Here is a 62,623-nt window from a genome sequence, read left to right on the forward strand (position 1 = left end):
CTCCAAACACAGGTCACATTTCATGCAGTAGTTTCACTTTTAATATAAAACAGGTGACTACTGTTGTTTTCAAGCATATATGACTCAAACAGCAGGAAATACAGCGTCTGTTGGGGACAAATTTTAGCAATGGATTGATACACTTTTGGTACCGAGTACTTACAGCAGCAGGGCGGTGTTGGTGATCTCAATGAGGGAATGACTCAAAAATAAATTACAGTGCCCATTTTTTGGGAAATGAGGGAACATGTCAAACAGTGTGGCTCACTGTTAGTGGCTCACTGTTTTTAATAGTCTTGTGGAGAACAATGGAGCTCTATGGCACAATTAAGAGATATCTGACCCTAAATACACTGACAGTAGATTTGAATTGAATTTATTCATTGTTGATTTTGTTCTTTTCATTCGTTGAAATTTGAAAAGTGCAGACTATCACCAAACTTAACTCCTTTGACAAAGAGTGTAGTAAATGTCAGAAATACACAATTTGAGGAGTAAATGAGCGAGCTTGTTGAATGTGGTTATGATGGACACCGTATATACCATAATGCAACATGCAACATAAATGGAGGAGCTGCACAAAGCTAATAACATGTACACAAGCTGTGGAGGATGGTGTTATGGCTCCAGAGACATTTTGCAAAACAAAGAAACAGATTGAAAAACTGTCTTACTCGCAAACGTCTGAAATGTGGCATTGACTGTAGAGTGGTGCATATCTTATATTGGTTGCTATTAGTACAAAATGATAAAGTCATTTGTGATGGAAGTGATGGAATCCTGACACCCGTGTAAATGATAGCAAGGTGAGAGACCGCCTTAGTGCACTCGTGATGTCAAACATGGCGCACTGGGGACTTGAAGAAAAGGAAAACCTTCTACTGGCTATGGGAAAGGAATTAATCGTTAACAATTTTTGGTGTAAAAGAGGTATAACATTGGAGACCCTAGCCTTGTTTCCTCAAACTGTTCCACAACCTTAACTGCATGTATACTATTGTAACCATGAGGACAAAGCGTATCTAACTGTAGGGAAGTACTTATTATCACCTAAACCATAATCTTTTCCAAAACCTGAACCAAAGCATCACGTCTAGTCAGCTTTGATATTATAATAAAATCATGATGAAGAAGGTCAAGTACACTCTGAATCTTTAATATTTTAACAATGAAGAAGTAGGTTGGATACCTAGGAGCGATAGTTCAAGAGATGCTGCAACTGGTTGTACAGGAGAATAGGGTCAAATCCCCTATATGATGTTTCCGGTTTGTTAGGTTGGACACTAGCGGGCAGTGGGAACTCAGTAGTTGTCTGCCTTTTCTGTGAGCTATGAAAAATGTGTTTGAAATTAAAAATGGTCCTATCTATTAAAAAAAAAAAAAAAAGTAATCTCTAAGATTACTGAAGATGAATTTAGGAGTTCATTAATAGAAGAATCAAATCACTTTGTTTGCATATAGCGAACAATTTAATGTACATTATTGTTTCCTGAGTTGTAGTCGCTAGAGGTGGCTAGCATAGTTGTTGCAGTCAGCAGAGACAGTATGGGGAGTTCTTTATTGTTTAAAGAGCTATTCTGGAAATTTAGTATTGCACTTTCATTATAATGGGGGAGTTGAGAGAACAGACTTAAATTGGATGGTAACTTTTGAAGCACTGGCTCCAGCCCCCCCGGAATCCTCAGAGAATAAGCGATGTAGATAATGGATGGATGGATAGATGGAACTTGTGAAGTAGCTTGAGCCAAAGTATTTTATTCTTCTCAGTGGAGTCAAAAACACTGGATAGCATCTTGTAGACCCTTCCTGCTAAATGCCAACCTCCTGTTAACACCACACCTCCAGTTTTGTAACACAGGCTTTTTGTTTATAATTTAGAGTGACCAAGCCCAGCCGATATGTAAAAGTGATGTCGTCATGGTTATTTTGCCAGATTTTTGGAAGCTCGCTCTGGAGCCACTGAAGAAAATACTCAACTGTTCACAAGTACTCCTCATGACAATCTTTTAGTATAACATTGATTGAGTGCCCATTTAACTAATTTAACTATTTCCTAATCAAAAGAATGTCAGCAGCTGTTTTGATGTTGGAGAAACAAAAGGCTGCAGTTTCCATTTGTTTGAAATCCCCGCCCATGACGTCACCCTAGGCCTAGACAGAGGTGATACTGTCCTATATGGATCATGAATGAGTGACTGTACACCACATATGGAACATGTTGGAAAACAACAGTTCCTGTGCTGCAGTTTCATTGTGTGCTCTTTTAAAAAAAAAAAGGAACTACCTCAGCTTACTCTGAGGAATAATGTGTTTTAAAGCATGAGGTCACATATTGGGACAGATATTTTAATGATCTGATAATGGAAAACATACTCCCTGTGTTTCTGTGACATCATAACACCCTCATCTGTTCGTGCTCTACAAAGTAACTCAGTACACGCACTTGGCCGGAGGCCAGCTGCACAACGCAAAGGGTTTGAAGTTTTGTTTCTAAGTTTATGTTCAAATCGCGGACTCCCACGGCTCACTCCCTCTCAGCTGCATAAATATGAGGATGTGTGTAAGTAGGTGTTGGTGGGTGTGTGTATGAGCTGAATGCACATTGTGAGTGGGTGAATGTATAGCATGCTGCATTTACAGAGGCTCAAGTCGTTCAGCCAATACACGCATCAGATGGGTTCACTCTAAATAATGAAGATAAAAAAGTCAGCCCCCATGAATTAGGAGGAAAGCATGCAAACAACTTTTTAAGAGAACAGTGATGTAATCGTATCTGGCCTGAACTCTCCCAACTACCAGGAACCAAATCAGAGAGAAATAGTGAGTGGGGAGGAGGAAAGAGGAAACTTGGCGTGTGTTGGAGCAGCTTGAGTACAGCTGGGAGAGGGGTCATGTCCATAGAGAGGGATTGAAAGAGGCTATTTCTAGGCCTGCCCCCCTGTCCCCTCGCTCACATACAATCATGCATCATACACACACTTTACTATCTCTGCTCATCCATCTCAGTCCGCCACATCAGGGCCCAAGTGCACAGTTCAAATCAAGACCTTCGAATTCACGGTTTCATGTCTTACACTGACGGATGGAAGACGTGAGGTGGGTGGGAGTCTCAGACTGAGCCATCAAAGAGAGGATTGCAGAAGAAAATGGCTGCATCGGTTGTTGTCCCTTGATTTCTCTAGTGTGTGATTGTGCTGTGGTTGGAGTGTGCTCAGGTTGCCGCAGGATGAGAGAGATGGGGGTATGAACTGTGTGTAACTGTATTAGCATGCTACGTTAGCCCAAATCTAACCTGCTTCACCACTGAAGGAGGGTAAAACATTTGTGACCGATAAACATGTCATATTAATATTAATTGCTTGTCTCTAAAATCCGAGACCATTTTATTTATTTTTCGTTGTAGCTGCTGTTACAAGCTTCACAGAGTTGATCATTCTCAGAACAGCAGTTTTATAAAGGGCTTGCCTCTTCTGATTTCTCAGGAAGTAGCACTCATCTACTGGGAAGTTTACAGTAGCAGTCGTTTCATTTTACTTGTGTGGGCCAGAACAACTATCCAATCAAATCCTTGCCAGCACCCTCTCCCTGAACTCCTCTTCTCACTCATCACCATAATGAGTAGGGGGATGGGCAAAGCAGGTGGTGGCCTATGAACGCATCTGCAATCCAAAGAGAGAAGTAAAGATACCCGTCGCTGCTTTCATTTGTTCTGATGCCAGTGAAGTAGCCATATTCACTCCCTCAAACGTAGCGGGCCTAGCATGTGGAGAATTCCGAACAAAGCCCTCTGAACAGGCGTCATTTCATCGCCACTATAGGAAACGTTGTGGGGGGAAAAAGTATTGGGGAAAAAATTGTAAATCCTTCTCTTCCTCTCCCCCAGCGTTCAGTAACTCCGTAATACCACAGTTCAGTCTGTCTAATATATCACCTGTAACTCCCAACTAGACAGGTCAATATCAAACATGACGTGATGTTTGTCTGTCTGTAGTGCGACATGTTGCCTTCTACATCAGAGTAAACCCAGGACTCTTTTCAGCTATAACCACAGAGGCGGTGTCAAATAATCACTGTAGCCATTATGATGGAAAATGAAGTCATGGCAATCAGGCAGACAGTAAAAAGTATACTACTACTACTACAGAGGGATTACTTTCTGGCATGTGCTATCACAAAAAACATCTGGACCTAATAAGCAGCGAAACGCTCAGCACCTGTTTTTTTTTTTAACCGGGCTGAAGAATCCACTGAAGCATGAAGGACAAACACCCAGACTCCTCTACAACTCAGGCATTTGTGTTTGGAGGATAAGATGGCTCAGCTCTGACCTCCATGTGATAGGGGTCACCAAGCTGCTCGAGCATCCTTCTACTGTTGATATTTTTGAGTGAGACTCTCCCGGATGATTAATGCTACTGATGTACGCTACATGTCTTCTGCATGTCTCCTGATTTTGATGGGGATAAAATGGCAGTACTGCACAATTCTTCCGACCTTCCTCGAGAAAAGCGAGCCATTTCTTGTTTTGCAACTACATGGTACCATTAACACTGCAAAAAGAGCAACCCTGCACTGAAGAGTGCAACCTGCTAGAGAGGCCATTTAATTGAAATTAAAATTGCCTGCAGACTTGAATGCAGCATCTAACAGCAGTATAATCGGCATGCATGTTTAGTCCTTCAAGGACACAAGGATAATCACGTTCAAAGTGTTCATGATTGGTGTGTTGTTAAAATGTAATGCAGCTATTTGTGGAAAGCCAAATGAAGAGCTCTCTTACACCAAACCATCACTCCTTCAGCTGGGTGATGAGACAAACTCTTCCACTCATATATTTATAGATTGGTTTTAACTAATGACTGTTCATTCTTACCTGGGTAGAAGTCTTTGGATTTGGACAGCTTAATGGTGGCACCCGTCTCTTTCTGCAGTTGTACGATGGTCTGGCCGCCCTTGCCAATTATAGAGCCGGCTGCATAGCTGGGGATCAGCACCTTCAGGAAGTACTCGCCCTCCTCTGGGGGGGAGACACACAAAGTGGCAAAGGGTCAGATAATGTAAAGTACCTCAGTACAGCATTACATACACCATACTGGTACCCAACCCCCAAAACCCTGAACAAGCAAAAACCCACAATGGGAGCACACAGCTTTGACATATATATGATATAGGGGGAAATGTAATAACATTATGATGTGTCTGAATTATTCTGGAAGGCATCTGGAAGATTTTACCCTTTGAATTCTTTATAGTTTTCAGCACGTTCACATTTTATTGGAGATTGGTGGCATGTTCTGTGTCCTGTCCCAGATTTCTTATGGAGTAAATGATGACCTCCTTTCCAGTTTGCAGAGGTCTAATTTTAACTGTTTTCAAGGAGTTTTAGCAACCTCTGGCTAAATACATAGCTAAGTCCAGTGTTACTTATCACTGTTCACACATGAATAAAGGGAATGTACAATGAACACTTTAGTCCGAATGTAAAATCGATCCTGTTTTCCTGGAAGATAAAGTTACAAATTACTATATGCAAACACATGAAGTCATTATCCATGCAGTTTTAAAGCCAATCCAAAATGATCCATCTTAATTAACAGACGTAAGAAGAACATATGGGAACCAATCCCACAGATTTGTTCAGAGGGTATACTGCCAAGATGGTCTAAATCTCCTCCATTTTGGAAGGGGGCTTCTCTAGCTAACAGTGGCTTGTAGAATTCAAACTGATGTGATTGACAGCACATCAGTTTGAAGAATTCGCAGCTTTCATGCTTCACCCTTTCAATAGGGAATGTTCCTTTTTCCAACAGTTTCTAATTAAGAATTAATCAGCAGCAAAGTGGGAGAAGTGTCTGTCCAGGAAAACCCTGAACACACTAGGTGCACTAATCTAGTAAAACGCATGCAACCACCTATTGAGCTTAGACCCAAATAGAATCAAAGAACCTGCCAACAAGACATAAAAAATATTATATTTATGGATGTTCAGCATCCATGACTCCCCTGTGCATTCATATATATTATCGATGACGTCATGGTAAATACTTGGTACAGGTGCTTACTACCTACACTAACGCACTGATACAAATAATCTCCTCTGCATTCTGATTTCGATGCAATGACGTCATGTTCAATTCTTTTCAGCTGCCTCAAGGGTGACGCCACTGAAGCGGGCAGAGATGCAAAAAGGAACTGTCCACCTTTGGATGACGAGATTTCTCGTGCATTTCCAAGTGATAATTCCCTCCGATTTCTGATCGTGGGCCACAAGGTCTTTCACCATGTCGCTGCCTCCTGTGGGTTGTGGAGGGTGTCGAATGTTAGGGCTTGACCGGCATGGTGGGCAGGAAAGATGGATGGATGGAGGTGTACCACCCTGCATTCAAAGAGACCTGTTGCCTCTATAATGCACTCATTAGATTCAGATGTGAATTAACATGGCACTGTGACATAAGGAATTTCACAGCCTACAAGTTAGCTCCTCTCCTTATTGCATTAATATGCTCCTCATGTACCATTCAGACACAGGCTTGTTTTCGTGCACATCCCCCATAACCAATGGATCTGACAATTATTCAGACAATGACATAATTGTTAATAGAATCCCCTTTTCATTTTGATTAATTAGCCATGGTTGTGGAGAAAATCCCAAATCCCAGACCTTATTATATCCACATTTACGTGACAGCACAAAATTTACTTCCCCATTGAAAGCTTGTATATACTGTACGTCAGGTGCTGGTCGATTTTTCTGTGATCGTCCTAACAATAGAAATGCGTGATAAACCTTAACATGGACATCACACAAGCAGCTCTAATCATCACCGGCCATTGTTCGATCTTTACATTTTTATACTATATTGCAGCCGGCTCTCCGTTTTTCTCCAAACGAATAACAATAAAATGACCTTGGTGAAAAAATAAAGATCATGCATGACTGACATGGTCGCCATAAAGCTTTTGAGCCCTCCCTACTATCGCAAGATATCTGATGCCGTAGCCACACAAAGAATTTAATTTGAATGATACTGATTGCAAACATCCAAAGACCTGTTGTTGACAGACAAGCCCAAACCCACTGCGTAACTTTCTGCTCATCTTCAACGAGAGTAAAGCCACCAGGGGAGGAAGCCACTAAGAATCCCTCCATTACCCTCACAGCCACGTTAGCTGTCATTACTCAATAATTAATTCCGTCCTAGTGTCTGAGATCACAGTAACAGGTTTTAATGGCGTCATGTGGTAGAGTAAACATGGCAATCTGTTGCTGCAGTCCGCCAGGGAACGGGAGCAGTGGGGCACGTTGGGAAGCTGAGCCAGTGGGGTGTTAGTTCAAACCCCTGCTTCCAATACTGGAAGGATGGCTCGGAGGAGAGACACAGACGCTGAGCCAAATGTGTTTAGTTAAGTCACTCAAGGGGGGTGGGTCAGGAGGAAATGCCTTGTGACCATCCTCCCTCCTCCTTACTACCCTTCCAAGTATCCATTCTGCATGTCAATTGACTAACCTGCTGCTGACAGACAGCAAGGACGGCGGTGCAAGAATGAGCAAAAATGGACAAATGAGCTTGAGGTGTATGAAACTGCATGTAGTCTAGCATGATGAATAAATTCAACAAGTCAGACAAAAGAGAGTTCGAGGCTTACCCATTCTGAGATCTGCTGCTTCTCAAGTCCTCTGTCAGATCGCCATCAATGCCGGGACACAATCTCTAAAGGGGATCTTAACATTAGCGTAGGCATAGGTGCAATGGTCGTGTTGAGGAATGCGGCCAGTCGACCTTTTTCACCGAGGTTTAATTCATCAGTGGGTGCAGAAAAAGAGATTTCACCGCAGCATCCGAGCCATGCCTGCAGCTGGCCAGAGCCTCAATTGTCTGAGAAAATGCTAATGCCGGCTCTCAGTGTTTTCAGTGAAAGACGGCACGCATTGTTCGAGCCTGCATCGGTTTGAAGGGGGGGGTCTTCCCTGCCGCATCACCCTTTTCACTGCTCTCATCCATATTCATCGAGTGGCCTGTCCGTCTGCAGCAGCACGCAGGACTGACACCTCGCTCGGCCAATGGGTGGCCTCCTCCCTCCAGCACGTCATGTCCCCACCTCCCGATGCCGGTCCCAAAAAAATTGAATTTTCTCTTCTACTCCGCCTCTTTTGACGCAGCACTATAAAGTATGGCAGTTCAGTCACTCGCTTTTTTTGGTGAAAAGGGACAAAGGTGAAGTGGCTGAGTGAGCGGACTTCAGCGGTGAATGGGGAAGCATGTAGAGTGACCTTCAACAGTGGCTGAAGAGGTGTATGGATAACATAAGCAGATGATGAAGGAGGTGGAGGAGGAGTGATCCGAGGCAGCGTGCCTTACGCCACCCACCCTCCTTTCCTCTTTTCCCCCACCCCCAATCCCTTAGACGGCCATGTTTGAGAGGGCGGAGGGGCTCATCAACCATTGCAAATGGCAGTGCCGCAGAATGGTGGAGGGGGGGTGATGAAGCCAATCACTACGCCTATAAATCTTACGCGGAGAGGTATCTTAAGTGTGTAAAAACTGCAATGTGCATGTGTGTTACTGTCTGTGCATGGACACGGGGGTGGGGGTTCAACTTCATTTAACAGTGCCTTCCAGGGAACCTGTAAAAAAGGAACTCCTTTTTTTCCTGGTTGCTTACTGCTTTCATCCACAAATCAAACCCTAACACTGTGGCCCGTTTTGTTTGGTAGCGAATGCCTTCCAGAAAATTCTACTGGTCTCATTCACTGAGAGATGCTCCGGAATATAGACACAGCCTCCCTGTAGACTCCACTCCCTCTCACGGTCTATCCATCTCTCCTTTTCTCTCCATTCTTCTCATTCTCTCTTTCACTGCCACCTGGCAAATTCACAGTCCGCTCACGTCACATCACTCTGCAAGGGCACCTGTGTCCTTCCCACCAAAAAAAAAAGAAAAAAAGAAATACAGCTCACATTCCTGTGCCAACCTTTCCATTAGCTACATTACGAGATCATACCTAATCCCTCAGCTACACAACCTTTTGGAAGGTGCATGCTTGCCAGCAACATGGGCTCAGAGTATGGGTTATTAGACAGAGAAATGAATGAAAGATGCTCACTCTGAAGCGAGAGGGGCAATGCTGATAAAAGAAGAGTAATTTCCCTCATTCAGTGTCCACAGCTCTTAATGCATAATGAGGGGCTCGGCTCTGAAAGAGCATGCACTTTCCTCTCTTTGTTGTAACTGCCAGTCATGTTAATGATCAGCTCGGTAGGAATAACGTGATCAATATCAGTCGTAGTCAAGGGGTTGGTGATTACAGGGACAGCTAAGGATTATCAGGCTCTCTACCACTGCTAGCAGACAGGCTGTGGGTCTGCACCGTTACATATAATACATGAAGATCACATAAAATGGGAGGTGATGCTAACACACGTAACATAAAGCCTTGGATGACGAGATATATATAAAACATCTGTTTTGTGGAGGCATCATTACAAATGATCTAAATGTGCATTTCATGTAAACATAAGCAGGGCGTCTCTGTTCCTGAGCTCGGTCTGTGGAACAAAGAGTCACCCTTTTAGATACTCATCATGTCAGCAGTGGATTGGCTGCCATTTCACCTCTATAGATAACATTTTGGTGAGCTACTGCATATGATAACCCTTTTTCGAGGGGTCCAAGCTAATTTGTACAATTGAAATGTCAATAATGCCTTAAATATGTTTGCAGAGCAATGTAGAGCTCCAAGACTATCATCACGTGATACATGTAATCATGCGTTTAACCACTCAGGTCAAGCATTTTAATGTACAGCCCACCTTTTTTACGCAATACTAAAGGTTAATAACCTGTGCTTCTCAAACCAGTTACCATGGACTTGGAAGTGTGTGTGTCACTATAAGATTTTAAAGGGAAATAAGGCAGCAGTTTTATTCATTTTTGGCACCATCAGGTCAGCTTTACAAATAAAAACAAATTCATAAACTGAGGCCGTACAAAACTAAATATGCTTTAATATATCCAGTTCAATCAATTCCTGACATGTCCTGACACATATTCAAAATGATTGTGGTGACAAAATCATATGAATATTATATCTTACATACTGCACCTCATTATTATTTGCAATATGAATGTGCCTGAAAATGAAAAAAATAAGCCTCTTTGAAGTTATTTATTAGTTGAAATATTTCTTTTCATTGGCACAATGAATCTCCTGATTATAAAAGTCTGGCAGTCAGTGATGCAGAGATGTCTTCAAAGAAGATGGAGTCAGGCTGGTAAAATGATGTGTGATAACATTATAGAAATGACAGCACTAAAAAGTGTGTGTGAATTATGACTTTTTTGTATTTTCTGTTACGATTTTCCAACTGCAATTTCACACTATCTGGCCATTCATATCACCCTGATATTGGATGGGAAGAACACCATGCGGCTTTCCTGTTCGAAAGTGGTTTTCGGAGCACTAACGGTGGACATATGGAGGCTGGATCCGCTCTAAAATACTGTCTGCTGGCACAAGGGTCTTTATGTGTCCTGCTGAAATAACAATTCTGAGGTGCAGTGAGGTGTGGCAAAGATGCACTTGTGCTTTTCGAAACAGGATATAATGGTGCTGTCACAGAATGGCAGCGTGTGTGTGTGTGTGTGTGGGGGGGGGGGGGTTCTGCAACATATGGCGAAGAAACTGGTTTGTCTCTGTGGACGTCTAATTAACATTAAGTTGGTGGATAAGTGGTCCCTGTGAGCTGTGCATGCCATAACAGTCAAAAGCTGAAATAAGACTTAACAGTACTGGCATATTGAATCAGCCGTCATCCTCACCGACATCTTACCGATGACTAATAAAGCAAGTGTGCACACACTTCATTGTTTCACTATTTGCCACCATAATTTCTCCTGCACAAAATGAAACCGGAGGCAATTTGCTAAAATGGTGCTGCAGTGTTTCTGTAGTTTCCTCCTTCCGCACCCACCAAGTAGTTCTCACTACTCCGTGATATTCCATTTAATTTTCCAATCTGTTAATATCAATTAATTTAAATTATTGTTTTCATTTGTCATGCCCCCCCCCCAAAGAAAACTCCTAATTTGACACCAGCTACACCGCCCAGCTCTGCATGCGGAGCTCCAACATGTTATTAATAAGCATTCTATCATTTCAGAATCATAATTTTTGCCTGTGTAGGGTGCTACAGTGGAGGCTTTCTAGTAAGTCAAACATCAGGACGGGGGTAACAAGAATACAAAACAGATGCAGGGATTTGGCTCATCTCACAACCTATAAATAACCTGTGTTTGATAGGGATCTTGGCTTCAAGTGCTGTAGCTTGTGTACCCTGGTAGTTGTTCATGGTTGTGTGAGTTTCACCTGTTGGTTTTCTTCCTCAAACTGTACTTCAAATGCACATTTAGCTCCTGACATTGTTCATATGCCAGCTCTAAATCAGCATATTTTCAACCCCAAAGCAGAAGGAATGTCCCTAAAGTCTCCCAGATAACTCACAGTGAATCTATTAAAATCCTGCATACATCTCATCTCAAAAGATCACATGAGACCCTGCTGTTACTTGAAAGAGTTTACAAATCAACACTGAGACCAGTTCCCTTTTAGATTGAAGAGCCACTGTCCTCTGGGCTATTAATGTATCATAAAGCCAAGGTTTACTATTTCAGTGGGAGATCCATTTTTACGGGGAGTGGATCCCACTCCCAAGGATCCGGGAGTCACAGAGGAGCAGGGCAAGATGTTTGGCTTGACTACCATTATGGCCTCTGCACAATACAGTATCGGGGATCCCTAATATGTAGGACAGCCACAGAACTGATGGACTGAGGGTGAGTGTAAACACCTCTCTTTTGTAATATGAAAGTCTCTGCATACTAATCACACTGAATCAAAGTCTTCCCAGCAGAGCTCCAGATGTGGAGCAGGCAGGTGATTGGGTTCATTTGGAAAGCTGACCTGAGCTGAGGAGTTCACAGGCTCAGTCGGACTGTCTGCTCTCCCTGCAGGGGGATGGAGCTGAGTATGAAGTCTCAAACACAAGTCAGGCTTTCAAAGTGCACAGGTGCTGCAGGATACTGCGGCCCAGATCTGGTCCTATAAACTGTGAGTGGCTCCTTTGCATGCAGCTACGTGTAAAGGCTTCTACAGCAACCCACTGGCTGCTGTGTACGTCTCTTACCTCCGGTGTTGGTCCGCTTGGTGCAGCCGGCCTCCTCCGCCGGAGTTTCCAGCGGTCGTTTGCGGGAGTCCGGGTTATCGGGCTCCATGAGGGGCTGCTGGAGGCTGTGGAGGTCGGCGTAAATCCCGTTATGGTCCACGGCTGCTCCGCCGCCACCGGCCATCATCATCATCTTTCTCCCCTTTTGGAGCTGGAGAGAAATTTGCGCTGTTCCCCCCTTTTTTCTAACACACACACACGCGCACACGCACACACCCTGATAACGCACAGCGCGGTGTGAACGCCAAGTTTTGGGGTCTGGAGACGCAGAGAAAAAGGCTCAAAAACGTTGGCCACCAGTGGGATCGGGGGTCTCCTCTCCCCGCTGCTCCTCCAGCGCGTCCCTTACCGAGCTAAATATACAAATCCAATTGAGTGAAATTCGCTCATTTCAAACGCGTCGCTCCAGCAGCGTGCTCCTTATTGTTGACGCGCAGAAATGACACCAGCCAACAACCCCGCGCCTCAACATAAAGCTGCACAGCAGACCGACACCAGCCGAGCCTGGAGCAAGTGCAACAGCTTCCCGGGGCTGGAGGGAGTGAGAGAGTGAGAGAGGAGCGGGAGAAACACCGCTCTCTTTCTTTTTGAATGTTTCTGTGTCAAGTCCTCAGTGTGATAAGTGCAGCTGTTGTTATTGTTGCCTTTGTAATGCAAACCGGACCCGATGAGAAAGAGAGGACCACAGTGCCACTGGCCGGCCAAAACACGCGCCCCCCACTCCAACATCCCCATCGTGGATTCCATTCACTGCCAAAGTACAAATACCTGAAACCCTCTATAGTTGACCTCGATGGTTGTGACGCTACTTTTTGTTTGTTTTCACATCAGAGCAACTCAGGTTAAATTGCTTCAATTCAGTTCAAGTCCATTTTATTTATTAAGTCTGGTACAGACCTAACAATATAATTTAACACTTTGGTGACTGTGGAGAGTAAAACAAAAAACATCTGCCTTGACCAGTAGGGGTGAGAGGAAAAAGGGGAGAAAGGTTAGATAGATATATATTTTTTAACTTTAAGTACTTTAATAGTGATACTTAGAAGGGTTGGGGGTGGGGGGCTGTGGGCGTAGGGCCCTTTATGATTATGTAATAGGGTCTATGAATAGGGTCTGTAAATATCACGTTTGGTCTCAAGTCTTAAAATCTACATCATCAAAACTCACTGACTCATGTTATTAGACAAGATAGTCAATTTAATAGTTTAATATCATTGTGAATTGACTACTGTTGGTCAGACAAAAAATAATATCCGAACACGTTAACCTGGCTTTCAGAACACAGAATTTCTGTTGACATTGACAGAGCAAATGGAGAACACAGTAGATAAGTCATTGCCAAATTCAGTGGTCCAAAAGTAATGGGACACTTGGCAAATGAATGTTTCTATGGAACCCGAGTGTCCTCAGACTATTTCATGCATTTCATGCAAGAGCTTGCAAGTGTTTCTGAGCTTACTGAGACATCAGAGCTGTCATTTATATTGAGCAGTAGATGTTTGAGAAGTGAAGAAGAAAACAATTCTGTGCTCACATATGAGACAAATGCATCCAATGTCATTCAATCTGACAACATTTTATCACTCAGCAGGACATTGATCAAAAGCAACCAGATCTTTGCAGGATGAAGAGGTGGAAAATCCTCAACTGGCAGAGTTGTCAGTCACCTGATCCGATCCGATTGAGCTGCGGTCCACCTGCTGAAGAGAAGACTGAAGACAGAGAGACCCCACAACATGCAAGAGCACATAGTCACTGTCTGCAAAGGATTTTACATTAAATATTAAAAACGTTAGAACTCCTAAACTTGGGCACAATGTGTTAAAAGGGCCACAACAGTTCTTTCAAATAGTAACTGCAGCTGTCATCTAAAACTTAACAAGGAGTGAAAACGGCTGTGGCTTGCTTTGTGCCATCACCTCTGAGTGGTCAGTGTCAAATTTAAAGACTGTTTGAGGAACGTTAAGAAGTCTGTGTGGAGGCATTGGTGGAGGAGGCTCAGTGAGAACCTCCAGGTGAACCAGGGAGAGGGGATTGACACAGTTTAGAGTAGTTGGCCAATCAACTCTCCCTGGATTCAGAAGGCAGGGAGCTGACACAGAGGGAGAGAGAGACACAGGAGTAGGAACACAGAAAGATGCACAGAGTGAAGCTCATGAAACAGAGACTGACCTGAACTGAGCTGAGCTGAAAAGCTGGATGTCAGCTGAAGTAGCTGGCAAGTTTATTGTGAGTTTATGTTTGTTCTCGTGAGCTAATATAGTATGTTGAAAAGCAACACGTTGTCTCTGGCTGTGAGTGGGAGATATCCGTGGCATCGGCCATTGTCACAGTCTGTTTTCATTTATTAATGTTTGAGGGACCTCTACAACCTGCAGAGAGAGGTAAAGGTCACCTACAGCTTTTCAACCACTTGGAGGACTGAGGAGAAGACCAAGCCAAAACAGATCGAGGCTGCTGAGAAAGACGAGCAACTCAAGAACCAGGAGCTGATCAGCTCAGTCAGAATCATCCTCTGAAGCCTGACACCTGCAACATTGGAATGTGCACTGGCTTGATGTATTGACATAGATGCAAGAACTTCCTGTAGACCCAGAAGAGCATGTGAGAGAAGTGGTTGATGATGGTTGATGTGGTCTTTGAGACAAACCTCTGCAGGTCTCTATGCCAACATCTGCTGCTGCCTCTCATCAACACGTAATGAGCCTTCGACGGGAGGCTACTTTTATCTTTTTCTTATGACTTAACTAAGCAATGGTGGCATGTTCTGACCTCGATTTGCTCAACTTATGAGTTTCAAAAGGAACTAAAATTAGCACACACTGATCCCCGTTGAGAGGAATCAGTGATCAGAACTGTGATTTACTGATAAACTGAAGAGGCAGCTGGAAGAGGCCAAACCTCAATGTTGCTTAGTCAGCACTATAAGGCTCATTGGGGAACACTTCAAATCACATATAATGAATAAATATTATGTACAGCTGCCTCCAGAGACTCCTAAACATCCAGGATGCACTCTCTGAGTGTATGGTTTGCTCCTCCAAATCATATACCAGCATCTGAAGAGGGCCACAGCCAAGGAAGTCCTGAATTCATACTTTGAAGAAAAGGATGCTCTTTCATCACACTGGATTTCTCTCCTGCTGAGAAAAGCAGTGGACTTGAGGAAGGGCGCATCCTCAGGTCCAACCAACTGCAGAGCTCCTCCGACTGAGGGTGCAACCTGAACACTCGGATCTGAACAGTGGCAGCTTGGAAGACGCCATGCACGAGCTCTTCGGAACAGCAGAGAAGCTCTTCTGTCCTCCATGTTTTTGTCAGGTCCTCGGTAGACTTGACATTCAACTGCAACAGTGACTGTTGGAGGAAGATGGGCCTTTTGCTCCTCAAACCAGAATCCTGTCAGCAGATAAGACAGTTTAAAGGCTACAAGACATCATTGAAACAGCTGTTTACATTAATATCGAACATCTGTCTCTTCCTTGCTTCTTCCTCAGCCCCTTGCCTCATGAGGTGTCTCCATTGATTAAACTGAATAGTCTGGTACCTCCTCAACAGGCTAGTGTGCAGACTCAGTCCAAACCACACCTTTGCCAACTTCACTTGTGAACCCAACATCTAAGGAACACCTTGAAGGAATTTGGTACAAATGTTAACCTGGAATGGATTTCAGACTGGATTTCAAAGTAATTATAATAATTAAAAACAGATAGAAATGACAAGAAACACAGATGGTTAAGATCATTTGCAAATGCACATCCCCTAAAACTTTTTGGGAGAAGTTTGGACGGGAATTGAGGATGGGTTTTGAAGAGGTAGCCGGACACGGTAGCAAATACACAAACCCCTCTCCAATTAAAGTAGTAGGAAGGATAGGACACGAATGTAAACCTTCTCAAATTAAAGCTGAGACTTACATTAATGAAATAAGGACTATTTTCATTTCAGTTTGAATGTGTCGTCTCAGAGCCTGAAGAACAGAGGGTGTTCCTGTGTGGACTGTAATTGTTCACTGTGTAGGTGTTAAGTGTTAACCTGTTCACTTCTTACAAGGGCAGTATTATTTGATTCTGGATATTTTTAGTAATACGTGTCACTACGCTACACTACATGACTCTAGTCTAAGAGTGAAATGATCCAACTTCACTGGCATCTGTGTGGACAGTCTGGAATAATAAATCAACTATTAGTACACAATATAAATACCCAACAAAAAGTATATGGATACAAATGTGTCCTTTATTATCAGCAAATTACTGTACACCATCTACAGCACATATTTCTATTATATCATTACATACAGTTACAGTGAACTCGTTTGATTTGAATTCTTCTTGAATCCACTATGAAACCGATAAGCAGACTTTCACTATTTTGAAAGGTGTTTGTGATTTGGTTCTCCAAGTGTCTGTCCTCACAGCTAAGTTTAACTTTTCACACACGCACACACACGGCTGACAATACAAGGCACATACTTCAGTCTGAACCACGGAGGTTATACACATGACACATGGAAATAACTGCTGTGTTCTGCTTATTCTGATGGTGAGGGAGCCGCACACTCTTCGTCCTTAGATTGATCATCTCTCTCCTCGATGTCTGGAGCTTGGGCTGACTCCAGCTCAGAGCCAGCTGTCAGTGCCGACACCCTTTGGCTGAGACGCTCCAGGACAAAATCAGCAGTGCAGGCGAGACTATGCTGAAGAGACGGAGAGAAGTCCAATAATACAACTTAAAATCAGATATATTTTAGGTGGTGGAGATTTGAGGAGGTCTGTTGGTTTTGAATACAGAGGGGGACAGAGCTCGGATCTTTATACTGTTGTTCAATAGGAGATTGTGGTGACTTCTTTTTCTTTGGAGATTGTCGGTCTAGTTTAGCAGCTCATTGATAAAGAATGATGCAAAAAGAGGCATCAGACTACTGCTCAAAATCCTCATTGTAACAGGTACAGAAAATGAGAATGTATTGTTTTAGTCAATTACAGTCTATCTCAGAGCGTAAATGACTTAACCAATTCAATCAATTCTGCTGGTGTCCAGTAGGAGTCAGCAATTTTTCTATAATCGCTTCAGTTCACCTCTTCAGTAGAAACAACATATTTTCTCCATCTTACATGTTTGTGTTTACAGTGGAAGCAGATGACCTATCTGCTATACTGCTGCTCTTCAGCATCACAGAGCTCTGCTTTCTGCTACACACCTGTAAGATATGCAGCCCCTTTAGTGTGAGGACAGCCAGCTCTTTCAGACCGTCCCCAGTCAAGTCTATGTAGATGATGGACAGCAAAGGACTCTTGAAGCTCCGCCGCCACAGCAGCTGAAACTGTCTGCTCCCCATCGGATGAAATTTGTAGCACAGAAGTTCCTGCAGGGCCGACAAGTGGATAACACCATCATCATTAACACCTCGCCACAGCAGTTGGCAAAGAAGCGCGTCTGTCACATTCCATCTTTTTTAATTCCTCTAGACCTACTGCATTCACGATCTTACTTCAGTGCTGAGGCTGGTTAAAATCGATATAGTTTTTCTATTGTCAACAAGTTCAATGAAAAGACCGAAACAACCAACAAGTATTAATTCTCTGAGTCACAGAGACAGAGGGAAAGTACTGAGAGAGAGATGGACTAACACATTCTGATTTAGTCTTTTCATGTATTTTAATGAGATTAAAAAACAGAATATCACCACTTTAATCCTGTAAAGTAATATTAATGAAGTACATTAGTACAGAGACGCTCTGACCTGTCCGTATGTTCCCAACAGCACCTCCTTCTGCCCGTCAAAATCCAGGTCAATGACTAGAGCGCAGACCACTGCGTCCCACTGGTCACTTTCTGAGAGATAGGTGGAGCGAGATAAACCAAACTCCTGGACATCTCTAAAAGAACATAGACCCACGAGTAAAACACCAAATTCAAGTTAACCTGTACAAAAGAAAGTGAGTATTCCACTGAAACCTTTATAAGTCTTATCTGCTTCTGACCTGTAGACAACTGCCATCTCAATGGTACTGGTTACCAGAAGGTTGTAGCCCTCCATTTCCACACCTGAAGAAGAAATAACAACAGTGGTGAGGATTAATGCAGATTCAAACTAGAGGCAGAGGCTAACTACAGCAGAGCAGTGACATACTTGTCTCTTCGCTGGTGTGGCTGGGCTCAGTTTGGCATCTCAGAGGAAACAGCAGCACTGTAGAGACCGGACTGTCAAACTGGACCCGCCAGCTCTGCAAAACCTCTGTTGGAAAAACACACAATATGATTTAAAACACTCTAAGGAATAGTCCTAGGGTATGATTTCGGCCACTTTTACTTAAATGTACAAATAATAAAAAACCGAGATGGAGACAATCACAGCAGTCATAAATAATCATTACAGCTTCCTTCAGACAAACATTTAGGACCAGTTTTCATGCTCAGACTTAATAACATGAAAATATGATCTTTGCTGTCAACATTTATTTCTCTACAGTGTCCACTACAGTATAAAGTGACACACTGCTGTTGACTGTGTATGCAAAATTCATACAGCACAGATACAACAATGTAAATATAATTCTTCCCATGGTTGATTAGTGCACAGATGTGGTCCAACTGTGTTATTAATTAAATTAATGCGGTTCTGTGCAAAACATAAATCCTTAACACATGATACATGTACTGTAACTAAGATTTTACCTCTTCACCGTCAAAGGCCACGAGGCACCAACACAAACGATTAAACTCTAATCTAAAACTATTCTCTATGCACTTTATAGTGTACTAAATGTACTGTCCCCATTTTATTGTACGGATGTTCGAAATCTATGCACTATATACCTCCAAAAATCCCACCGCGGAATGAATCTAGTCTTGTCCATGGCTTGTACTTTCTTCTAGTGACCACAAAGTTTTATTGAGCCTTGATCCAGCATATTTTACAGGAGCTATACACTGTTTGTATCTACTTTCACTTGGTAATAAACAGCTATTCATATGTTACACAACAAAAGAAGCCGTTTAGCTGCAGCAACAACAAGGTTATTAGCATCAGGGCTAACTGCCTTGAAATAATGTGTGAATATCCACGTCAAAATATGAATATGACAAGTGAAAATATCTGCTGTGAAAACAGGTCTGTAGTGACTGAGTGAAGAACAGGGAAACATCTTGTTATTGTGACCTTGGAGATCATCTCAAAATGGCTACTCCCACTGCTAGAAAGCCTAAATTATAATTGCTGTTGTGTATTTGTGGCAGTTATTTTTAAAAGTAAAACCAGACACAAAGAGTGTATGGCTCCTTTTAAGTCAGCTGAATTGACTGTATTCGTTTTAATATTGGATTTAATTTGCAACAGAGTGATAGAGGCTTTGCAGTCACAGGTTCATTGTTACGTCTGAGCGTGGAAGATTCTGTAGCTGTCAGACATGACTGAAATGATAACTAAATGGCTGATATGTCTTTTTCTGATTTGACTGTAACCATGGTGATAGCGATGAAACACGAAGGGAGGAACAGCCCTCCTCTTAGATCTGTGTGTGTGTGTGTGTGTGTGTGTGTGTGTGTGTGTGTGTGTGTGTGTGTGTGTGTGTGTGTGTGTGTGTGTGTGTGTGTACAGATGTTGTTTGTTGCAGCTGTTAGTGCAGCACAAATGACACCTTTATCATCCTAATGAGTCGTGTGACCTCACAGGATTCCCAAGATACATGAACTCTTCACATATTTAACGTGAACAGCACACTAATCTGTCACAAAGTGTGTGCAAACATACTGCACTTTCCATACGCCATAATGACTTCAACACAGGAATCTGGTCAAAGACACAGAAATGTGACAGAGTTGAACATCTTTAATTGTCTACTCTGTGAGTTTGTCCCTCACCTGGCCCAGTCTGATTCACCAGAGCCAGTCCAACGCAGCCGTTCTGACAGCCAAACGCTGAGATCCTCCTGTTGCAAGCTATACTCAACATGTCCATCCACAGCACACTGCAGGGAGGGAGGAGAAACACAACAGGGGGGTTAGGATAAATCATATTTACACTGAACTGTATGTAGGACTGATAACTGTCAATGTGCTACCGCTACAACGAAACATTTACATATTAAATACTTTCTTTACTGTTATGAAAAGTGTTTGAACAAGGTTCTATACATTTTAACTTTACTGACGCTTTAAACAACATGCAATTAACATTAACACTTCTTGCAACATTCAACAGAACATGGAACACGGGTCTTTCCTAAACAGATAGTATGGTCAGGTACTATTTCTAATTAGAACAATAGTGATGGGTATGGCCTTGTATTTTCAAGCAGTTCCAGAACAGTATATGTGTATGGTCACGGTCCGGACTAACTACAGTTTCTCCAGCATTTGTTGATGTAGTTGTTTTTAAGATAAAAACTGTCAATTGGGTCGTACAGAATCTCATTTTGGCTTTCCACTCAAATTCCAATCCCCTTGCAGCATCTTGAATAAATGTTTTCCCAGTTATCATAATAAACTATTGTATTCAGCTGCAGTTCCCATTGTCCCTTAATATGAAAGGTGCAATCAGATGTGTCCAGAATATACTTTTCCTAGATAGGAGATGTATATTTTTTATAAAATAAGCTTTGACATTGGTTGGTACTCTTCTATTAATGTCCCACTACACATCTTATACAACAAGATATTTAACATGGTATTAATGACAAAGTTAAATACGAAATAGAAAATCTCTTCATTTTCGACCATTTCTTGTTAAAACAACAAATGATTTTCTATTTTTGTCACGCATTTGTAAGTCACTATATGATAAAATAGTTTGATATGTTATGGATTAAAGGATCTGTTCATTATCTTTAAAGAGCTAATTAATTGTGTAACATGATTTATCGTGTAACTGTAGAAATCATACAGTATAGCACTGTAGGTAATAAACAGCCTTACCAGTGCATATAGTATTGGCTACCAGACCACCGGCAAATGTTGTGAGTCAGATTAAAACACAGAAGACAGAGAGACTTACAAGTTCCTGATGTTCTCAGTCACTCAAACCCTCACCACAAACAATCAACCAAACAGCCACATGCACATCTAACACACGTGCACACAGACTAACTTGCTGGGCAGTTGTTGTAGTTCAGGGAAGAGTCTCTCCACTGGCTGCTCTTCAAACTGATGGAGGGAGGCGTTCTATTGGAGACAAAAGTGTCATGCTGAATGATGCTCTAATACTTACATGAATCAGAGTTGACCCCTACTATTTTTTATTTATAAGATATGATTCAAAGGCTTTACACAGACACAAATGTCATACAACTAATGTTCAGTTTTTTAGAAATTTAGAGAAAAAAATGACTATTTGATGGTAAATAAATGTGATCAAAGGACAAAAATGTGCTACGATAAAATACACAATAAGAATAAGAATAATTACATAAAATTGCAATTTTTATAAATATCTTGAACAAAATCTCATCACAGACACACACACACAAACACAAAGGGAGACAGAAGTCTGTGGGCTGACCTCCTTGTACAGGTGGATCCTCTGGTCATGGCCACTGAGTAGAAACACCGTCTCGCTGCTGCCATCGTCACACTGCACCCTGACAGAGAGAGAGGGAGAGAGGTTGCTGACATTTATCATGCAGACAGATACTGTCTGAAAACAGCTGCTAGACGGGAACCCACTGATAACACTAATATTCATTCATGAATGCAAACAGTCTCATTAAAATGTCACCATTTATGAGCCATTCATGCAAAACTATTGGCTCTGAAGTTCATATAGGATGACATGGTGATGGCAGTGGAGACACAAGTAATAACTGTAGTAACTGTTATGGGCCATTAGTATGGAAACCTCATATCACGTAATGTTAAAGAGAGTGAAAAAATCCTAAATCCGCCCCCTGATCCGGATCCTCACCAAAAGTGAATGGGTTTTTCCCTGAGCCATTCTTCATTCCACTAAGTCTTGCAGAAATCCTTATAGTTGTTTATGTTCAATCTAGCTTACAAATAAATATACTAACCAACAAACTAATGGATGAGGTGAAAACATAACCTCTTATTAGGAGGTTACAAATTCTAGAAACAGATCCACAGCAGTATATTAACTGAGATAAGATAAATCTATTGATACTCACAGGGAATCTGATAAACTAGAGCAGAGGTCTTCAACTGGGGGTCCGCGACCCCTAGGGGGTCCGCAGAGGTACTGCAGGGGGGTCGCAAAATCTTTGGTTGATTAGACAATTTTTTTAAAAAATTAATAATTATTATTTTTTTTTTCACGAATTTAAATGTCTTTCAATACACATTAACATGCATCCAACATATTGTGAGGCTGATTTGACCCTCTGCCTAACAACCTCCATCCATCCAAGATTAGGTAAGTTGTTTGCTACCCATCAGGGTCCGACATCTCACTAATGTGGGAGTATGTGTGCCATGCACAGATAGCTTGAGGATTCACTGTCTCTTCTACATGTATGTTAAAAATAAAAACATGAATCTGTGAATTACTTGAACAATGTACAATGTACACTCAGCACCCCATCTTGACTGAAAAAAAAAACAGAAAAGTAGAAATTTTTGCAAATTTATTAAAAAAGAAAAACTGAAATATCACATGGTCATAAGTATTCAGACCCTTTGCTGTGACACTCATATTTAACTCACATGCTGTCCATTTCTTCTGATCCTCCTTGAGATGGTTCTACTCCTTCATTGGAGTCCAGCTGTGTTTAATTAAACTGATTGGACTTAATTAGGAAAGGCACACACCTGTCTATATAAGACCTTACAGCTCACAGTGCATGTCAGAGCAAATGAGAATCATGAGGTCGAAGGAACTGCCCAAAGAGACAGACAGAATTGTGGCAAGGCACAAATCTGGCCAAGGTTACAGAATAATTTCTGCAGCACTCAAGGTTCCTAAGAGTACAGTTACATAATCCTTAAATGGAAGAAGTTTGGGACGACCAGAACTCTTCCTAGGCATGGCTGTCCAGCCAAACTGAGCAATCGTGGGAGAAGAGCCTTGGTGAGAGAGGTAAAGAAGAACCCAAAGATCACTGTGGCTGAGCTCCAGAGATGCAATAGGGGGATGGGAGAAAATTCCACAAAGTCAACTATCACTGCAGCCCTCCACCAGTCGGGGCTTTATGGCAGAGTGGCCCGAGGGAAGCCTCTCCTCAGTGCAAGACATATGAAAGCCCGCAGAGAGTTTGACAAAAAACACATGAAGGACTCCCAGATTATGAGAAATAAGATTCTCTGGTCTGATGAGACCAAGTTTGAACTTGTTGGCGTTAATTCTAAGCGGTATGTGTGGAGAAAACCAGGCACTGCTCATCACCTGCCCAATATAATCCCAACAGTGAAACATGGTGGTGGCAGCATCATGCTATGGGGGTGTTTTTCAGCTGCAGGGACAGGACGACTGGTTGCAATTGAAGGAAAGATGAATGAGGCCAAGTACAGAGATATCCTGGAAGAAAACCTCTTTTCAGACTGGGCCGAAGGTTCCCCTTCCAACAAGGCAATGACCCTAAGCAAACAGCTAAAATAACAAAGGAGTGGCTTCGGACCAACTATGTGACCATTCTTGACTGGCCCAGCCAGAGCCCTGACCTAAACCCAATTGAGCATCTCTGGAGAATCCTGAAAATGGCTGTCCACCAACGTTCACCATCCACCCTGACGGAACTGGAGAGGATCTGCAACGAAGAATGGCAGAGGATCCCCAAATCCAGGTGTGAAAAACTTGTTGCATCATTCCCAAGAAGACTCATGGCTCATGACCCGTTTTTTTCTGTCAAGATGGGGTGCTGAGTGTACATTGATGAGAAATAAAATGAACTTTTTTGATTTTAGCAAATGGCTGCAATGAAACAGAGTGAAAAATGTAAAGGGGTCTGAATACTTTCCACTGTATGTTTATAAATGGCAGTGGCATGGCCACCCTGTACCTTGCACATGTTAAAATTAAAAACATGAATATATGTTCCCGTGTATTATTTGAATAGCTTAGTATTGAATGCACAATATCAGGGTAGTTATGTTTATACATGGCACTAGGCCCAATTTAATATAAAACACAATTTTATACAATATATATAGTAGGGGGTCCCTGCTCCATCTCTCCAGCTGTTTGGGGGTCCTTGGCCTGAAAAACGTTAAAGACCCCTGAACTAGAGTATAAGAAATTAAAATGTTATCAAGTACTAAAGTAATATGTTATATATATATTATATAAGACTCAAGCCAGGGTTGATATTTAACTTGCTGAGTAGCTGGAATAGTAATGAAGCTGCTCTTGATTCTCTTGAATCTTTTATAATTAATTAGTTTCACAGAGTGATGTTAAGAACTGCAGATAGTCCAGATGTGTTAAAGAAAACAAGGCTTTACAATGTACCTATGTATTTAGGTATGTATGTTTATTTTTCCACAATTGAGTCGCTGCATATTTAATTGTAGATTCTACTTATCAATGACACTACTACAAACTTTCTATGATATATACCACCATAGTGAACACTAACTGGATTGTAAGCATTAATTATATTTCAAGTTGGACAGATACATTTAATCTATCTGCTGGTTTGTAATGATGTCACTCTTCCTTGTTGTACTTTCACTGTCCAGTCCTGTAGAAACCTTCATCTTTCTGGGACTGAAAAGCCAGTGCTTCTGTATTTTGCACTAATGTTGAGTATTGTTTTACACTGTGTCACAGCTCAAACTTACTCTGTGTGGTACAGCTGGAAGGGCGTGAACTGCAGCTCCAGATTCAGACAACTTTCTATTCAGAGAGGCACACCAACAATCAGCAAGGGACACATCTGTGAGAGTGATGAGGGCTGTACACATCTGAACACTGCTTCACTCACGTGCAATGGAATCCAGGTTGAACTCTGAGCCGGGCTCATAGTCACAGTAGATATTCAGGAACGGAGTGGCTTTGTCCCCAGAGTCCTGCAGGAGATCAGTCAGAGGTCACAACACTGCTGTCGTTTTAGAAAGAGTTTACAACACTTACACTATACACATGCTGGGTTTATTAACATGGAAATACCTTTATAAACGTGATGCCCACCACCAGGCCTCTGTTGGGTGGAGATTTGGTGAAGGCGTCAATTGATACAATTTCTGCATCAACTAGAAAAAGAAGGCAGGATGAAATGTTTGACAAAATTACTGACAATAACTGCATTTCTACAAGAAAGGTCATTCCATGTTATACCATCACTCTTTTAGGCTGCCCCATCTTGATAACATTTTTCATGCTGATTTGGTCTTATGATAAAAACCCATTGAAACAAAATTTCAGGTGTCTTGGATCCTAATCACTGACCAAGTTTGAACTCTGTGACTTTGACTTGTCGTCATATCTCCTTAATTATAGGCCACAGAGAAATGGTTATCACATCATTTTTAAGCTCTGTTCCAGCTCCATATTCCATAACTCAAGATAACGCTATCCCTTATATAAAAATAAGAATATTTTATGAGTTATAAAAGGTTAGTTTATAAAGTCATGGAGACATCCTGAAAGTTACGTGTTTGGTTGTTGAGTTGTTGCTGAGATATCGTTACTCATCTGAAGTGGCATCACATTACTAATCCTTTACAATGTTGTTGAACTGCAGTTAGCGATCAGTGCAGGGTCAGACACAAAGTATTAATAACTGTGTTGATGGGCTTCCAGGCCATTGGATATTGTCCTCAAAGAAATACAAAATGTATGAAACTTTTTTTTTTTCTGAATGTTAATTAGATTTATTGCAAACTGCACTGACAGAGTTCGAATGTTGAGGTGATAATGAACCTCTAAGAAGCAGTGGCCATTCTTCATTTGTGCTTCTTCAGAGTCTTTGATGCAGTAGCTGTGTCTTTGCTCCACTTTGTTTGTCCTGTCACAGCTTCAACTTCCACCTGGTGCATCACTAGTTCATCAGAGAGGCATGAGAATATGAATGATGGAGATGATGAGGAAGCAGAAAGTGACTTTGCCACCATCAACTGTTACGTTGTGGCTGTATATGTTAAAAGCTGGTGTATGGGGTGCGTTAAGGAGACTATGCCCAGAACTGGAAAACTTAGACTCAACTTCCTGCGTTATTGTGGAACATTTCCATACTAAAGACTCCCATAGCCTACTGCCCTGATGTCCCAGTGGCAGTTAAACCTGTGACAGGATAAACATACACAATGTTGAGTAAAGACACAATACTGAATCCAAGACTCTGAAGGAGCAGAAATGAAGAATGGCCTCAGTTTTTGAGAGGTTCATTGTCACCTGAACAATCAAACAGTCATATAAGTGTAGTTTTTCAGTGACCTGGGGGCCATGAACAAAGCAGTGCACTGGTATTTAGTATGTGTCTGACCAGATCACTAACTGGTGTGAAACAATTGTGCAAATAATTATAGTGATGGTGATACTTCAGATAAGTCATGATAATTAACATGGAATGTCCTGAAAGTCCAATTAGCAAATTATATATAAGTATATAATTATACTTCACACACCAGAGGATCTATCTATCTATCTATCTATCTATCTATCTATCTATCTATCTATCTATCTATCTATCTATCTATCTATCTATACTGCTTCAGTCAAAGTGATGATAACAGTGTTCAGGTTAACTCAGATTATTTAAAGCTGGAACAACAATTTCACCGTAATTAACAAATTTCCATACCACAACCTGAAAAGACTTAAGAGCTAAAGTAGTATCGAATGGGAATATTCAAGTGAAATACAGGTACTTCAGATTAGGATTTAAATATAGTAGTGTAGGAGACTGTATTGTGTATGAACATGTTATGTAGTATTGTTCATCATTATTGCGTGCGTGTGTGTGTATATACCTGGTATGTATGTGAACTGCACCTCTTTGGCCACAGGTCTGCCTTTGAGCTGCAGCTCCTGGTATCTGAAACACACCACCTTCCCTTTGAGTGTGGCCGTCAGCAGCTGCTGCTCCCCGGCCTGACACAGCCCGTAGATGTTGCTCTGCGACGGGAAGCGGCTGAAACTGTCCTCCACGAAGGGGAACATCTCCCGGAGCCTCCTGCGGGTGGAGGTCAACTCACTGGTTGGAGCAGAAGCGAAGAGAAGAGTTTAAAGTTGTCATTCTGGTTTAGAGGCTCATCTGCTTTCTGACTGTGGTCACTGCAGCGTCAAGCTGGCGAAAACGAGAAAAGGAAGTGTGGGCGATTCATTTCAAAATACAGCGTCTCCATTCGGTTTACTCAGTGTTCTAATGGCTTAATATGCAAATCTTGATTCTTTTATTTTGAAGACAAACTTCCATATTTTTGTTTTGCGGCTATTAAAGAAAGCTTGACATCAAAAGGAGGGAGCAAAACATCCGGGTTTGAGTGGAGCTGCGTTCAGGTCCATCGGATAAACTTTAATTGGTGAATCCAAACGATTCAACCAAGTAGAAAATACGGGTTGTCATGACAAGAAGTTACCTAAAATCAAAAGCTATATCTCCTATATCATCCTTAAATGTTCTTATATTTTTTCTTTAAAATTAATCATGTTTTTTGAAACAACAAAATGTAATTAAAACGTAAATAACAATAAAATAATAATTTCCACGGCTGATATCGTAAGTATTTCCCTATGAGTTAGCTCATGTTTCTATCAAACTTAAGCAGATAACCTTGTGACTGTGGCAAAGGGATTTTATTTTGAGGTCACTAACTTTATGATTTATTTTCAATTGAAAATACAGAGTCACCAATGCCCTAGAAGGCAGCCCACGGGTTCTCTTCTTCACGTTGTAAATGTATGACGTGTTTGACACATCACATGCACACTGCTACCATCTAGCGGTCATTATTTTTATTTCAATACTTTTCTGATTCTTCCGTCAATGAGTTGTTGCTTTGAGTCTTCTGTTCTCATCGGTCTCTGCTCCACTAACTTTCCTCTTTTGTGCATTGTATTCACAGTCATGACTCAAACAGATGATTATACTAAACCACATCTCTCCATGTTTTTTCTATTTATTAGATTGATTTACAGCTCAATAATCAACATGCACTGTTGTGCTAGTTAGATTCATTATAAACTCGTTTCCACATATAACTCTTATCGTAAAATGTGTGTTTTCTTTAGGGCTGGCAAACATTTATACAACTTCAATATATACTGTCATAACAAGACATGTCCAGCAGGTGTCAAAAGTAGCTCACTCATCAAGCTCTACTAACCATAGAACAGTGGGATGTCACTCTGCTGCAGGACAGCTTTACTCCTCATGAGTACAGTTAAGCAAAAACATGCTTTTATTTCCTTTTAAAGTAACTACTAATAGCTTAATTATAACAACAGTGTCCTTGATAAAAGTCAAAGCCCAAACATTATTTCTCTTTTCAATGTCTATCTCCATCTTTTTGTTTTTGTATCAACCTGTTTTTTGTGGTAAACAAAATTATGTTTTTAAGAAACATTCTGTTTGATTGTTTCCACAAAGGACCCTCACATTCTCATCCTCACATAACCCCTCACAATTCACGTAACAAACAGGACTGACAACCATGGAGAGAGGCACTTGAAGGATCACTTGAAATGTAGGTGCAAACTGAACTTATTTCCACTGGATCCATCACTTACCTACTAGAAATAGATATTTGTGACACCAAATAAACCAAAGAGCTCATGACAACACACAGAGTGCAGGCCTGGCTGTCTGACAAATCAGTCATCAATAAATGACTCTACTTGAGGCATAGGGGATTTGAATTTCACCAATACAAAGTAAAGAGACCAGTTATATCTTTGTATAAGGACATATAATTGATTATAATAAAATTGTATTATAGCTATTTTCAAAATATATTCTGTATATTTTGCAGCAGCATTAGTAAGCTGCAGGAAAAGATCGCTCTCTGATTACCTACTGTGAATGAACACTAACTAATATCAGAACTGTTTAGCAGAAACTAAACTTCACATGTGTTTATTTAGTAAATGGACATTAGTATAGACTGAGGCAGGTTTTTGCTTTGGAGGCCCAGACACTTATCACTGAACTCAACTGAACGTTACAGTTTAATGTCTGCACCTTCTCTAACATACGGATAAAGGGGGGATATCCCTATAGTGTGTAACTTAATGTCTGAAACCTGTCCATACATTATACATTTTATACCTGTTACTATTGGAGTAGATGCATAATGTAAAGAGTTCTTCAGGGTCAGGTAAGATTACTGTATACGATTTTTAACTCCTAACAAAATCCTTGTAGAACTATCAAACAAATCTTTTCATATTTAGGTTCAATGAAGAGCAACAACATTTACAGTATAATACACATTACAAAGTCATAACCGTTGAATATAACCCTATATCTGTTTGAATTTTATAGGAAAAGTGATTTAATGAGACAGCTGGACACAAACTGATTATAATAAGTTAATTTATATAACTTATTATAATTTTACAGGGGTTGAAAAAATGCTTTGACAGACAGAACAGACACAGGAAACTGTATCTGAAACTATTAATAAATGAAAGCAATAAGAAGACTGCATCACATAAAAGCAGTAAATGCAAACAAAAGAATAGGAACAATAAGAAAATGGCATTACATAAAGCAAATATCTACAAAATAAATAGTTGATCAAATTTGAAAGATAAAAAAGGCCATATCTAATATTACTTGCTCATAGTATATTTAATATGAGGCAGGTTAAATTGGAGTTTTGCCCCTTCACATCAGGAGTGAAAGGACGACATGGCAGCAGAAGAATAACATCTGAGATCTGATTATTTTGTTGTAATTTCAATTTAAAAATGTCGTTTCACAAAACTTTCCTCAAAAAGATCGACCAAAAAAAGAGTGACGTTCATCAAACATAAAACCAAACATGCTCCGTGGCGATTTTGACCCTGAAACAGCATCAGATATGAACACAGAAGGAATATTAACCTCATCTCCGATCACTGTTGTTGTGTGGGCATTCCACAGTATGTGTTGGGATGTCCAGCATGTATTACTGGGGTGAAGCTGTAGGAGGTGAGGCCCTGAGACCTGCTGCTGCCCCTGCTGCCGCGGCCGCTGCCGCACGTTGGGACAGTTCAGAGGCCGCACTGTGCTACACCCCCACTTCTCCTACTAATACCATCTGCTAATCCATCTGCAGGATTACTGTCCACTGTAATCACTCATCCTCCACACTGACACACCTCACCTCACTCTGCAACTCCTGACTCACTGCACGCTCACAAACACACACAAATGTATCTTGCATAAGAAGTTTTTTGTGGCTGTAGTTTTTTAATAAAGTGTAACATCAGCTCCGCCATCACTGTGCAGTTATTAGTTATTACCTTTGTTGAGATGTAACCATCACTAAAATAGTGTTTAAAAAAATAAATTGGTGGTTATTACATTTAATAAAGGATTTTTCTTTTAAGTTGCCATCAACATAAGTTTCTTTTATTTTATGCTACATAACATTTCTTCTCCACCCACCTAAGACAGAAATTTTTTCAGTGACAGACATAATGAGCTTATTAATGACACCACATTTCCTTGTAGTTATGACCCGTTATGAAAGAGCAGCATCTGGTTTGGGACCTGGCTATAAATGGCAGTCCACACCAGCTCAACAATGAATAAAATACATCCTCAGTCTGTTAATGTGTTATGAAGTTTTATTTATATTACAGGTGCTCATATTCTGCAAAACCAGTACTTTTATATCTCGTACTTTTTTAGTGTCACACCTATTTACATACTCAGAATTTGCTGATTCAGGATTTTGCTCAGGTCACTCTGAAGCTGAAGGGGACTGATTGTTGTAACTGTTCTAATACATGGACTCATGTTTTGATTTGTGTCTTTTCTTCCTTGTTTTTACTGTAAAGCACTTTGTAACTGTGTTCTGAGAGGTGCTCTATAATCAACATTCTTATTACTATCATCATGTTATCGGTATGGCTGCCCTGCTCATGTTTTACAATACAGTCTTAAGTAGCAGTATGATGTGGACAGACTACTCCGCTTGAACTAAAACTACCAATAGCATTATAAAGATGTGTTCACCTGCTAAATATTACTGAGACAAATGGAGAAAAAACACCTGCTCTCTGCCTTAATGCTGCTGTTATATAGCGGAAACTAACTTTGTTTCTTACATTTTGTGACAAACTTTTAAAAGTAGAACTAATACAAGATATTTCTCCCTCCTCTTGGTGGTGAAGCTCAGGTTATGGTAAGGGAAAGTAAGTTATTCCATGGCTAACATGCATTGGCCAAAACTCAAAGTCTCATTGTGAAAAATCTTCACCCAGTCAGTGAAACAGACGTCTGTGTGAACGTGTATTTTTCATTGCTTTTACACAAAATGTATCTAGTAACATTTTCAAAAAACAATGAACTCTTTTCTCTTTCACACTCTGATAACACGTTGTTTTTCAAACGGTTAAATACACATTCTAAGTGATGGTAAATTTCATCCATTTCTGCAGAAACCATATTGAAAAATATGTGAAATCTTTGCAGAATATTTACAATACAATAAAACAATAATCATTCCAAAGCTGATTGCAACTTCAGCTGATGGACGTTGGTCTTGCACACTGTAGGAAGAGTTTTGTCAAAGTGGCCTCAGAAACGTTGCAAATTGGGGAATATGTGTATAAAGAGCTCCTGCTCCCACACTGTTATTTCTCTTCTGACCTAAACCTAATCAAATAACTATAAAGCTGAGACTTTGCACTTTCATTTTGTGTGCAATATTTTGTTACAATTTCAGCTCATAATCTGAAGAACTGTCAAAGTACTAACATTCGGGAGCCTCCTAACTTGACAGGTTTGTTTATTACCAATATTTAATTCTTTTTTATTGTAAAGAAAATTAGCAGACATAAATTCTGCATTTTAAAAAATATACTGGAGACAGGCGATGCTTGGTTTAGCTGAGCATAGAGACCAGAAGCAAAGGGAAATAGCTCTGTTCTAATGTGACCAAAATCCATCCATCACCTGTAAAACTCAAACATCCACACTTCTGATGAGTTGTTGAGCAAATTCCCACCATGGAGATAAGAGTCTCCAAATCTTCATGGGTGTATTTGATCCAGTCTTTGATTATTGCTATCCGTTTTGACATATATAGCTGAAAGGACATCAGTTGTATCACATGTTTTCTTCAGTGCAGGTGAAGAATTGGTGTGGAGCCTTATCTCTCAAAGTCACACAACCACAAGCAAAACATGTTTACAGGTTGATCTGCACCTTCCGCCCTCACACAACCACATTCATCGACTGGGGACATACCAAGGTCATACTGGGCTTTATGATGACTCAGCAATCTGAAGGTGCCAACTCGATCTCATCTTGGTAGCAGTGTCTCCGTCTGCAGACGGTCTCATAAATGAATATGGTAGCTCTGTATGTGTGTGTGTCTGTGTGTGTGTGTGTGTGTGTCTCTGTGTTTGTGTGTGTGTGCGTGTGTCCAGTGTGACAATATCAACCTAACTGGACTGGAAGGGGGTTGCTGGGGTGGTTAGTGTCGGTCTGTGCTGAGCTGCTGGTGGCACCTGGTTTGCACAGAGGGGATTAAGACTGTGTGTGTTTGTGTGTTCGTGTATGTGTGTACGCATGTGTGTGTGTGTGTGTGTGTGAGTGAGTGATTGGGGTTGACAGCAGCCTCTGTACTGCTGGCCGGCCTGCAGATTTAGCCGACCTGTTTTAGACACTGTAATCTGGATTAAGCGCAGCAGTGTGTCAGTGGGGAGGAGGAACGGAACCTCCCCCACCCGCTGCCCCTTCACCTGCTTCACCCCCCCGCCCCTCCTGCTCACATCCCCTCTCTCTGTCTAACCTGCCCCCCCCTCGCTCTTCCTCCCCCTCTGTCCACCTGACGTCCATACCCGTTTCCTCCTTGAGTCCACATGCTCCTGGCCTCCAGGTCAGCCTACAGTGTGTTGAACACAGACTGTTCCATCTTAAAATAAAACGCCTGCTTGCATCATTCTGATTGCGTCTGAGGACAGATTTAGGGGGAAGGGCAGTCGGGCAGGGATTATATCAGCTCAGTCCTCCTCCCTACTTCCCTATTTACTGATGCAGCTGCAGGACGAGCTGTTCCACTGTTGGATGAAGACTGGATCCCCATCATCAAAATCAAGTTGACAGTGTTTGCATAACATTTATCACCTTTATATGTTAGATTAAATAATTCACCAAAAAAACATACTTTTTGTGCATGATTTTGTCTCAAATAACAATTAAATTTTTTCTTAATGTTATCACACACTATTGCTACTTGAATATTATAGCAATAATTGAATATAGCAGATTGTCTGTAAAACAATAGTCAATAATACTTGTCAAAAATTGAAGAAAACCCATTTTGAGACAACCAAAAGCATATTGAAATATATAATGGGTTAGAAAAGGTTTGTCAAAAGTTTTCAGAGCATAATTTAAGAATATGCACAATATTGCACAGACATTTACAGAGTTCTCTCTTGGTCACATCACGTTCCCGTAGTGTAGTCCAGGAGTCGTACGTTCTCCATGTGTAAATGTGCAGCTCCTGTCTCCATGCTCTCCTCAATCCTCTGCCCACGTCCCTTCCATTTTAGATTTGTCCTGTCGCCCCATTCTCTTTCTTTTGCCTCCCAGTCTTTCTTTTTCCAAGTCTTCACACCAACTCGTCCAATTCCCACTTCGTGAGGCTGTCGTCCTCTCCAGCCTCCTTTCCTGCAGCACCACTGAACGGATTGCTCTGTCTTTCCTCCCTTTATCTGGAGATAAGATACTTACTTTTCAGATAAAGCATATTACGATAAATCAAATGAGCTTTGTCGGTTTTGTGCATCTGGGTGTTTGTGTGTGTGTGTGTGTGTGTGTGTGTGTGTGTGTGTGTGTGTGTGTGTGTGTGTGTGTGTGTGTGTGTGTGTGTGTGTGTGTGTGTGTGTGTGTGCGTGTGTGTGATTGCAGCATGTGTATATGCATCTGTTTTGCAGATAAATGTAATCTGTCAATTATGTGTGAATGAATGTATGACAGCAGATGTGCAGCAGGTAGAATGGAACAAGGGGAGAAGGATAGCGGGATGAGAACTGAAAGGAAAGTGACAATTTCAAAAAGCTTCCAGAATAAAAATTCTTGATGCTCCTTCATTGAAATATTAAAAAAACATATGTTCTGTTTAAGGTTTATAACACTGGTATTAAAAATGGCAGGTAAAAAAATTCTACATCCAAAACTCATTTAGTCTTGAATGATATAAGTAGACTGTAATTTATGTGATCAAATGCATTATTTGTATTTAATGATTCATATTTAAATTGAATATCTATATATTATTTATTTTCATTATTATTTATTTATTTTATATAGTGTTAATCCCAAATGTTTAAACTTTCCACTAATTTCAGAAGTGATCAATTACAACAGTTTGTGACAAGCCTGTTGCTTTTTCTCCCTAGGTGCGTGTGCGCGGGCGCGTGTGGTGGGAGGGGTTTAGTGAAGCCACTTGTTTCCTCTAATTAGCTGCGTGTGCTGGTGAAGAATCTCAGTAGAGAGACACCTCCCCAAGGCGCACAGGCATCCGGGGGCCACTTCACCTGTGTGAGGACTCCTGCGTGAAGAAGAGAGGCTGGGAGCCGGAGGAGCTGGAGCAGCTGCAGACCTGAAGCTCAGATCGCTCTGCCCCGGCTGCTGCTGCGACACAGACACAAGCTGAAGCCGCGGGGTTCAAAAAGAAAAGGAAAAAGTCTTTAAACTTTTCTCCTGCCGCTGCGCTCCGGTGTGCAGCGCTCCTCTGTGACGCAGCCGCTCTCTGCACTGCTGAGCGCGCAGCGGCCCTCGGCTGCTGTGTTGCGTGTCCGACCTACAAGTCAGCGCCGGGACTTAAAAGCCCGCTGTCAGGATGATGTCCTACATAAAGCAACCCCATTACACCATGAACGGGTTAAATCTGCCTGGTCCCGGAATGGATGTGCTTCACACAACCGTCGCTTATCCATGTAAGTATATATACCAGGATATCTAACCGATATATTGATCATATATCTCCTTGTACTTATACTTTCTGACTTTTGTGTATTTTCGGACGCATTTGTCTCTTTCCGTTTATTGTAATGAATGAAGTCCGCTACAGCCAAACGAAGAGTAAATTAGAATATGAACAATTACATTCATAAAGGTTGGTGTAATGATTGTGTATGTTGTATAATAATGATTAGATGGTAAAACATCGCCTATGTTAAAATCACGTATGTTGCGTTGATGTGAGATAAAGAAAACAGTATTTCAGAGTATTATTTAATTATTGGTTTCCTTATGATTTAATGAAAAGTTGTTCATTTCAATATGATTTATTAATAACTGTGGGAGATGTCGTTTATCAGTAAAAAGTGCAGTCCGGCACATACGCAGATTGTATGTTCAGACAAGAAGCAGATATATTCAACCTATTGAAACGCAGATAATCTGCCCTCCCTCTGGTGTTCAGCGTCAGGAAATACATATATTTGTTTATGTCTTTTATGTGTTTATCATTTCCCAACAGTTAACAGCTCCCACGTTGACACATGACACATTAAGGTTCACAGTAGATGGAAACACTTGATACGCTAAATGCCTAATGTGACTAAATCGAATAATTGCTCACTATACTAGTTCTGAAACAAACACACCAAGGCAGAGTGTAGCCATATGAAACTGTACAAACCTTTGTGAAACGAATAAAATGTAACTGTATCCCCCTTCTCTGGGGAAACTGTGACTATATAAAGAAACAGTGACTGTTGTGATGATTTATTATCATGAGCAAATATAGTCTGATCTCCTTCCCAAGCAGAAATTCAGGATCACAAACAGTATAAGTAACCATCAGTATATTCATTTGTGTGTCATCCTTACAAAGCTGAGCAACAACACAACTCATCCAAATGAGCACTTTTCAAACTGCCTTTGAGTTGTGCTCATACTTCACACCATCCCTCCATCACCACCAGTATAATAACCCTCTTTCTCCCCTCTCTGTGTCACTTGGGTTCGCAGCCACTCCCCGGAAGCAGCGCAGGGAGCGCACCACCTTCACCCGGACACAGCTGGACATCCTGGAGGCGCTGTTCTCCAAGACCCGCTACCCAGACATCTTCATGAGGGAGGAGGTGGCCCTCAAGATCAACCTGCCGGAGTCACGTGTGCAGGTACAGCAGAAGTAGGCTATGGCCTCATGATACTGTTCAGTGTTTTTGGTTTACAGCCATAAAGTTGTTTGAAGCTAACAAGCTGCAGACTGAGGCTGCACAGTCACTTGTGGTACATAACTTCAGATAAATAAGTCACACTTGTCATTTTCTCTCCTCTGTACCTCCCTCATAACGTGCTGACATGTGTATTGCCGTCTTTGCTTCTCCAGGTTTGGTTTAAAAACCGCCGTGCCAAGTGCCGCCAGCAGCAGCAGCAGAGCAGTGGCCAGTCCAAGCCGCGCCCTCCCAAGAAGAAGGCCTCTCCAGTGCAGGAGCCCGATGCCCCTGGTCCTGTCCCCAACCAGTCTAGCTCCTACAGCCCCTCCTCTGGCCAGTCAGGGCCCAGCCTGGCACCCAGCTCCAGCACTGGAAACGCAGCTGTGTCCATCTGGAGCCCGGCCATGTCACCCCTGCCTGACCCCCTGGCTTCCTCAGCCCAGTGCATGCAGCGGCCCTCACCTTACCCCATGAGCTATGGCCAGCCATCGGCTTACACCCAAGGCTACGCCAGCACCACCTCCTACTTCACTGGCTTGGACTGCAGTGCCTACCTGTCCCCCATGCACTCGCAGCTGTCGGGCACCGGGGGCGCTCTCAGCCCCATCACTGTGCCCTCAATGGGGGGCTCCTTAAGCCAGTCCCCGGCCTCTCTGTCCTCACAGGGCTACAGCACAGCCTCCTCCCTGGGCTTCACCTCCGTTGACTGCCTGGACTACAAGGACCAGCAGGCCTGGAAACTGGGCTTCACCACAATGGACTGTCTGGACCACAAAGACCAAAACTCCTGGAAGTTCCAGGTGCTCTAGAAAGCGAGGGAGAACTTGTTAAAGTGTTTCAAACATGTGCCGAACATGTCATGTGTGTCAGTGAGTTCTGTTTGAGATAGTTTGAGGCATGTTCTGCCCGAGGACTTGTTATCCTTGATTCTCAGTTTCTTGTTTGTAAAGTTTTGTTTGATTTTTTAAAGTTGGTCTATGTAGAGATGCATTTCATGATGAGAGGACACTGACTGTCACTAACGCAGCCTGACTGCAAACCATGTCTCCTCTTCATGATCCGTTAACCAAGACAACGAAAGCCTTGAAAGCGTTTTCAGGAGAAAACAAGCGGAGACACGATCCATCTCTCCCTGCGTGACATGACTGGGAAACTCAGCGACATGAACTCTTCACTTGTTCGTTTTGTTTTAAACCTACGTTATCATTTAGTGCAAGATACTTTAACATGAAGGGGCTCTCGAGTCCTTTAGGTCACTTCCTCTTTCAGGGTCAATTTATTTTAAGCTACTTATTATTATGTTATCCTAACCTTACATATGTAACTGGTTGCGTTTAGATCTTTTTGACTTTTTTGTGTTGCGTGTTGCAGTGTTAGTTTCATCATTTTGATCTGTTCAGTGAAAAGTTAGACCTTCTGTTCTAGTTGTGTGACATATTAAAGCAATTCAGTCCATGTCTGTGCCGTGATGATCATTGAGACTGTGTGCTTTGAAGTGAGTGATAGTTTGGTTATTGATGCTGGTGCAGGAGACAGTGGTGAGGGGGAGCAGAGTGAGGGGTCAGGGTGGAGAGTGGCTGTGTCCGTGTTGTCAGCTCGTCATGTTCGTCATGTGGCCTGCATGTCTTGGTTATTTTAGTTGTTCTGATTCTGGGACTGTCTCAATCCTCTTAGCCTCCCTTCAGCAATGCCCTAAGTGAATTAGTTAGGATTATTGCCCTTGCTCCCTCTGTCTCTCACCCATCTCCCCCACCTTAGCCACACCTCCTCCCCCTCACCTTTTCCGGGCTGTCCCCTCACTTTTTTCCCCTCTTCCCGCTTCTCTATCTTTGTCCACTTGTCGTCCCTCTGCAGTATCTCTTCTTTCTACCTCTCATCAATCAATCAATCAAATTTTATTTGTATAGCCCATATTCACAAATCACAATTGGTCTCATAGGGCTTTAACATGGTGTGACATCCTCTGCCCTTAACCCTCAACAAGAGTAAGGAAAATACTTAAAAACCCTTTTATCAGGGTAAAAAGAACGTAGAAACCTCAGAGAGAGCCATATGTGAGGCATCCCTCTCCCAGGACGAATAGAAGTGCAAGATGTTAAGAGTAAAGGAGAACAAAATCAAGATAAAGTTTTTTTTCTACCTCTACCTGCTTTCTCTCCTCAGGACCCCTCATTCATATCCCACTCACCCTCTGCTCCCCAAAAATATTACCTTCCAAACATGTAGGTTGTCGACAACAGTGAAGTTTATTCAAAGCCTTTTCACAACAGTTGTTTTTCATGAACTGTTCCATTTCTCACACGTGTCCATCAGCTCAGTGGTTTCAACCCCTGATGCCCCCCCAACCACCACCACTGCACCAATCTCCCCAAACTCCTCTGGCAATTTGGTAATCCTTACATGACCTTATTACTGTCATGCAAACTTAACCATCACACCAGCCGTGTGAAAATATTTTGATTGAAGCTTGTGTATTCTGAGAGTTTGTGTTGAAGGAGCAGAGGCACACAGAGGATTTCTCATCAGTTACTTAACAAATGCTGCTTTTCAAACACAACAGAGACATTTGACCACACTCTCATGATTTCATGACATTTCTTTTATCATGTCTCAAAGCTGAAGAGAATTGTTTTTCCTTTGAGCTCAGTCATAACATGTTAATACATTTTGAATTTAGTTTTAGTTTATTTTGAACATGTAAATGTATCTAAAAAGCTAAATAAATATAAAAGAGTTAATAATGAGTTTACTGTTCTACTGATACTTGACAAGAGAACAAATATTGGTTGCCATGTAAATCATATCTGATCTGCGTGCTAACATGTTTTTAGCATAACTTGAGATCTGTTGCATAAAGTGGACTAACCGGGTGGCCAGAGACATTTCAAAGCATTTCCCTGCACTCAACACTGACCTAATCCCACTCTGTGCGGGTTTAATCCCTCCGCCCTCCCTCCCCGTGGTGTGATTGGTTAATCCCTGCGTCTGTGCGCCCTGGTTGGTTAACCCCTCTTGGAGGGTGCAGTGCACTTGTAATCTTCCCCCTCAGCACTGAGAGTTTCAGACAGACATTTGTGCTGTAATCCCAGGGAGCAGCAGATGTGATGGGGGATGGACAGCACGGAGCAGACCTTGAGGAAGGTGAACGCAGGAAGAGAAAAACACGGCACGGTCTGAGAAACAAACACGCAGGCCCCTGTTTATTTTTCAACTAAAAAATATGTTCAAAAAGCAGAAACTTTGGTTGCTACTGGCTGTAACAACAGAGCTTTGATAACAGCTTGCTTATATTTCAAAGCAGTGCTCCTCATCATTATGTGGGGCCAGGCAAAGTAGAGTGATTACATCTACCTGGATGGGTCTTCATCCACCTGTAGAGTATATGAGCAGCATATGTAGTACCTCGCTGTCTCTCCTGGGGGAGACACACACTTCACCAGAGGCCCCACTTACAGGGTAGGTGCAGCGGTGGTGCACTGAGCCTTTATGGGGGGGGTTAAAGTGGTTTGGAGTTGTGATAGCAAAATGTGTCAGTATGCCAGACATTTTAAATATTGTGGTGCTTAAAACACCCTGTTGTGTTGATGCCTCTGCTGGGGGGTGATAACCTCTGTGTGTACAGTGAATCACCCAGCTATCTCTAACATATTGATTAAGTTGACTTTAAAACGTGTTCTCACCCTGAAACACCTCTGCAGCCGTAACTCATACCTGGTGTTAAGTTTCAAAACAAAGACAGTGTGAGGCATGTGCTGATCCTCATTATTACAGCCATAACCAGGTAAGAATAAATAAATATAAAGAAAGAAAGTTATTAAGATAGTGTAGTGAAATGCATTATGCCAAGAGGTGGACACAGGATTGGGCAAAAGTGGCTAAGGAGTGGGTCATTTTAACTGAACCCCAAACAACTATAAGACACTGTGTGATATAACAAGTTCTGTAGTATACAGTAATCCTGCATGAATGTGTGAATGACTTGTGGTGTGAAGTGCGGTGGTGGTTAAGAAAAAAAGCATAAAGACTGTCTATTTTCCACTGGATTCAAACTGAGTGGAAATCATCTACCACAACTTCCTCTGTACATGTACTAATGTTTTCATTCTTTGAACATCATCTCAGAAACATATGGCATAGTGCAGTTAATGCTCTAAGCGCCCCAGTGACCCTGCTCCATCCTTACTGTGAGCTGGATACTTGACATGTTCTCAGCAACAGACATACTGTACGTCGTCCTTTGTGTGTTTTCTCCGACCCGAGTTGGGTGAAGACCTCCCTCAACTTTACCTCTGATAGGCTTGCAGTTATTGGTTGCTTGGGTTGGTTTGGGAAAGGCATGAAGTGTGATGATTTGTTAGGGTAAGAATATAATATATTAAATACAATATAATAACATGAGGCAGGATCTGGTCTCCCCCCAAATTAGATGGGAGATAACAAATAATAGTAAATGGTAAATGGTTTTGTATTTATATAGCGCTTTTCTAGTCTTGATGACCACTCAAAGCGCTTAACAGTACAGTTTTAGATTCACCCATTCACACACCCATTCATACAGTGCATCTATTCGCAGCACTTTGTTATTCTATGGGGGGCCATTCAGGGTTCAGCATCTTTCCCAAGGACACTTCGGCATGCAGATGGGTCAGACTGGGGATCGAACTGCCGACCTTCAGGTTGGAGGACGACCACTATATAGTCAAGGTATAACATGTTTTAAAATATCAACCTGTTCTTTAAATTGATAATGCTGGTGTCAACATAAACCCTAAAACAAAACTTCAATAAATAGCATATTAATTATAATAAAAAGGCCCCAAAACCATGACAATATTGCCTGTGGAGTGTATATTAACTCATGCTCTATTCATGTTTTCCTTGCGCTTGCACATAAGAGGTTGATTTGATGACTGTTGTATTCATTGGTAACATAAATATTGAGATGCTCCATTGAAGTAGATGTATCATATCCAAAAGTTAAAAAATAGATATATCAACATGCATGAAAGTTTCACATACATTTTTTATGCTTTTTGCTTGTGAAATAATCATTTACTGTATTTTCTCATTATAATGTAATATTTTAACTATAGCTACAACTATACAAAAACTTGTAGTGGAATGAAAAGTCCTGTATTTCTCTCTGAAATATAGTGGAGTAGAATTACAAACCAGTATATTAAAGGCTCAAGTATAATACAAGTACCTAATTTCTTATTAAATCACATTGCTCAGGATGTGTGGTCTGTTCTGAAAAATATGCCTCCGCTAGAGGGCGCTGACACTTCTCTCAAGGCGTTAGATCATCAATACAGTCCAAAAGAAAATGACTATGCTTTACTTTGGTCAGATATACAGTGGTGGCCAAAATTATTAGAACACCTTTAGGATCTGAAAAAATTTACCTTTTTTTTGCCTCCAAAACATCATTTAATTTCATAATGTTCATGAAACATGCAGATGGTTGTTCTGAGCACAAACAAATAACTTTAATATTTGGTATATCCACCTTTTGCAGCAATTACAGCAGCACATCTCTCCTGCATAGTGTCAATATATTTCCTGAGAACTTCAACACTAATTTTATCCCATGCCTTCTGCAACTCAAGCCAAAGGCTTTCCTTTGAATGTACAATAGATCTCTCCAGTTTATTTTCCAACTCGCCCCAAATTTGCTCGAAGACGACTCCCACATGGTACTCTGTGCCTCACCAGAATGTTGTGGTATACTTTCTTATCCATTGTGCCATCAATTTTCACTAAGTCAACTGTTCCTGAGGCTGAAATGGCACCCCACACCACAATACTACCCCCTCCGTGTTTAACTGTTGGCAAGAGACAATCATTTTTACATCTTTCCCCTACCCTCCGTCGAACAAACACTCTTCGCTTGTTGCCAAACTGTTCAAACTTGGACTCATCAGTCCACAACACACCAATCTTCCTTTGTCCAATTATTGTGTTCTTTTGCATATTTCAGGCGTTTTGCTCTATATTTCTCTCTCAGTAATGGTTTCTTTGCTGCTATTCTGCAAAAAAGTCCTTCTTCTCCCAGTTGCCGTCGCACAGTTCTTAAAAACACTGTTGCACCATCAGTCATTGTGGTGTTAATCTCATCACGCAGTTCTCGTGAGGTCTTTCTTCAGTCCTTAAGACTGAGAATTTTGAGATGCTTCACTTGTCTGTCAGAAAGTTTCTTTTTTCTACCTCTCTCCTTCCGGTTCTGGTGTTAATTGAGGGCATCATGGTGTACTTTAGAGTGCTTGGACTGCATCTTAAGTCCTTGTTTTTTTGTAAGGAAAATTACCTAAATCTCCTTATGATGGCTCTATTCTATGGTTTATAGAGCATAATTGATGACTTTGTAGATATTTCATTCGTTTAATGGATATTTTATGGCCAATTCAACAAAAACAACTGAAACCTCTTAAATATGCCAAGTGTTCTAATAATTTTGGCCACCACTGTATATTTCAACTATACTAAAAATTCTCATGCCATTTGAAGATATCAAAAAACAATTTGACTAACCAGCTAATCATTTCTTCAAATACCTACAAATCAGAGACTTCATCTATCCCAAAAAATGCTCTCAATACCTGACCTCTCATCAGTAGAAAAAATTATGGTAAGCCCTCACCAGAGAAGTCTTATTTCCATCTTTTATAAGATTCTGTCATCTGGGTCATTAGAGTCATCAGAGGACAAGAGACTTGCTTGGTGCGCAGACATAGGGGAGGAGATAACAGGGTCTGAATGGCAAAATATTTGTACCCAATCACAAACACAAACATCTAATTCAGGTTTCAAGCTGTTAGAGTATAACTGGTCCATGAGGCTGTATATCACTCCAGAGCTGTTGAATCATTTCAATGATAATATTCCTGATGTGTGTATTAAATGTGAAACACATAAAGGGACGCTTTTCCACTGTTTATGGTCCTGTTCAAAAGTACGAGAGTTTTGGAGTGAGGTTGTTGAGACACTCTCAAATACATCAGAGGTGACTTTTCCTATGTGCCCAAGAATGCACGTTTTGGGACTCATACCAAAGGACATTAATCTCTGCAGAGCTAACAGAAAGATGGTTACCCTATGCCTACTACAAGCCAGACGAACTATTGCAAAATGTTGGAAATCTATACAGAGGCCGACCACCAAAGGCTGGCTACAGGACATTGTACAAGTTATAGCCATGGAAAAAATAACATATTCACTAAAAGGAAAATATGCAGTTTGAAGAGATGTGGACTTCCTTCTTGGACTTTGTAAATGGCCCTCAATTTCTTAGGGCCCTAAAGTGACCAAATGTGTTCAAATGTGCCAGATTATTGTCCTTTCAACATTATTATCCAGTGAGTCCAGACTGATGTGTCTGTGTGGTGTCTTTTGTTAAATCACACCAATTAAACATCATCATCATCATCATCATCATCATCATCATCATCGTCGTCGTCGTCGTCGTCGTCGTCGTCGTCGTCGTCGTCGTCGTCGTCGTCGTCGTCGTCGTCGTCGTCGTCGTCGTCGTCGTCATCATCATCATCATCATCATCATCATCATCATCATCATCATCATCATCATCATCATCATCATCATCATCATCATCATCATCGTCATCGTCGTCGTCGTCATCGTCATCATCGTCATCATCATCGTCATCATCATCGTCATCATCAGTCATCAAAGGCATCTGATAGGGTGGGGGATGGGGCATGTTTTCCTTGGTCAGAGCCGTGGTGATGAGTCTATTGAGCAAGGTCCAAAAGCAAGGTATGCAGCAGCAGCCAAGCCACAGGTGACTAGGATAGCTGCAAAGATAGCTAGGGAGAGGAGGCAGGATGCAATCAGCCCTTTCTACTTGCAGTGTTCATTCAACTATGTAGGGGGTTGTCCATTCCAGAGTCTGCAGTCCTGTTCTGTGCCATGGTGCGTAAGGCGGAGAGGGCCCTGGTCATAGAGCCATCAGGGGCGGTATTGTTGGGGATAAATGTACAAAAATAACTTCCTATCATGCACACACCACCCTTTTCTGCCAGAAGGAGGTCTAGGGTCTAGTGTAAACAGAGGGGCTTGTAATATGGTTTGTGCTTTACATTTAAGATGAGAACACACTATGGGTTAAAGTGTATTAGACCTCTGCTCTGTAATTGGAGCCCTGGGAACAGTGTCCTGTGTCAGGGCTGGCTTCATTTCACACGAATGGGCTCTGCTGGCTGCAACACACTGAGCTGATCAAGGTGTGGATGAGCTCTCTGATATATCCATTGAAAATTGTGTGATTGTATGTGATGCTGAGGAAGAGCGTTCACATTTGTCCAGCACCTGAAAATGGAAAGCTTGTTAAAAAATGGAAGTGGTCACATTTTAATGAGGTAAAACAACAATATGAGAACTAATGGGATGAACATAACTGATTTAGATTTATTCTTCTTTCAAATGGTAAAAATATATATTTTTAGGTCTGCAGTCTTACAAGAGTTACATGGAGGGTGAGTCAACCCCTGTTTTAAATGCCAACTGTAAATAGAATAAACCTGTCGTGATTATTGAATTTTAAATGGATGATTTGAATGTGGAATAAAAGCAACTGCAGGTGAAACCAAAAAAATTTGTGGTGCACCGATGTATCGGCCGTACATAGGTAGCGGTCGATATTCGCTTTGTGTACTGCCATCGGCGTATCGGTAATAAACTTGACTTTCACAGATTGCATTGGCCGATGGTCATTGGTATGTTTTCTGCAATCCAGATTACTTATATATCAATCAATCAATCAATCAAGTTTTATTTGTATAGCCCACATTCACAAATAACAATTCGTCTCATGGGGCTTTAACATTGTGTGACATCCTCTGTCCTTAACCCTCAACAAGAGTAAGGAAAAACTACTAAAAACCCTTTTCACAGGTAAAAATATGTAGAAACCTCAGAGAGAGCCACATGTGAGGGATCCCTCTCTCAGGACGGACAGAAGTGCAATAGATGTCAGGTGTAAGAAAACATCATCAGGATTTTTAGCAGCATCCATTAGGCTAAACATTTTTCAATACTATGTGTCAGGCAGTCCCGCTGCAATCACAGTCTCTGGCCAGCAGCAAGACCACGATCCAGCATCAGGATGGGATCCACTATAATCCACAGTCATTGTCCACCGCCGCCAGTTAGAATCCATTATCAGCTGCCGCCTCGGTCGTGGTCCCTCATCATCCGATGCCAACGCGACAAAGGATCCTCCATTACAACGACGATCAGCTGGCACGATACAGAATCCACCGAACTGGATCCACCATTGGATAAATATATATAAGTGGTTGGACACCACACACCAAGAAGGCCACATGCCAATGCAACAAGGAAGTGCACATGCAACGTCATCAGCTAGGGATACGCGGAAAAAGCGGCGGGGGAAGCGGCGGTGACACGGTGCGATCCGGGCTGTCCGAGCCGGCGACGTTAGCTGATCCCAGCCGCTATGTCATCGCATCAGCAGATCCGCCGCTGCCGTGTACATCCCCGGATGCACCCTGTCACCGCCGCTTCCCCGGCTTCACCGCAGGGAAGTCACCAATGCTCCCAGTGAGCTACCCTCGCATAGATCTCGATCTAAGTTGCTGCAAGCTAGTGTTAGCTTGCTGCTGCTACCCGTCAGACATCTAAGTGACCGCATAAGCAAGTCGATCGTCGAGGCAGGGGCTGTGGGACACCTCTAAACGTTGACTCAACAGTGTGGAACGATGCTGCTGCTGCGCCAGCTCCAGCTCACACTGCTCCCACTGCGGGGCTGTGCTGGGGCGCTGGGGCTGTAGCTGGCAGGTTTCGGTCGCCTGACTGTCGCAAAACGATATGGTTGCAAGATTGTATCTTCGTCTCCAGTAGCCATATTTCTACAGAGGTAATGGATAGCCAAAAATCCAGGCGCACGGGTTGCGTGGAGGAGGGTGGAGGGGTCAGGGGGAGAGAGGGGGGGCGAGGGCGCACTCAAAACAGGTCAATCTGAGGAGGGCTGTTTTAGACAGGGTAAAAAGGGTGCTGTTTTAAATTATCCTTGTGGTATTTTTACCAAAATATGTTACAGACATTTCATTAAGACCCCAAGGAACCAAATCAACTTGTGGTAAAATGGGCATAATATGTCTCCTTTAAATAAAGTTCAGCGAAACTAAAGATTGTTTCATAAATCTGATTGAATTTGTGCTCATTAAAAGATAAGAGTGATAAAGGGTCTGAAATAATTTAAAATAGTGCTTTTTAAATAATTATTTAATTATTTTCCTGGCACAAAAGGGTGAATGAATAATAACAAAAACAAAATAAACAAATATCGGTATTGGCTATCGGCTAGATTGTTGTTTTAAAAATCAGTATCGGCCAAGAATTTCCATATCGGTTCATCCCTAAAAAAAATGATTGACACGTTTAGTCTGGTCTGATGTGTTTCAACAGCTAAAGTTGTTTAGAATTGAAACAACCAATAACAACATGGCTTAAAGATTCAGACGTTTGTATCACTTAAAATTTTACAGTGTCAAGGAAAAAAGTGGCCAAAGTAGTTTGAATTGTATGTTTTGGTTGTTTTTTATCAATCAACACCAAATTTTGTATTGTGCTAATTCTAGGCAGCACAGAATTAAGTTCAAGTTAAGTTTGAATTTCTCATCCTGATATGATTTATTTGGTTAACAACAGTAGACAGAAAAGACAATTCCACAATCCTCCTCTTCCTGATATACTGAGATGTTTAAAACATCTCCACAGAGACTCACATAGAAAAACACAAAAAATCCCAACAGCACCCTAAAACATGTGGTGAGAACAAAAAAAAACAACCCTGAGACATGACTTCAACATATTTCTATCTCTTCATATTAGGGTTACGCTAAAGTCTACTGAGAAGCTGGGACAGCTGGGTAGAGAGAGAGGGGTGGGAGTGAGTTGAGGCAGGTGGGTGGGGTGGAATAAAGAAAGGAGGGCAAGGACAGGTAGAGAAAAACAGGAACATTAGTGAGGCCGACTAAGAGCGCTCTCCACGGATGCGGCGGGCCAGCTGGATGTCTTTTGGCATGACGGTGATACGCTTGGCGTGGATGGCACACAGGTTAGTGTCCTCAAACAGACCCACTAGGTACGCCTCGCTGGCCTCCTGCAGGGAGAGGGGACAACACATGTTAGCAGGAGAGTTGAGTCGGTTTAAGAGTTGTGTTTTTTATCTTTCTTAAACCAATTAGATCGATGCAACATATGTGCATATAGCTTTAAGACTGGGTGCTATGTTTGTGTGCGTCTTATCCACGATGTCATAGTTTTCAATACGTGTGAAAGAAATACATTGTGATTCACTGATAAGTAGAGTTTCTGACAATGGCTGATGATCTAAGCGAGGGGAGCAATATTAAAGCAGGTAACAGCAGATTTTAACAGTTTTAACGATGAAGAAGCTTTAGAACCAGAGTATTTTTTTGCTGACCTGCTGTCTTTATTCTCTAATAAAACAAAAACACAGTCTACGGAAAAGTCTATGCTTTACACTGAATTCCGTCGGCTCTTCCGATAACAGGCTGCTTTCAAACAATGTTTAGGGTTTAAAGTATGTTTGTATTGGCCGCCTTAGGTCTTAATGGGTTGATATACTTTGTGTACAGACATACCTGCAGGGCGCCGATGGCAGCGCTCTGGAAACGCAGGTCAGTCTTGAAGTCCTGAGCAATCTCCCTCACCAGGCGCTGGAACGGCAGCTTACGGATCAGCAGCTCAGTGGACTTCTGGTACCGACGGATCTCTCTCAGAGCCACGGTGCCGGGCCTGAAACACACAAACATGTTCTAGATCTGAGGACGTGCTGCCGTACTCGGAGAAGTGAACAGCTGTCAGTGTGCATTCACCGTATATTTGATTCATTAGGTAGATGTTATTCTCTCCAAAAAATTCTAATTATTCTATCATGTGATGTTTAGTTTTGTCATTTAAAGAAAATGATTTGTTGTTTATTTAAAAAAAGGAAGGAGCCAGTCAGCTGACTAAAGACGAGTCGGACAAATGGAAGTCTGCACACAATAGTGAACAAAACAAACTCAGGTATTGAATTCAAGTCTGATTGGACCATTATGTCTGCAGATGTTCTCTTTCTTGATCCAGGACTGATGAAAAGATTTATTTTCATTGGATGTGTGCATTACTCCCTTTTATGACAAGTGGAAATGGATGTTATTACCTGTAACGATGGGGCTTCTTCACTCCGCCAGCGGAGCGGGCAGCCTTGGTGGCGAGCTGCTTACGAGGAGCTTTTCCTCCCTCGGATTTACGAGCAGTTTGCTTGGTACGAGCCATTATGTCAAAGTATCATCTGAATGGGAACAAGAGGAATCCTATACATTACAGTTTATAATGTAGTACATGTTATTTCGCCCTGTAAAAACACTTTATATAAAAGAACACTTAATAGGATTCATTAAGCAAATAATTCTTTGTCAGTTTGCTTTAATGTCACAGTGTCAGAGGTGTTATATTCCTCTGATGTCTTAAATGCAAAGGTAAAAGATTTATATGATCTGAAGAGAGAAAGGAATGTCTTTGACCTGAAAACATCTATTACAGTTTTTCTCGATTGCTTAAGCACGATTTTCAAAACAGGGCCCGGTGTTAGATAACACTGTAAGCTCAGCAAATATCAGACAAGCAGAAAATTCTGTATCCAGAACAGGTTTCAATGAGGGGTACCTGAGCCTGAGGCCAGAGATCGTAAACCCTCCACCACCATGCCAAGAAAAACTCTTTGATTGGGTTTAGAAACGGAGAGTATGGTGGAAGGTATAGGGCTGAACCCTGCCTCATCTATGGATATGAATTCATGCGGGATTTCCTCAGCATCCATCTGTAAAACTCTCCGAAATACAGTGAAAGACAAGATTGTGTAGTTCAGCATAGGTCTGGTATACAGTACATTTACATTATATAGGTTACGTGTGCAGTATGCAACATCACAGTGCTAAAGTGAACAATACACCTCCACATACTCATGTTGCAGCCTTCTCCTCCTCCGTGGATTCCCCCTTTCACACTCGCTCTTCTTCTTTTTTGAGCACAAGCTCCATTTTGGTTGAAGACAGGTGAATTCATCTGCTGCATTTGTGTAGTGTTTAAACCGGATTGGTGTGTCTACAAATAATGTGTTAATAAAATCATGTGTTTGCCCACCTGAGGGCTGTGTTGAACCAATTGGCTCATAGGGGTGGTCATTTGACAGTCAGTTCTTAGGAATTGCAAGGAAGTGACATCTTGATATGTGTCTAATGTTTACAAGTGTGTTTAGTGTTTTGCAGATCAGTGTGTATTGTTTTGCAAAAAGTGTGAAGCTGATAGTGTGCTTATAGTGGTGCAGGTCTGGGCCCATGTTTTGCTCCTTGAGTGTAAGTTTTTGATCATTGTGTACTACTTTGGATTTTAGTGTTTATGCAATCGAAAAAAACTGAAAAAAGGACGTTTGTCAGGCAATAGGATAACATTACACTTTTAAACTCGTTAAAAACAAGTTTAAACCATATTTTTGTCATGGATTCTAGAATCCTGCGCACAGGCAGTGGCGTTTCTACATAAGGGGCAGGTGGGGCACTGCCCCACCAGATGGCGCTGATGTGCAGAAAGCTAAATACTGCATATCTGAACTTTGTGGCAAAAATATATTTTATTTTATTTTATATGCAAAAAGCGTGAATGTGTGTGTGTGAATAAACAAGACTCACAAGCATTATAGTCTTGTTTTGGAGTCATTTGATTCGTGTGTGTTTCTGTCTGTGTGTTTGCTTTGTGAAATGCTTCCCTCTTGCCGTCCGTCTCTGCACTGGGCTTTGTGAAACGCGTTTCGCTTGCCGTACTTCTCTGCTGTGGGCACAACGGGCAAGCTGCAGACCAGTGCCATGGGAGCACCAATCAGCGTGAAGCACACAGGCCACTGTTAACATTGGAAAGTAGTGATTATGCAGATGGGCCCTACGACGTTTCCCAGCAAGCTACTCGACTCCAGCGTCACCCGGAAACAGGCTGACGCTCCGGTTCGACGTCACCTGAGCTAACAAGCTACCTCCGTCAGTGAACACCACCCGGGTCTGTGGAGAGGTTCACTCACATCGGATGAATAATACGCTTTGAAGTTCGGCTTGTTCTCCTGGCAGAGAGGCTAAAGACGTGTGAGCTCCCGTTTCTGAGGTGAGGTTTGTCAAGTTTAGTATTTGTATTTATCTGTAAGTAGTGCTTCGCAGCTACCTGTACCTGGGTGTTAGCTTAGCTCGGCTAGCCCGCAGACATGCCTACAGCAGTAATAGCGATGCTAACGGGACCATAGCCTACGGAGTTTTTGACCCGACATGAAGCCACATGATCCGGGCCACCCAGCAGAGAGAAGCGTTAGTTTATCAGGATGAGTGTGTTTGGAGAATAAGCTATGAAATACTAATAATGTGGAAGAACTCCACACAGTACATGCATTGTCTTGGTAGTGCACAGTTTAATCCAAATCCATATTCAAAATCAGTAGTTGAATATCCACAGAAAATAAAGATATAAACTTTATGTAACACTTCCTCTACAATAATGCCATATTTTATGTTTCCTATCATTTTATTAGGTACGGACGAGCCTGAAGGACACAGCTGTGCTGACCATTTTCTGTCTCTTATGGCAAAGAAGAAAAAAAAAACACTGGGTTCTTATCTAAAGTGTATCAAATCAAGAAGCAAAAGATAAACATTGTTCTAATAAGTGTTCATTTGAATATATAATATATAATGAAAATAGAAATAAACTCTTTTATCAATGACAATTAGCAATCACTGCCAACTCTAAACAGTTGCAGGCCTTCTTTAGTTGGGGAGGAAAACACAAAGTGTTGTGCAGATGAAGCTGGTGCATGTCGCCTCATGTTGATAATAATAAATTATGCAAGTTATTTGAGCTATGTGTCTGTCTAATCTTTTTACTTTGTTGCAATCATTTTACTTTAATGCTGTATTATAGGCAACATCTTTGTGTCGGGCTGAGCGCTAAAGCATGTGAAATGTATTTGAAATAGGATTTCTGCTCCCTGCTGGCACTCAAAATGCAGCCCATGGTATATCTCACTGGTCTATATAGGCCTACTGCTTATAATAATCAGCTACCTCTATTTTTGTGACGGTGACATGACGTCATACAAAATTGCCCCACCAGAAATTTCAGGCTAAAATCGCCACTGCGCACAGGTATATACATTTTGTCAGGGCTGGCAGAATGGCAAGCGTGAACCCAAAAGCACGACAATGAAACAGCGCTGGAATTAGCAAAGTTCTTGGTTTACTTAACATAGCAGGGGTCAGAAGCCAGGCAGTCAGTCAGGTTACAAACAAATCCGACAAGGAGCAAGCAAAAGGGAATCCAGCAACGAGAAGGCAGGTCAATCAGAAAAGGAGCAGGCAAAAGGGAATCCAGGGACGAGAAGGCAGGTCAAAGTGAAGATCAGGCAAAACAGGGATACGCTGGAAGGCTAGGTAGAGATACTGGGGGACTCATGATTTGATGGAAGGCAGGTGAGTCTGTGGGTGGGGCCGATAATGGGATCTGTGACACGAGGAAGTGCAGAGCAGAGGGGAGTGGCTGAGTTCTGAAAAGACAAATGGATTAGTATATGCAAAACTATGATAAGACAAATAAATATGTTAATAGGAGGGTGAATTTGTGACAGAACCCCTCCCCCTAGGGACAGCTCCTGACATCCCACCAGGCTGGTCAGGATGAGCCCTAAGGAACTCTTTGATGAGAGCTCGGTCGAAGATGTTGCGAGAGGGCTCCCAGGAGCGCTCCTCAGGTCCATAGCCCTCCCAGTCCACCAGATACTGGAAGCCTCTTCCCCGTGGTCGGGACTTAAGGAGACGATTAATGGTGTGAGCAGGGCCCCCGTCAATAAGCCGGTCGGGTGGTGGGGGTCTGGAGGCGGGTTGAAGCTGACTTTCTTTGACAGGTTTGAGTTTTGAGACATGAAATGTTGGATGAACCCTCATGGACCGGGGAAGGCGGAGACGGACTGCAGCAGGGTTAATGACCTGGGCGATAGGAGGGGACCCACAAACTGTGGGGCCAATTTCCTGGACTCCACCCAGAGTGGAAGGTCCCGAGTAGACAGCCAAACCCTTTGACCAGGAGTGTAGTGCAGCGCCGGGAGAGCAGACTGGGCCTGCAACCAGGTGCGACGACAGCGACGGATAAACATCTGCACCGATGGAACACTGGCTTTGCGCTCCTGCACAGGAAAAAGTGGGGGCTGGTATCCTCGGGAACACTGGAAAGGTGAGAAACCAGTAGCCGAACTGGGAAGCGTGTTGTGAGCATATTCCACCCACAGGAGCTTGGACCAGAAGGAGGGATTGTGGGAGACAACGCACCGTAAAGCAGTCTCCATCTCCTGATTCATCCTCTCGGACTGCCCATTAGAATGAGGATTGAACCCAGATGATAGGCTGACTTTGGCCCCTAACAGACTGCAGAATTCTTTACAAAACTGGGAGGTGAATTGTGGCCCCCGGTCGGCGACAATGTCACCGGGGAGGCCATGCAGGCTGAAAATCTGGAGCAACATAAGTTCAGCCGTCTCCTTGGCTGATGTTAATTTCGGCAATGGAATGAAGTGGTCAGATTTGGAGAATCTATCAACACCAGTGAGAATAGTGGTGTTACTGTCTGATGGCGGAAGTCCAGTGACAAAGTTGAGAGAGATGTGAGACCATGGACGATGGTCAATAGGCAGTGGCTGGAGCAGGCCGGAAGGAGCTTGACGGGCATTCTTGTGCTGGGAAAAAATCTGGCAGGCCGCGATAAACTCCTTAGTGTCCTCTTCCATGGAACCCCACCAGAAGCGTTGCCTCAATAGAGCTAGGGTGCGTCTAACTCCTGGATGGCAGGCAAGGCGAGAAGAGTGTCTCCACTGGAGAACCTGAGAGCGAAGGTTAGCAGAGACAAACAGGTATTTTACAGGACAGGCACTGGGCGCTGGGTGATCAGCCTGACCCTGCTTCACCTTATCCTCGATGTCCCAGGTTATAGCACCGATGACCACCTTGGAGGAGGGGATACTTTCTGGTACTGAGGGACCACCTTCTGACTGGAACTGCCAGGACAGGGCATCAGGCTGGACATTTCTCGATCCTGGGCGGTAAGAGAGGGAAAAATCTAAATGGTTAAAGAAAAACGCCCACCTAGCCTGACGGGAACTCAACCGCTTGGCTGACCGTTTGTATTCAAGGTTCTTGTGGTCGGTCCAGACCACAAATGGTTGCTCCACCCCCTCCAACCAGTGCCTCCACTCCTTCAGGGCCATTTTGACAGCCAACAGCTCTCTATTCCCAATGTAATAATGATGTTCGGAGAAAAAAGCACATGGGTGTGTAGCTAGGTGGTAAAGTGGGGTAATTATGGTTTCACCTCAGGAATATTAATATGTATAATGTGTGCGACAGCACAGGTTCTTTCTATCACTGGGGCAAGAGACGTGTTTAAATCAATAAAGGATTACTTTAATAGACAAAATATAGAATCAGCATAGAATCAAAAACACAATAAACACACAGAACAAACCAAAGACTTGAGTTAAAAAACATAACTACTGGACAGGGCTGGGACTTACCGCGGCGACGAGAACCAAACAAAAAGGGGGAAGGGATTAATAACGCAAACCACCCATGACACAGCACACCAAACAAAACGGGTCGTGAAGAACTCCCACCAGCAGGAATTGGGTCGCCTTCCTCGGGCCACAGCACTGTCCACAATAAAAAAAGAGTTAAAACAAGTCAATGGTTTAAAACAAGCTAAACAAACTATACACATACAAAACTATCTTAACACAATATAACTGGGTCTAAAAGGTAACTCTAAAATATGGGCGTCCCTCCGACGTGTTCTCTCCACGCGCCGTAAAGGTGTAACGCGGTGTGTAGAACAAAGATATTTGTAACCACAGAGTAGGTTGTGGCAGAGCCGAGTAATGTCTGTCTCACTCCTGGTCTTTGCATCGGTTACTCAGATGCTTGAACTGCAGTTGAGGTCTTGTGATATTAATGTGATATTAAAAACAGTATAAAACCAGAGCTTCAGCAAAGGCCCCAAACTCCAGTGGTGCCAGAACAGCAGGTCCACGTCCTGAGACACGGGGCTGCTGGTAGCCGATGAGGGGGCAGGGCCTGACCCTATCAAACAAACAATTTCAGTCATGGACATTAACAAATACACAATTTAGGACTTATGGGACCATACGCACCACCGTGTCAGGCCAAGGCAGCTTCTCCGTAACCCGGAGGGAGGGATCTTCTCAGCGTTAGCCGAGTCTCGTAGCTTAGCTGTTAGGTTGAATAATGTGGCAGCTAAAGCAAGGTAAACGCAGGGACGGCAGACAATGTTACTTACCCCACTGGTGCGCTACTGCACTCGTCGGTCTCCGGCGGAGTGATTCTGTGCCGTCCGCCAATTCAGCAACTGCAAGGGATACGATTTCCAGGCTGATGTGCAAACCCGACCACGCTACCTTGCTCTCTAACCAGAGTCCAGAATCAAGGCGGCAGAGAGAAGGCGAGTAAAAGTCTGCTGCTTCCTTAAATAGGTGGCGATAGCGCCCCACTTGGCTGGGAGGGCGCCTGCAGGTAGAGTCCCCCGTAGCAACAGGGAGTGCGCAAGCATCTGGCCACAGGTGCGTCTTCTGGTCCTCTGCCGACCGCTGGGAGAACTGCTACCACCCCGGAGTCCGATGCGTCCACCTCCACCGTAAACTGACGCTCTGGATCTGGAAAAACAAGGATGGGAGCAGTCGAGAACCTTGTCTTAAACTCACTGAATGCTCTTTCAGCAGCAGAGGAACACTGGAAGATGAGTCTCGGGGAGGTGAGAGCCGTTAGAGGAGCCACCACAGTACCCTAATTGCGGATAAAGCGACAGTAGAAATTGGCAAACCCCAGGAACTGCTGAAGCCTCTTCCGAGTGGTGGGTATGGGCCAATCAGCCACTGCTTCTACTTTGGTGGGGTCCATCAGAATACGACCAGCCCTGATGATAAACCCCAAAAAAGTGACCTCAGAGGCATGAAATTCACACTTTTCGGCTTTTATGTGAAGCTGATTCTCCAGGAGCCTCTGGACATGCTGAACATGCTCCGATTCTGACTTACAGAATATCAGGATATAGTCCAGGTATACAAACACAAAGATATTGAGGAAATCCCGGAGAACATCTTTGACCATGGCCTGGAAGACAGCACGAGCATTAGTAAGACCAAATGGCATCACAATTTACTCATAAGGTCCACTGGGTGTGTTGAATGCAGTCTTCCATTCATCCCCCTTCTTGATACGAACCAGGTTATAGGCGTTTTGGAGGTCAAGCTTAGTGAAAGCTGTCGCCCCTTGCACTAGTTCGATTGCAGATAAGATAAGTGGGAGGGGGTACCTGTTCTTAATGGTGATGTCGTTCAGACCTTTGTAATCAATGCAGCGCCGGACGGTGTTGTGCAATAATGGTTAGGAGTGATACCATAAGCTGGTGTGCCTTTAGGCGTTCAATAAATTTGGTTATCAAAATAAAACATTAATATTTAAAATATTAATATTAAATCATAACTTTAGTTTGACTAAGTTCTCGCGGGGCACCACCCTTCACAGAAGGGAAAAGATAGCCAATTTATTGATTAAGATCAGTCTCATTTAGATCTAGTTCAATTCGAATTCTTAATATTTACTATTAAAGACTATATAATGACCAGTTAAGGTTTATAGAGTTATTGACAGTGTAACGGTTGGCAAACTTCACTTATGCAACATTAATGACAGGACAAGGTTAAAAGAAAACATTTATTATCAACATAATAAGTATAAAAACACCAATTACTAAACAAAATACTAACTAACAAAGATGTGTATGTGAGTGTGTGTGTGTGTTTGTGTGTGTGAGGGTCTCTCTGGTAGTTAAACAAAGAGAATCACACCTTCCTGTGATCTTTTAAGATGGTCTCTAAGATAGCAAACCCCCCCCCCCCCCCTCCTTCGTCGGGGGACGTAGTTAAGTAGGTGAAGAGATATGCGGGGTCTGTGAAAATGCTAATCAGAAAATGGCAGGGTCTGTGTAGAGCCCAACTTACATTAACCTTGATTAAACTTGTAACACAATATCACCACATATATCAAGCTTATAAACACCACACCGAATCAAATAAACAGTCTTGCTTCTAGTCTAGTCTCATTATTAAGCCCAGTGTTACCCGTCCTCAGAAAGGAAGAAAGTTGCTGTGCAGTTCGGTTAGCAGTTCGTCCTGCCAGCTGTGTGAAGTCTTCTGGCTCGTGTGGTCTCTGCTTCCGCGTTTCTGTTGTACTGTGGCTCAGATGCTGGTTTGAAGTTCTTACTTACAGGACACCGAGTCGCTGCAAGGAGTCTGGAAGAGGCTTGAGATGCGTGGAGGTTTCCTCGAGAAGATGAGCTGGAAGCTCGACCTTTGCCCTCCGGTTGTTGGATAGAGAAGATTTGAGCTGGAGGAATCCGGTTCCTCCACTCGCCGATGCAGGAGGAAAGGCCGGCGACCTGCTGTCCTCAGTGGTGGTCGGTGGAGAAGAGATCTGCTGGAGCAGCCTTCGGCCCTCCGAGGGATTGGAGAAAGAGAAAGACTCTGGAGGAGGCCTGCTCTTAAATAGGCCCAGTGGCCTCCAGGTCATGTGGCCAGATTGACCAATGGAGTTGATCTCGGTAGAACTTCGCACCTATGTGTGAAGATGCTGAAACAAAGGGGACATGTAGCCTCCTGGGAGTTTGAGTTATTTGACCTTCTCAGGAGAAAGAGAACACATTGCACTCTGGGAGATTGAGTTCGCTCCAGTCCATGCGGTGTGTGGCTTTTTCAAGACACAGACCATGTGCTTTCAGATTTTTGACTACACATATAGGCTTGAAAAAGAGGCCTGCTTTTTGCACAAAAACCATGTCCCAACAACGGTCTTGTCCTTCTTATCCACAAAGAAGAATCCCGCTCCTGCAGGGGATGACGAAGGACGGATAATTCCGGCAGCCAGTGAGTCATTGATATACTTCTCCATGGCCTTGATCTTAGGAGAAGACAGGGAGAATAATCTACCCCTGGGTGGTGAGGTACCAGGTAGGAGATCGATGGCGCAGTCATACGTGCGGTGTGGTGGAAGTGAAGTGGCCTGTGCTTTGTTAAACACCTCCTTTCACAGCCAGGTGATCTGATGGAACTCCTCTTAGATCTGTAACCTCATTAGAATGAGAGGGACCGGAGGCAAGGGATGACACAGATCTGAGGCAGACAGCATGACAGTGGTTACTCCACTGAAGAATAGATACGGAAACCCAGTCAATGTGAGGATTATGTCTTTTTAACCAGGGGTGCCCTAGGACAATTGGTTGTTGAGGTGCATGAATAAGGTGAAACGTGATTAGTTCTGTGTGGTTACATGACATGCCCAGACGAAGAGGAATGGTGCGGTGGGTTACTGTGCATAAGAGACGGCCATCCAGAGCAGTGACTTTGATGGGTTGGCTCAGGGGCACCTGCTCAATGCCCAGCTGCACAGCAAGCGTACTGTCCAGTAGATTGGTGTCGGCCCCAGAGTCAGTTAAGACAGAGACTCTGTTAGTCGGTCCTTTGTAGAAGTGTATAAGGGTCCGAGAGGGATTTTCTGTACTAGTAATGTGGCTTACCAGCGCCCTCGGAATCTCTGGTGAGCCCGGTCTTTTACCGGACAAGATGACACATAGTGACCTCCCTGCTCACAGTACATGCAGCTCCGCTGGTGCGCTGCGAACGCTCGTGATCGATGCAGAGGGGAAATCTGGAGGTGGTGAGGGTAGACGGCTATGGTGACTACTCGTCCCCGCCCTCTCTCGTCTCCGTTCCTGGAGGCGCCCGTTGATGCGGATAGCAGTTACAATGAGCGTGTTCAAATCAGCCAGAGAGTCCCGTGCCGTTAGCTCATCTTTGATGAAGTCAGAGAGAGCGTTGTGGAAAGCGTCCCTCAGCGAGGAGGAATTCCATTCGCTCTCCGCGGTGAGAGTACGGAAGTCAATGGAATAATCCACCACTCACCGACTCCCCTGGGTCAGGTTGAGAAGCCCCCGAGCAGCCTCTCGGCCGGGAGTAGCATGGTCAAACATCTTCCGGAGACCATCGGAGAAGGCTGAGACGGAAGAGCAGATAGCCGACTGCTTCTCCCAGTCTGCGATTCCCCACTCCGGTGCTGGTCCCGAAAGCTGGGTGATCACACAAGCCACTCTTGACCTCTCGGTGGGATATGTGAGAGGCTGTAATTCAAAAGTCAGTGAGCAGAGTGTAAGGAAGGGCCGGCAGGTACCCGGAGCTCCAGAGAACCGGTCGGGAACGTTGAGGCGAGGTTCCGGGCTGGAGGTAGCACGAGCGGGAGGACTGGCTGGCCGTGAAACAGCCGGTGGTTGACAGACTTAAACAGAACTAACTGCTCGAGCTGGTTGTTGAGGGCCTCCAGATGTTGGTCGTGGCGTGCTTAAGCTTCTTGGAAAGTCTCTGCCATGGCGGTCAGTTGTCCCTCCTGTTGGTACAGTGCACTAGCGTGTGCCGCCACCTCTCAGCGTAGTCTCTCAGAGTCGGCTGGGTTCATTCTTGGCCATTTAAATGATCACTGTTCAATTTCCAGTCAGAGTCCGACTTTCTGAACCTAGAGGAATGTGAGTTGCTTCCTAACATTAAGGTTAAAGGCGCTACAAATAACTTGGCGAGCCAGCCAGGAGTTGGTTTAAATCCTTTGAACGTGAGGTTGAACAGTGCGACAATTTATTGTATTTTCTGTGTATTTTTCTGCCATTTAACTTGCATAAGACTGTGCTGACAATACAAACATGGATACAGTGATATCTGAAAATGTTAAAGTGCCTAATTCACTGCTTGTAAGTGGTGTAACTGGTAGTGATGTAGACAATGAAGTATTTGACTACTTGGGACAGTATGGTACGATTCAGAATCAGAATCAGAATCAGAATTCTTTTATTTGCCAGGTATGTTTGCACATACAGGAAATTGCCTTGGTGTCATTGGTGCACTACTTTTGTACATAAAACAACAATATAAAAAACAACAATATATAAGAAATAGAATAAAATAAAATAGAATAGAATAAAATAAAATAAAGTATATACATATATACAGTAACAGAGTTATGGGCACGTGCTGTGCGAAGGTGCAGAGATTGGTGATAGTGCCAGTAATATTTAAGTTATAAATTATAAATTATGTGCAGGGGGTGGGGTGTGGTGGGGTAGAGTCAGTGCGGTGCAGAGTCAGTGTGGTGCAGAGGGCTTGTTTGTGAGCCCCACTGCCATGGGGAAAAAACTGTTCAGATGGTGGGAGGTTTTAGTCCCAGCCTCACGCGTTGCTTCCTGTCGGTCAGGAAGTCAGAGATCCACCTGTAGGTGGTTTCAGGCATGCTCAGCTGTGTCAGCTTGTCACGGAGAAGAGCTGGGGCGATGGTGTTGAATGCGGAGCTGAAGTCCACAAACAGGATCCTGGCGTAGGTGCTGGGGGAGTCGAGGTGCTGGAGGATGAAGTGGAGTCCCATGTTGACTGCGTCATCTACGGACCTGTTGGCTCTGTAGGCAAACTGCAGTGGGTCGAGGAGATGGTTGGTTATGGTCTTGAGGTGAGTCAGCACGAGGCGCTCAAAGGTCTTCATTACTACAGAGGTCAGGGCGACAGGTCTGTAGTCATTAAGGCCTGTGATCCTCTGCTTCTTGGGAACAGGGATGATGGTGGATGTTTTGAGGCAGGCAGGTACAACACATTCAGCCAGTGAGGTGTTGAAGATGCCCGTGAACACTGGAGAAAGCTGGTCTGCACAGTGCCTCAGTCACTGCGGTTACATGTGTCCGATTGAAACCCGATTTCTGGCGTTGTCGGGTTTCAATCAAAGATCCATGTCATGTAACTCCACAAATCTAGATTTTCTTGTGTCCGACTGAAGTCGGATAACCACCCCTAGATAAGTAGATCGGACTTGGCTGTATATCGGACAACTCGCGCATGTAACTCTGGAAGCTAGACAACAACTGGAGAAGACATTTTTGCGCATGCTTGAGATCCTGCCCCCCCTCCTCCCTCCCTCCCTCCTCCCTCCCTCCCTCCCTGGCCGTGACCCGGAAGTCGACACGTAGATAAAATGTTGCTGCCCGGTGCCGGCCGGCACTCGCCATTACCATTCTAATCAAATGCGCCGTTCGCATTCGCAGTACTCCTAGAGTAAACATGCACAACATCATGTAGAGGGACGTAGCTTCACCTTGCTCTCCGTTCGTCATCTTTCTCGCATGCTGAGTTGAAGGCTGTTGTTGTTTTTGTGTTGCTAGTGGTGACTAGGTCAAGCGGAAATGGCAGGATCACCACTAGCTGTAATGAAAACAGCGCCACCTATCGTAGCAGGGTATGAAATGCTTTCGGACAAGAGTCGGATTTCTCAGTGCCATGTACCCTGAGATAGAGCAGTTAACCCCCCATGGATAGAGAAACCCGATTTCGGCCGAAATCGGGTTTCTGCCATCATGTAAACGTAGTGACTGTGGAGGGGGAGATAGCGTTGGGTCCAGGTGCCTTGCGGGGGTTCAGTTTCTTTAGAAGCTTGTTTACATCTCTCTCCTGAATTGAGAGAGGTGTGATGGGGGGGAGGGGGCAGTCAGGGGCCATATTGTGGGGGGGGTTGAGTCTTTGTCCAGGCTGGGGTGAAGAGGTGTAATAGCTATGTGGGGGGGCTGGGAGTCTGGGTTAGAACTGGTCCATTGTCTTTCAAATCTACAGTAAAAGTCATTCAGTTCGTTTGCAAGTTTCAGGTCTTCCACAGAGTGGGGGGATTTGGTTTTGCAGCCGGTGATCACCCGCAGCCCCTTCCAGACTGACGAGGAGTCGTTGGCTGCAAACTGTTGTTCCAGCTTCTTTGAATACTGTCGTTTGGCCTCCTTAATCTCCTTGCCAAACGAGTATTTTGCCAGTCTGAAACTATCCATGTCCCCACTCTTGAAGGCCGCCTCCTTCTCCAAACAAAGCTGTTTGAGTTTTGCAGTGAACCAGGGCTTGTCGTTGTTATAGCTCACCCTGGTGCGTGTTGGAATACATCTGTCTTCACAGAAGTATGACGTCACAGCATCTGTGTATTCATCAAGGCTGTTGGAAGCAGTTCTAAAAATGTCCCAGTCAGTGTTGTCCAGGCAGTCACGCAGCTCCTCCACAGCTTCTCTGTTGCTCCAGTTCTTGGATCTCAGCACAGCAGGTTTAGAAAGTTTGAGTTTCTGCCTGTAAGCTGGGATCAGGTGAATAAGAGCGTGGTCGGACAGGCCCAGAGCAGCGCGGGAAACTGCATGATACGCCTTGTTGATGATGCTGTAACAGTGATCGAGAGTGTTCTCCCCCCTGGTCGGGCATTTGATCAACTGTTTGTACGGCGCTGCACCAGCCCTGGTTTATATAAAAACAAATCCCTCCGCCTTTTGCCTTGCGTGAGAGGATCAAGTCGCGGTCCGCGCGTAACAGCTGGAAGCCGGTCAGCTGTGCGGCGGAGTCCGGTGTGGCTTCGGTCAGCCACGATTCCGTGAAACACAAGACAGAAGTAAGGGAAAGGTCTCTATTTGTCCGGATGAGGAGGCGCAGTTCGTCCATCTTATTGCACAGCGAGCGGACATTGGAGAGGAGGATGCTCGGGAGAGGTGAGCGTAACCCCTGCTCCCTGAAGCGCACCAGGGCCCCAGCGCGCTTCCCTCGTCGTCTCTGCCGGAGTCTCGCTGCGTGTCCGAGGACCACCGCACCTTTGATGAGTAAGTCCACTAAATCCACGGAAGAGGCGATAAAGTTGGGACATAAATCGGATGGTGTTGTGTCCCTGATGGAAAGAAGTTCGTCCATCGTGAAAGTAATCCGAGTAGGGTCGCAGTAAACAGAATTAAATACTAAAAACAAACACAAAAGTGCGCACCAACACACCGAGGCGACCGTTCGTGGCGCCATCTTGGAAGGGTAATCAAAGTTACGAGCAGTCAAGCTAAGTTCCAACACACAGCTATAGTGGAATATAGTTCAGGTGGAGCTATTGGGTATCTTAAAGATGCCTTACCTGTTGATAGACCCTCCAGTAACCCGAACATTGTCCA

The 62,623-nt window shown here is 43.1% G+C and overlaps 4 protein-coding genes across 4 annotated transcripts in view; 1 reads left to right on the top strand and 3 right to left on the bottom strand.

Annotated features, from left to right (window-relative positions):
* The window catches only part of LOC133019960 (RNA-binding protein Nova-1-like), a 16,661-nt gene extending 4,307 nt beyond the window's left edge, over positions 1-12,354 (bottom strand). The window contains exons 1-2 of the mRNA XM_061086558.1: positions 12,186-12,354; positions 4,874-5,017 (exon numbers count right to left, since the gene is read on the bottom strand). Of these exons, the coding sequence (XP_060942541.1) occupies positions 4,874-5,017; positions 12,186-12,354 (313 nt within the window). The remainder of the gene's footprint in view (positions 1-4,873; positions 5,018-12,185) is intronic.
* A 4,089-nt stretch (positions 12,355-16,443) lies between these two features.
* kptn (kaptin (actin binding protein)) lies at positions 16,444-27,417 on the bottom strand. The gene is made up of 12 exons (XM_061085764.1): positions 27,087-27,417; positions 25,285-25,367; positions 25,100-25,184; positions 24,957-25,011; positions 21,727-21,805; positions 21,316-21,389; positions 20,091-20,197; positions 18,361-18,465; positions 18,212-18,275; positions 17,971-18,106; positions 17,428-17,592; positions 16,444-16,923 (listed from the first exon to the last, which is right to left on the bottom strand). The coding sequence occupies exons 1-12, from the start codon at positions 27,274-27,276 to the stop codon at positions 16,759-16,761; spliced, it is 1,308 nt and encodes a 435-aa protein (XP_060941747.1). The 5' UTR covers positions 27,277-27,417; the 3' UTR covers positions 16,444-16,758.
* A 7,706-nt stretch (positions 27,418-35,123) lies between these two features.
* Positions 35,124-37,259, top strand: crx (cone-rod homeobox). Its single transcript, XM_061086222.1, has 3 exons — positions 35,124-35,220; positions 36,260-36,411; positions 36,624-37,259. Exons 1-3 carry the CDS (start codon positions 35,124-35,126, stop codon positions 37,257-37,259), a joined length of 885 nt encoding a protein of 294 aa, XP_060942205.1.
* Positions 37,260-47,462: 10,203 nt separating this feature from the next.
* LOC133019584 (histone H3.3A-like) lies at positions 47,463-48,778 on the bottom strand. The gene is made up of 3 exons (XM_061086115.1): positions 48,660-48,778; positions 48,097-48,250; positions 47,463-47,591 (listed from the first exon to the last, which is right to left on the bottom strand). The coding sequence occupies exons 1-3, from the start codon at positions 48,773-48,775 to the stop codon at positions 47,463-47,465; spliced, it is 399 nt and encodes a 132-aa protein (XP_060942098.1). The 5' UTR covers positions 48,776-48,778.
* Positions 48,779-62,623: the final 13,845 nt, after the last annotated feature.

This window comes from Limanda limanda, chromosome 14 (genome assembly GCF_963576545.1).
Source record: "Limanda limanda chromosome 14, fLimLim1.1, whole genome shotgun sequence".
Taxonomy (NCBI): domain Eukaryota; kingdom Metazoa; phylum Chordata; class Actinopteri; order Pleuronectiformes; family Pleuronectidae; genus Limanda; species Limanda limanda.

What these genes read in the sequence shown, in the direction of transcription:
- kptn (XM_061085764.1), bottom strand. Translation starts at nt 27,276, where the DNA reads ATGTTCCCCTTCGTGGAGGACAGTTTCAGCCGCTTCCCGTCGCAGAGC. An exon ending in CTACAACAACTGCCCAGCAA is followed by an intron (nt 20,198 to 21,315) that starts GTTAGTCTGTGT and finishes CCCTCCCTGCAG; the next exon opens with TGTGCTGTGGATGGACATGT. An exon ending in CCACACCAGCGAAGAGACAA is followed by an intron (nt 18,276 to 18,360) that starts GTATGTCACTGC and finishes TTTCTTCTTCAG; the next exon opens with GTGTGGAAATGGAGGGCTAC.
- LOC133019584 (XM_061086115.1), bottom strand. Translation starts at nt 48,775, where the DNA reads ATGGCTCGTACCAAGCAAACTGCTCGTAAATCCGAGGGAGGAAAAGCT. An exon ending in AAGAAGCCCCATCGTTACAG is followed by an intron (nt 48,251 to 48,659) that starts GTAATAACATCC and finishes TGTGTGTTTCAG; the next exon opens with GCCCGGCACCGTGGCTCTGA. An exon ending in CTGCCATCGGCGCCCTGCAG is followed by an intron (nt 47,592 to 48,096) that starts GTATGTCTGTAC and finishes CTCTCCCTGCAG; the next exon opens with GAGGCCAGCGAGGCGTACCT.
- crx (XM_061086222.1), top strand. Translation starts at nt 35,124, where the DNA reads ATGATGTCCTACATAAAGCAACCCCATTACACCATGAACGGGTTAAAT. An exon ending in CACAACCGTCGCTTATCCAT is followed by an intron (nt 35,221 to 36,259) that starts GTAAGTATATAT and finishes TTGGGTTCGCAG; the next exon opens with CCACTCCCCGGAAGCAGCGC. An exon ending in TGCCGGAGTCACGTGTGCAG is followed by an intron (nt 36,412 to 36,623) that starts GTACAGCAGAAG and finishes TTGCTTCTCCAG; the next exon opens with GTTTGGTTTAAAAACCGCCG.